We start from the raw sequence: 50,598 nt of genomic DNA, 5'->3' as shown, positions 1-50,598 counted from the left end.
GGTGAATACTTTACTGCAACTTTTAAAAAATTTTATTTTCAATTGCTCTGGGTCTTTGTTCTGGTGCACATGTTGTTGCATGTAGGCCTTCTCTAGTTGCAGCAAGGATGGGCTACTCTAACCGACAGGGCTTCTCACTGTTGTGGCTTCTCTTGTTGCGGAGCACAGGCTCAAGGTGTACGGACTCAGTAGTTGTGGATCACAGGCTCTAGAGTGTGGGTTCAGTAGTTGAGGCACATGGACATAGTTGCTCTGAGACATGTGGAATCTTCCAAGACCAGGGATAGAACCCACGTCCCCTGCCTTGGCAGACGGATTCTTATCCACTGTACCACCAGGGAAGTCTGCAACTTTAAAAAATATTTGGGACTAATTGCAGATCTATAGAAAAGTTGCAAAGATAGGACAGAGAATTCCCACATACCCTTGACCCAGTTTCCCCTAATATTAACGTGTACCATGGTACATTTATCAAAACTAAGAAATTAACACTGGCCCATTACCATTAACTAAGCTATAGGCTTGATTCTGATTTCACTAGTTTTTTTCACTAAGGTTATTTTTCTGTTCCAGGATCCATTGTGGGATACCGTATTACATTTTTTTAGTTTTATTTGTTTTCTTTACAATATTGTATTGGTTTTGCCATACACTGATGTGAATCCGCCATGGGTGTACATGTGTTGCCCATCCTGAACCCCCCCATCACCTCCCTCCCCACGTATTACGTTTAGATGTCATATTTCCTTTGTTCCTCTAGTCTGTGACAGTTTTTCAGTCTTTCCTTGTTTTTCATGACTTTTGACACTTTTCAAAATAGCAATCAGGTATTTTATAGAGTGGCCTTCAATTAGGGTTTGTCTTTTTTTCTCATGATTAGATGAAACAGGGAGGAGGTAATAGGCTTTGGGGAAAATACCACAGAGGTGAAATACTTTCTCATCACATCAGGATATCTTATTATATCAATATTAGAATATATTATTATTATATCAATCAGTGGGGCTTCCCCAATGGCTCAGCAGATGAAGAATCCATCTGCAATGCAGGAGAAGCAGGAGACCTGGGTTCGGATCCTTGGGTCAGGAAGATCCACTGGAGGAGGAAATGGATTCTTGCCAAAACAAATCCCATGGACAAAGGAGCCTGGCAGGAGTCCAGAGGGTTGCAAAGAGTCAGACAAAACTAAGTAGACTCAGCATGAACACACGCACATATTAATCTGTAGAATATAGAACATCAGTTTACTACTGGTGATGTTAGCTTTGATCATCTAGTTAAGGTGATGTTAAGATTTCTCTCTGTAAAGATACCTTATATTTCCTTCCATACCTTCATCTTCAGAAGTCAGTAAGTTCAGTCCATATTCATGGAGAGGGGACACTGCAGCTTTTAGAAGAGAGAAATACTTGAGGCTTTTCAGTTCAGCTCAGTTCAGTCACTCAGTCGTGTCCAACTCTTTGCGGCCCCATGGACTGCACCATGCCAGGCCTCCCTGTCCATCATCAACTCCCAGAGTTTACTCAAACTCATGTCCATTGAGTCAGTGATGCCATCCAACCATCTCATCCTCTGTCATCCCCTTCTCCTCCTGCCTTTAATCTTTCCCAGCATCAGGGTCTTTTCAAATGAGTCAGTTCTTCGCATCAGGTGGCCAAAGTATTGGAGTTTCAGCTTCAATAGTCCTTTCAATGAATATTCAGGACTGATTTCCCTTAGTATGGACTGGTTGGATCTCTTTACTGTCCAAGGGACTCTCAAGAGTCTTCTTCAACACCACAGTTCAAAAGCATCAATTCTTCAGCGCTCAGCTTTCTTCACAGTCCAACTCTCACATCCATACATGACTACTGGAAAAACTATAGCTTTGACTAGATGGACCTTTGTTGGCAAAGTAATGTCTCTGCTTTTTAATATGCTGTTTAGGTTGGTCATAGCTTTTCTTCCAAGGAGCAAGCATCTGTGAATTTCAAGGCTTCAGTCACCATCTGCAGTGATTTTGGAGCCCCCCCAAATAAAGTCTGTCACTGTTTCCACTGATTCCCCATCTATTTGCCATGATGTCATGGGACCAAATGCCATGATCTTCGTTTTTTGAATGTTGAGTTTTAAGCCAACTTTTTCACATTCTTCTTTCACTTTCATCAAGAGGCTCCTTAGTTCTTCTTCACTTTCTGCCATAAGGGTGGTGCCATCTGCATATCTGAGGTTATTGATGTTTCTCCCAGCAATCTTGATTCCAGCTTGCCTGTGAATAAACACAGAGATTAAGTAAAGAATGGTGAGGGAAATGGAATGAGCAGTGCTAATTTTCGTACTCTCTTTTCTGATAATTTCAGAGCTGCGTAATGATAAATGACCAAGATATTGAACTGTGAATTCTAAAAAGCTGCTTTTGCAAAAAAAAGAAAGAAAGAAAGACAAGGACCTAACGACCTAATGCAATGCCTCAACTGCTGCTTATAAAAATGCTGGACTAGGAAATTAAGACAACTGAAAAATCTGGGGAAATATAAAACCATCTTAAAAGCATCAGATTTAACTAAAGGATAAGGAGTTACTGGGACAAGACCTCCAAAAAGAATAGAAATCCGGAGGTGTGGGCCCAGCTCTGGGACTGTATTTGGTCAGGGTCATCTACTCTGAGTAAGTGCAACTGAAATTTTAGGCTTTCAGCCACCTTCTAAGTAAGGAATTTAAGCCTTAGAGACCAGGGTTGTGGGGCCAAAGTAAGGGTGAGCAAGAAATAACCAGCCCCCAGGACTTCCCAGGTGGTCCAGTGGCTAAAACTCTATGTTCCCAATGCAGGGGGCCTGGGTTTGATCCCTGGTCAGGGAACTGGATCCCTCATGCCACAACTATGACCTGCTGCAGCCAAATAAATAAATGTTAAAAAAAATACAGAAATAGAGGTGGTATATGATGAAACTGCAATAGGTTATTAAAGCAATGAAATTGGTACTACAGTTTCAAATAATTTAGAATGTTAACATGGATTTTTTTTTTTTTTTTTTTAACATGGATTTTTTAAAAGTTTATATTGTCCTTTGACAGAGCAATCCCATGCACGGAAATTTACCTAAAGTGAAAAGAAAAGCAGAAATCTGAAATGTTTGTAGAATGTCATTTAAACGTCATTTAAATGCTATCTGGATGTGCATAGTTTATTTCACTGCCTCCAGTGTTTAACAATTTGGGGCATGAAATAAACTATAGCTCATTAATTCAGTGGATAAATACCTAGTAAAAGTGGTAACTCGAAGAGTGTGACAACATGGAACAGATGTTTCATACATAAAAATAATCAAACTACACACTTGTAACTACAATTTGATTTTAACTATTCCTATGTAAAAGAACAGAATAGAAGCTACGAAATTGAGAAAGTTGACATATTACCAGGCAATTATGAATGCTTCTCAATTGTTTATGTTGTTATTATACATTGTGTAAATTTTTCAAAATGCATAAGTATATCCATACAAAAGTTTAAAAATAAGATAACTATATATTTTAGGGATTTCCTTCAGTAATTCTGGAGTTTGGGGAATTAGAATGGTGAGGCAGTTCCTCACAATTGTTAGGGTTACAGTTTTTTGAGTCAGATAAACCTGAATTCAAATTCTGCACTTCAATTCAATAACTTAATGGCCTTGAACTTCAGTTTCCTCACCCATAAAAAGAGGATGACACTTGAGCTTTGGTGTGAGGTTTGTTTGGATCAGAACAACACTACCTGTCAGTAAATGATGGTCATCAAGGAAGAATGACTTCATCCTCAAAAGGACAGCCCACTGAGATCCTTACTTTGAGACAGAATAACTTCCTTTGACAGAAAGTCAGAATCAAATCCAGGGGAGAAGCAAAACATTTATTACGCATCTTAAAGGTAAATAATAAGAAGTTTATTAATATATACAGCTCATAAATGCATGGGAGAAACTCAAGTATGAGTAACAAAGGGCGAGCTAGAACTTGGGTGTACACAGCATCTTAACAAAGAAACAATAAGTTTGTACAGAAATGACAGGACAAAGGAAAATGTTTGTAGGCTTCCAAGGGCAGGAAACTGTGGGAATGTAATATATTGGGGGAAGCGAGTGGAGTGAGACTTGTTTGCAGATTCCTGTGGTGTCATCTCTGGGCTAAGAATCTAGAACTCTCTTCAACAAAGGAAATTTATATTCTGCCTTTAGACAGAAAGGGGCTTCCCAGGTGGCACAGTGATAAAGAATCTGCCTGCCAATGCAGGAGATGCAACAGATGCAGGTTTGATCCCTGGGTCAGGAAGATCCCCTAGAGTAGGAAATGGCAGCCCACTCCAGTATTCTTGCCTGAAAAATCCCATGGACAGAGGAGCCTGGCGGGCTACAGTCCATGGGGTCACAAAGAGTCGGATACAACTGACAGCAGAAGAGAAGAGCTTTAGACAGAAAGGAAGAGGGTAGAGAGAACTTTTTCTGCTTTTGCTCCTTCTTAATTGGATTCAGCTCAAACCAATATGTTAGAGAGACATATTTGGGGGTGACGTATTCTGGTTTCCTTCACCAGTAAGGATGTTTTTCAGTATTTTTGCATTTCATACCATATAAACTTTACTATTCTAAGGAGTGGGTGTCATAAGACTTATGGCATCAAAAGCTTTCGGAAGGGAAAGCAGCCCTGGGCTCCTTAGGACTGGTAGACACCATATGTATGCGTGTACAGTTAGTTACACTTATGAATCCATTTTAAATATATACGTGTGTACATACTTATGTTAAACAACAAATTCTTACTACCTTTATAGTCAGACAACTCTTGTATGTTTGGGTTAAAAGTGGTTAGCTGGGGGAAAGGGATGGTGAGGAAGTCTGGGATGGACATGTACACACTGCTATATTTAAAATGAATAACCAACAAGGACCTACTGTGTAGCACAGGGAACTCTGCTCAATGTTACGTGGCAGCCTGGATGGGAGGGGAGTTTGTGGGAGAATGGATACATGCATATATACGGCTGAGTCCCTTTGCTGTCTGAAACCATCACAACACTGTTATTCAGCTCTACTCCAAAGTAAAAAGTTTAATAAAAACAAAGTGATTAACCAATTGGATTGTTTAAGGGACTTAAGGAACAGAGAGAGAAAATGATCAAGTGAATTCCATTTGATATCCTAATTCCCCTGCCTTGGGGAGGGTTTTTTAAATCAGATCAGTTGTAGAGTGGCCTTCCCTGGTGGCTCAGACGGTAAAGGATCCATCTGCAATGTGGGAGACCTGGGTTCGACCCCTGGGTTGGAAAGATCCCTTGGAGGAGGGCATGACGACCCACTCCAGTATTCTTGCCTGGAGAAGCCCCACGGACAGAGAAGCCTGGTGGGCTATAGTCCGTGGGGTTGAAAAGAGTCCGACGTAACTGAGCGACTAGGCACAGCGCAGTACTCAGGTTTGCAGAGGAGGAGAGAAACAGGAGGTGACAGGGAAGGAAGCCCAGGGAAGGGAGTGGGTTTTCAGAGCAGAGAAACCTAAGGAGAGACCTACAACGGATCACCAAGGCTGGCGGCTTTTGTAGCATTTTCTTAAAAAGCGCAATTAAAAGCTTCTGCTCTATTGGGTTTGTGGTCACTGCTCCCACAGCCTCAAGGATCTCCTGAAACACAAGTCTGTCCCTGTTCCTACTCCCCTCGCTACCAAACCAAAACCACACAAGTAAGATTCTTAGCAGGCTCAGGTGGTGCAGCCTCTTTGCTCACCCCTCCATTGTCCACCTTACAGGAGCATGTTTTCTGGTCTGTCTGTATTTTAATGGTTCGTTTATTCATTTGGTAGTTCTGCTTCCCAGGTGGCACAGTGGTAAAGAATCACCTGCCAATGCAGGAGAGGTAGGTTCGATCCCAGGGGAAGATCCCAGGAAGAGGAAACGACAACCTCCTCCAGTAATTTTTGCCTGGAAAATTCCATGGACAGAGGAGCCTGGCGGGCTACAGTCCAAAGGGCTGAAAAGACTAGGAGATGACTGAACGCTAAACACACACACTGCATGTGAAATCTCAGTCCCTCCACCAGGCACTGAACCCAGTGACTTCTGCAGCGGAAGAGTGTAGTCCTAACCACTGGATTACCACGGAGTTCCTCTTGCATGCCTTTCCAGTTCCAGAAAACCAGGTAGTTCGCAATCTATGCATTTTCTCCTGCTGTCTCCTTGAATTACAAATGCTAGTCTCCCCTTTCTTTGCCTGAAGAGCAATCGTTTACTTTAAAAAACTGTAATATCGGTCAGGAAAAGGTCCTTGGTTCTTCATCTGAGCAGCAGCACCTGCCTCTCAACTCTATGCATATCTCTTATTTATTTTTTAGAAAAGATTATCATGTTTGTTTGATATTCCATACAATGTATTTTATTTCGATATGTCAGTTGCCTAAACCCCATGAAACGATTTAAATCTTCGTATCCTGTCCCCTGTTTGATATTCCATACAATGTATTTTATTTTGATGTGTCAGTTGCCTAAACCCCATGAAACGATTTAAATCTTCGTATCCTGTCCCCTAGCAAGGTGTGACACCCAAGAAATGTTCATGTGGCTTAAAGGAACTCACGTTTGGTTACCAGTGACCCCGTGACGTCACATTCCTTGGGCTCAGAACTCCTAAACTGTATTTCAAAATCTCCGTGCTTGCAAGCGCCTCCAGAGCACGAATCCCTTTCGCGGGGTTTGAAATGTACCAAGTCACTATTAACCAGTCTTACGACAGGGCTCCAAGCCTGGGCTAACCCTGATCCGTGAGAGAAACAGAAACTCAATTTCTAGGAAAGAGAAGTCCGCCCGGGGGTGGGAGGGACGAGGGAGGAACTGTGTGGGCCGCACAGGCTCGGCCAGGGCTCAGCCCGGCCCCGCACCCTCACCCCCGCAGCCCCCGGCCTCCACACGCCCCGGGTTTCCAGGTGGACACCGCCCAGGTGGGTGCCGCATCCACGCCCCATGGCCGGGAGCACGTCCCCCAACAGTTCTGCCCCGGGCCGTGCAGCCGGGCGGGACGCGGCAGATGTCACCACGCGGCGGTCACGCTCTCCCTGGCGACGCGCGGGCGGCGGGACCACGCAGAGGAAGCCGTCGGGGTTCGAGGCCCGGTACCCCGGAAACCCCGAGGGGAGGAGGAGGGGCGGGGACGAGTTGATCCGTTTCTCCGGAGTTGCGCAAGGGGCACGACGGCGCGGGTAGACTGGGACCGTCCGGGCGGGCATCCCCGCCGCGTCCCGCGCCGGGAGGCCGAACCAAAAGCGAAAGGAGCCGGGTCCCCCGCAGCCCCGGCGTCGCGTCCGCGGGGAGGTCGCCGCGCTCCGGGCAAGTCAGCGAGGGCCGCCGCTTTGTGACTTCACTGGTTTCGCAACAAGCCCGGGCCGCCCGCGCCCCACCCACCCCCGGCCGCTGCCTCGCCGCCAGCCGCCTCGCTCCGCTCTCCGCGCGTCCCCTCCCTCCGGAGCCGGGCCTGCCCGGCCGTCGCGGAGCCTCGGGTCCGCCCGGCCGCCCGCGGCTGTTCGCCGCACGTGCGCCGCCCGCGCCTCCTGGCAGCGCGGAGCAGCCCAGCGACCTGCCCCGCGGCCCGGCCCCGCAGAGCGCAGCGCCCTCCCGGCGGTGGCGGCGCGATGCTGTGCTTTCTCCGGGGGATGGCCTTCGTCCCCTTCCTGCTGGTGACCTGGTCGTCCGCCGCCTTCATCATCTCCTACGTGGTCGCCGTGCTCTCCGGGCACGTCAACCCCTTTCTCCCCTACATCAGGTGAGGAGCCGGCAGAGGGAGGCGGGACGCGGGGCACCGCGCAGGGAGCGCTGCTGATGCGGAAGGGAGGTGTCCAGACCCTACTGGGCGTCCTGCCGAATGATCGGGTACCCACGTATAGAAGAGGGTGCCCCCGGTGGTCCTGGGATGGACTGGGAGACAGGGTGGGAGCCGAGCAGTTCCGATTTTACCCCGACACTGAACAGAGTGGCATCCGGAGAGGCTCAGGATAGACAGGAGGACTCACGGACTGGGTACCGGGCAGACGCCTCTTGGGCGGTATTGAGACCAGAGTGGGTCCTGACGGATGGCACTTGCTGAATGTGTAAGAGGTAAATCTAGTCGCCCAGTCGCGTCTGACTCTTTGCGACCCCACGGACTGTAGCCCTCCTGGCTCCTCTGTCCACGGGATTCTCCAGGCAAGAATACTGGAGTGGGTTGCCAGTATTCAGTATTCCTGACCCAGGGATGGAACCCGCATCTCCCACATTGCAGGCAGATTCATTTGCCATCTGGGAAGCCCTATGTTAAAGCAGCTCCTGGATTTCACTTCCACTTTCCAACATCCTTGAAAAGCGGCTGTCTGGCTCCTCTTTCTTGCAAGGAAACTAAGTTTAAGCAGATGTTGAAATATCATCATTGTGACACTGATGTCACAGTGGGGAAATTGGAAGCAGAACTCACACCCAGATTAATCCCTAGGCCAGAAGCACCACCGTGCTACCCTCAGGTCTTTGAGAGTCGCTCTAAGGTCTTTTGTATGGAGCTGCCCAAGATCCCTCTGGGTACTTAGTCTTCAGATTGTCAGTGATTGGTGACATCTCAGATGTTGTCGCCATACGGTTTCATTTTTCAGACATGTTTGCCTCTACCTTTTTTTGGGGGTGGGGGCACACTGCTAGGATCTTAATTGCCTCACCAGGGATTGACTTATGCCCCATCCATTAGAAGTCACAGTCTGAACCACTGGGCCACAGGGGAAGTTTGGCCTCTACCTTTATTGAGAGTCACTTTGTCAGTGCCCAGACCACATGTCTGGATTTCCTGTGGCTCCCAGCTCTGTGCCTTTCTCGTGGTAATGGCATTCCTTAAACGTCAGAAAGATCCATCCTTATCCTAGTGGTGTATCCATCCTGTCTTACCCCTCTGGATCTATATTGATTGGTGAGGGGATTAGAAAGTTGGTGAGGCCTAAGGTTACTGCTTTGGGCTTTCCTGGTGGCTCAGAGGTTAAAGTGTCTGCCTGCAATGCGGGAGACCTGGGTTCGTTCCCTGGGTCGGGAAGATCCCCTGGAGAAGAAAATGGCAACCCACTCCAGTATTCTTGCCTGGAGAGTCCCATGGATGGAGGAGCCTGGTGGGCTACAGTCCATGGGGTTGCAAAGAGTTGGACACGACTGAGCGACTTAACTAACTAACTAAGGTTACTTCTTAATTATTGTAGGGATTGTAGAGATTACAGAAATTGCAGGGCCTCTTGCAGCCGTTCTGCCTGGAGAGCAATGCTCTACATAGTCTTTTTAGTAGGCGACGAAGGGGAAATGAAGGTGGAGCAAGTTGGGACTAGAGTTTAAAGGTGCAAGGATGCAAGCACAGAAGGATGCACAGAAGCCAGTCTGGAGTAACGATGGTTTTGCCCACGCAAGATGACTTTCCCATCAGGCCTGCTGCCCCTGCAGAAACCTTGGCTTGGTTTCTCCTCGCTAGTCTCTGTCCTCGTTGTCTCACTTCTCTTGATTCTGAAGTGGGATAGATCCCCTTAGACTGGTGTAAAAAGAAAGAGTTCTCTCCCTGTAAAGCTTTTTATTGAGAAAGTAGTAGCTTTGTTTGTCATCAGTTTGAAGGTCAGGGGCAGATAGTGAAAGTGAAAGTCGCTCAGTTGTATCTGACTCTTTGTGACCCCATGGACTGTATAGTCCAGGCCAGAATACTGGAGTGGGTAGTCTTTCCCTTTTCCAGGGCATCTTCCCAACCCAGGGATCGAATCCAGGTCTCCTGCACTGCAGGCGGATTCTTTACCAGCTGAGCCCCAAGGGAAGCCCTAGAATACCAGAGTGGGTAGCCTATCCCTTCTCCAGTGGATCTTCCTGACCCAGGAATTGAACCCTGGTCTCCTGCATTGCAGGTGGATTCTTTACCAACTGAGCTACCGGGGAGCCGGGGCAGATAGTATCTGGTATGAATCGGGTAGGTGATCAGAGGCAGCGTTTGAGTCTTTGCAGGGGTTTCTGAGGACTCCCCAGGTGGATCAGTGGTAAAGAATCCACCTGCCAACGCAGGAGACGCAGGAGACATGGGTTCAATCCCTGGGTTGGGCAGATCCCGTGGAGAAGGAAATGGCAGCCCACTCCAGTATTCTTGCCTGGGAAATCCCATGGACAGAGGAGCCTGGCGGGCTGCAGTCTGTGGGGTCGCACAGAGTCGGTCACGACTGAGCCTGCACAGCAACTTCATTGTCTAACTCATCTCTGCCCTCAAAGAAGCCTCCAATTCTTCCTTCCTCTCATTCCCTCCACTTTCCTCCAGCCTCCTTGGCCTCCTGCCTGGGTCTTGAGCATGTTATATCTTCCTTCTGGCCTTTGCACTGGCCGTTGTCTACCAAAATGCTCTACCTCCAGATTATCACCGGCTTTCTTCCTTATCTTCTTCTTTGTTCGAATATTATCTCTGTGAGGCCTGCTCTGATGGCCCACGGAGCTCCTGATTCCCTGGCCTCATCCAGTCTTGTTTAACATAGCACCTATTACCTTCTAACAAACGATATGATTTGCTTATTTATTATGTTGATCATGTAAGATCCATGAAATAAATTTTGAATTTACTATTTCTTGGGCGTTCATCTGTGAGTCTTGTTTTTATCCCCTCCAGGGTAGGGCAGAGCCCTCTAGGGAAGGCTTGATAGGCCCTTGGTGGTGGGTCAGTGATTTGGACATATTTAGGGTGAGCACCCAATACTTTGGCCACTTGAGGCAGAGCCAACTCATTGGAAAAGACCCTGATGCTGGGAAAGATTGAGGGCAGGAGAAGAAGGGGACGACAGAGGATGAGATGGTTGATAGCATCACAGACTCAATGAAGATGACTTTGAGCAAATTCCAGGAGATAGTGAAGGACAGGGAAGCCTGGCGTGCTGCAGTCCATGGGGTCGCAGAGTCAGACACAATTTAGGAACCGAACAACGACCCTTTTACGTGAAGTCATTGTTCAGTCAATCTGATCTTCTGATGTTTTTAAGCAACACTGAACACTTTAAATAAAAGCCATTGTATTTTACAGTTTTACTTATCTTCCAGTTTTATTGAGATACAGTTAACATATAGTGGTGTATAAGCTTAAGGTGTAGAGTATCATGATTTGACTTATGTACATCATGAAATGATCATTACAACAATTTTAGTGACTACCTATCATCTCATACAGATACAAAAGAAAAGAAAAAATATTTTTTTCCATGTGATGAAAGCCCTTGAGCTTTACTCTCTTAACATACAGCCGTGTTCATTATGTTACACGTGTTGTACTTTACTTCCCTAGCACCTCCTCCTCTTAAAGCTGAAGTGTGCGCCTTTGGCTTGTTCAGCCGCTCAGTCCTGACTCTTCGCGACCCCACTGACAGCAGCACGCCAGGCTTCCCTTTTGGCTACCTTCATGTTATCCTCCCCCCACCCCCGCCTCTGGGAACTTCAGATCTGATGTTTGTTTTGAAGCGTAATTGACCTACACCAGTTCCTCAGTTCCTGCTGCGCAGCATAGCAATCTCTGTACACGATGAAATGATCCCCACTGGCCACTGCGTTTAATTTTACGTATTTCCTTTTGGCCGTGCTGGGTCTTTGTTGCTGCCCTGGCTTTTCTCTGGTTGAGTCGAGCAGGGGCGACTTCTCATTGCAGTGTGCGGGCTTCTCCTTGCAGCGGCTTCTTTTGTTGAGGAGCATAGGTTCTAGGGCATGCTGACTTCAGTAATTTGCAGCACGTGGGCTCAATGGCGCCCTCGGGCTCCAGAGCACCGGGCTCCGTAGTTGCTCCATGGCAGATGGAATCTTCCCAGGTCAGGGATCAAACCCCAGTCTCTTTCATTGGCAGGCAGATTCTGTACCGCTGAGCCACCAAGGAAACCCTAGCCAATGCATTTTAAATAGGATTCAGAACTGTGGAAGGACCTCTTTCCAGTAAAAGGATCAAATTCAGCTTTCTTATCAGATATTTTCTGATAGCATTGTTATTCTTCATTATAATGGACAAATGGAAATATACTCAACCTCATGAATGGAATAAAAATTAAAATCTGCTGGATTGGTAGTAACCCAGATGTTTGATAACACATTCTACTGTCGAGACTTTGGGACAACAGATTCCCGTCCATCTCTGGTGGGAATGTAAAATGATTCAGTCTCTATGGAGGGACTTAGGCATTAGTTATCAAAATGACACAAATATAATATCTAAAGTATTAATAACGGCTTTTAATAACAAAAGGTTGGAAACAATACAAATGTCCATCAGTAGAGGACTGGCTAAATAAATATGATTTACCTAAGAATACCTCAAACAAAAGCTCTCTACACATAGAATACTCTCTTTAAAATTTCCATTACCTTGTTACATGGAAAAAAGCAAGACTCAGAACCAAATAAGCTACCATGGTAAAGGGGGTAAGGGAGAAATAATATACGTTTGTATTAGCTTGCATAAAGAAACTAATAACAGTGGTTTATTTATGTATGATTGAAGAAGGTGGCCATGATCACATGGTCATTGAGACCTTAGCAGATGGAAATAAAAGGGTGGGAATAACACTTGCCTTGCCATCCTTAAAAACAAAAATTAATGTTTTAATTTTAAGATAACTGTCATTTTACATCCAGTTATAAAAAATATTAAAGATGCCATGTGTCTTTTTTTTTAATTGGAGGATAGTTGCTTACTATGTTGTGTTAGCTTCTGCTTACAATAATGTGATTCAGCCTTTAAGTATACATATATACCTTCCCTTGTGAGCCTGCCTCCCATTCACGCCCCCTACCCCCTGTAGGTCATCCTCATGTATCTTTTTACCCAGTTTCTCCCAAAGGTAACATCTTCTAAACTTGCCATACCTTTGTAGATGAATTTATTTTTTAGCCAAATGAATGTTTCCTATCAGAAAATTAAATTAGAAGCATGGGGATTAAAACAGCCACCAAATTCAACAAGTAGTTTCTGTATTGTGTGTGTGCTAAGTCGCTTTGGTTGTGTCTGACTCTGTGACCCTATAGACTGTAGCCCGCCAGGCTCCTCTGTCCATGGGATTCTGGCAGGTGGAGAATTGGAGTGGGTTGCCATTTCCTCCTCCAGGGAATCTTCTCAACACAGGCATGCCTCTCCTGCATTGGCAGACAGGTTCTTTACCACTAGCGACACCTGAGAAGCCCATTAATGCAGGGATGTGAAAACCAAAGACAAATAAAAACCAACCTCAAAGAATTTGTTTAGATTTTTACAAGGCCACACCCATATTCTTAAGTACAATCATGCTTAATTTGTTATAGTTTCTTATATTTCTTCTACCAAATCCCTCAGGCTATTTTCAGTCACCTTTATCCCAGCTGATAAGCCTTTCTCTTTTTATACCGTCTGCTTTGGCCTGTGTCTCCTACTTCCAGAATATTCTGTGGCCCTTTAGTTTTAAATTTTTGCCAATTCTGCATCCTGATTGCATTTCATTAGCCTAGTCTCACTTTTTGTGCAAGTACGTTTTGCTGGGTGGCTTGTGCATATGTGTGTTAGTCACTCAGTTGTGTCCAACTCTTTGCAACCCCATAGACTATAGCCCACCAGGCTCCTCTGTCCATGGGATTCTCCAGGCAAGGATACTGGAGTGGGTTGCCATTCCTTTCTCCAGGGGATCTTCCCAACCCAGGGATGGAACCTGGGTCTCCCTCATTGCAGACAGATTCTTCACCACTACGCCACCTGGGTGGCTTGCGGTCTTTGGCTGTTCCCGTTGCTCCTCCTCATGACCACACACCCTGAGTGTGAGTGATGGCAGGAAACTGGGATCACCAAGAATTAAGCCAAAAGGGAGGCCAAATCACAGAGTGAACAAAGTAAAAGAGGTTGGGTCTTTAACTCCAAAACTGGATCTGAAAATTATCCTTGTTTAGTTAATAATCACAAAATTTAGGTTATAATCATAACTATGTGCTAATGCTTATAAGGAACAAAATCCATTTCTAATGGATCAACCAAAATGAAAAGATAAAGCTCCCGTAATGAACAAAAGAGAAAGTTCCTGTAATGAATGGATGGGGAAACAATGGAAACCGTGACAGACTTTATTTTCTTGGACTCCAAAATCATTGCAGATGGTGATTGCAGCCATAGAATTAAAAGACGCCTGCTCCTTGGAAGAAAAGCTATGATAAACCTAGACAGCATATTAAAAAGCAGAGACATTATTTTGCCAACAAAGTTAACTGAAGCACGTAGTAGGTGATTAATATATTCTGTGTGATTGCTAAGATCATTTGCAGCACAAGGGTCCGTACTATTAGTTTTCTCAGCCTCTCTGCAACTGTTAGCTCATTCTGCCAGTGTTCATTGTTCATTAACTTTGACTGTGATTCCAGTTGTTCTCCAAAAGCGTTTCTGTTGACTTCATGAAAGTTTCCATATTTTACACCCTCACTTTGTAGTGCTATTTGTGAATATTTACAACACTTGATAATCATACTGAGAGGGAACATAGTGTCGTAAGTAAGGGGACAACTTTGGAGTAGACACCTTTGATTTGAATACAACTCTGCCATGTACACCAGCTGTGGGGCTTTGGACAATTCATTTAACTTTCTTTGCATCTCTGTGGGTTAATAATAGCACCTGCCTGATGCATGAACATGTGAACTCACTTAGAACTCATCAACACCCTGGTCAAGAACATAAGTTCTCTGTTAGTGTTTGCTATTAGTAATATCAAGGGACCAGTCCACTTCGGTCTGGATAGATGCCAGTGTCACGTGGGAAAAGACATTTCGTTGAGGTGAGGGCTAATTTTATAACCACTCAGTTTGTGAATATAGCAGCAGCTTTCTTAACCAACCTCAACTTAATCAATTTGCTGTCTTAACTGATAGACTCATTCTCTGAAAAACGCAGTGACGGAAGTGGGGGTCCCTGGAAACCCCTCCCAGCAGTGGCCTCTCAGGGCTGCTTGCTCTCTTCTCTCATCTGTTTCTTTGTCCACCTGTCAGATGCCAGCGCTGTTTGTTCCCAAGTGAGTTTATACCAGTTGTTTTCTTCACTGTGACTGTGTGATTTAAAATCAGTACAGGAACTGGTGGTCTGCGAATGCAAGAAGATGGTTGTCATTTCTAAGGGAACTCAGCTGAGTGCTTCGGAAAGATTCCAAAGAGACAAGTTGTCAACAATTGCAGTCCATTTAGTAGTGTTTATGACAAGTGTAAAGATTTACAGAACCTGATGAAAAACTTAGAAGGATTCGGTACTGAAACTGCTTCAAAAGTGTTTTTAAGATTTCCCTTCACTGTAAAGACACAAACTGGAAATGAGATGACCCACAGTACATGTGGTGCGTCTAGGAGGACACGTGGTGGACTCATGGAGCACACGTGATAGCCTGGGCCGGCGTCAGCACGCGGGCAAGTGAATGTATGGACAGTTGTATATTTGTGGTGTGTGCATATTCATGTAATTTTTATTTATTGTTTTTAGTTGAAATATAGTTGATTTACAATGTTTTGTTAGTTTCAGTTGCATAGCAAAGTGATTCAGTTATGTATATACCTATTCTTTTTCAAATTCTTTTCCATTATAGGTTATTATTACAGGATATTGAATATAGTTCCCTGGGCTATATAATAGATCCTTGTTATTTATCTATTTTATGTATATTAGTGTGTGTCTGTTCATCGCAAACTCCTGATTTACTCCCCACCCTACTCCTGCCATATGCACATAGTTTTTGATGGCTTCCTGCCTAAACCAGGTTTCTTGATTATTGTGGTTTAGTCGCTAAGTCGTGTCCGACTCTTGTGATCTCATGGACTGTGTGTAGCCTGCCAGGCTCCTCTATCCATGGGATTCTCCAGGCAAGAATACTGGAGTGGGTTGCTATTTCCTTCTCCAGGGGATCTTCCCGACCCAGGAATAGAACTCAGGTGTCCTGCATTGCAGGTAGATTCTTTGCTGACTGAGCTACAAGGGAAGTCCCGAGTTTTTGATTATTAACTACAGTGAATTTCAGGCACTCGTGACTTGTGCTTCCTCGTTCAGCTGCAACAATGGGACTTGAGATAAATACTAGGATAATGAGGTCTCTGTCTATACAGTCACATATTCTGACATGACTTAATGACATTTCAGTCTTAACAGTGCCCTAAGGAAATCGAAGATCCTAAACTTCCACAGCTCATAGTGTTGTTTGGCTTCTGAGTCAACTATAAATGTATATAATTTCTCTTAAGGTTTTCAACATCTTTTGATTACATAAAATTCTTTTTTTCCCCACTGACTTAAACCTGTGCATGTTTTTCTTCTGCTAGCCCTACTCTGTAAAAGGCAAGTAGAGGGTTGCTCAGAAGTCTTGACTGATGCAGGGTTGACAACTTTTCAACATTAATGCTCAATTTCAACCTAAAAAAGAGTGCTCCACTGAACAGTCCTCTTTCTGACAGTCATTGCATTTCAGTCCATCAGGAACATGAAGCGTAGAGTCAAAGCATACTAAGGACAACCTACTAATGACTTGAGAAGGGAGCTGGTATGAACCCAGTTGTAAGATAGACAGTTCTTTAAATTCATGTGGAGATGACGTGTTATAATGAAAAGAAATGTAATAGCACAGCATAGTAGAGCTCTAAACTGTATCCATCGAAGTCAGACAGCTCCAGATGCATGACTTGGCTTCCCCATTTACAGTTTCTTTGGCCTCGGGCAAGTTTCTTTTCTGTGACTCCGTTTTTCATCTTGAAGGTGACAGTAAGTACTTTCCTTATAACATTCTAAACACCAAATAAGATGAACCTGGCCAAGTATAAGTGTTGAGGCAATGTTAACTTTTTTCCTTTTGTAATCTTAGCAGCTACAGTCCAAGCAGAGATGGTCTTTTAGAGACTCCTCTCAGAAAAATTTTCAGAGTCTGACCTCTTATGCTTCCCTCTTCATTACCATTCTGGTCCAAGCCACTGTCCTCTCTTGATTAACTACTTCCTAAGTCTCCCTGGTCCATGCCTGCCTCTTCACAGTCTTTTTGCAACATCCTTTATCAACATCAGTCAACTTGATATCACTTCCCTGCTCTCAGCCCTCAGTGGCTTCCCTTCATGCTTAGAGTAACAGTCCTTGCCTTGACTCACATGACCCATGGGCTCTCCATGATCCCCTTGCCCACGTGCACTCAGGTCTTGGCTCTCTCCCCTCTAGCCATGCCTCTTTCCTTCCAGTTCCCCTGATATATTGCCACTTTCTGGCCTTTGACCTGGCTTTGTCCTCTGCTTACAATTTTCCTGGCCCAAACATTCCACTTCATTCAGATCTCTGCTTCAAGTACCCTTCCCGCATTACCCTGTCTCCGGTGGGTAGCTCATCTATCTCTCTCTGTCCTCTTATCCGGCTTGCCTCTTCTTCACAGCATGCATTACTCCTAGATGATTTTTATTGCCGCCCACAAGAATGTAATTCCACAAAGGAGGGACTTTTTCTGTTTTGCTTGCCACTGCATTCGTGTGTGCGTGCTCAATTGCTTAGTCACGTCCGACTCTTTGTGGTCCCATGGACTGTAGCCCACCAGGCTCCTCTGTCTATGGAATTTTCCAGGCATGAATACTGGAGTGGGGTGCCATTTCCTTCTCCAGGGGATCTTCCTGACTCAGAGATGGAACCCGCAGCTCCTCAGTCTCCTGTATTGGCAGACAGATCCTTTACCACCTGGGAAGCCCTTCTACAGAATTGCCTGCTGCATAAAAGGCTACCAGTAACTATAAGTTGAATCAATGAATCTGATTTTTTTTTTTTTTGTTAGATACTAAGCTTTTCCATGGGGTTGCAAAGAGTTGGACACGACTGAGCGACTGATCTGAACTGCCTGAAGCTTCTCAGAGTGAATTATCTGTTCACCTTTGTATCTTCATCACCAGGCACAATTCCCACCAAGTAGGACATGCTTAGCAGTATTTTTAAAATGTTGTTGTATTGCATGTGGATAAAGTGAGAAGAGAGCAAGTCATTTGAATTTATGACTAGGATATTCTTCTCAAGTTTAAAAGTAGTTGAAGATAATATTGTATATCAACTACACCTCAAAAAAAAGTTTATATAGCTATAGGGTACCTCTTGCCCTAGAATAATCACTGAATGAAGCTGCCAAAAAATTAGCCCTAATAATTTAAAGTAATAAAATGGTATCTTCTTCTTCTTTTTTTTTTTTTTGGCCAAGAGTCTTGTGGGATCTTAGTTCTCCGACCAGGGATTGAACCTGGGTCATGGCTGTGAAAGCGTTGAGTCCTAACTACTGGATCACCAAAAGAATTCCCTGGAATGACTATTTATTATAATATTTACTTTGAATAATATATTTAAATGTGAAGAAAAAGGAAATGATAATCTCCTTTTACTGGTACATTAAGTGTTTTTCGGTTCTAAGTCCTGGCTAATCATCCAAACAATGGGCCTGGGATTTTAGGGGAGTCTAATAAACCTCAGTCTGGGCACGCAGATAATTTTGCATACTGTTGGCATCTCAGTTCCCCCAATAAACCATGAGCCTAGGCTTTAAGGTAATGGAATGGAATCACATGCATCCAATGGTTTAAAGAGCAGTATTCGACCAAACATGTTATCATGCGTGTCTTATTTGTATTGTTTTTCTTCCTCTGAGCATCAGGTAGATTATGAACCGGCTTAATGTTTACATTATTTTGGAGAATGATGTTAGATAAACCACTTGGAATTTTCCGTGATGAACTAAACTTGTAGAATGTAAATACAGTGAAGAAAGAAAGAAAGTGAAATCACTTAGTCATGTCTGACTCTTTGCGACCCCATGGATTGTAGCCTACCAGGCTTCTCCGTCCATGGGATTTTCCAGGCAACAGTACTGGAGTGGGTTGCCATTTCCTTCTCCAAATACAGTAAATATAGGCGTAAATTGATTTCCTAGGCAAAATTGGGTACACATAACAGCCTCCACAGCTTCTAAGCCCCAAGCGAGTGAACAGTGAGTTCCTATCCCCATATCATTTCCAGGAAGTGCCTCCTTTACCAGGAGGCAAGTGAGGGTGGATGGGACCCAGGCAGGGCTTAAGTCAGTGACAGAGCGTTCTGTGGTGGGAGTTGGGTAAGAGGACTCCTTCTGCCAAGCTGGGAGGCCGCTGGTTGGGCTTGGCATTCGTTCTCCACGTCCCTGAACCAGGTGCCCAGGCACGGCTGCGCCAGCCAGGTCCCACTGCCTCTGCTCTTGCACAATGTGACCATTCACTGTGGGCGTAAAAAGTGTAAAATGCGGGACTTGCCTAAGACTCCACGCCCCGATGCAGGGGGTGTGGGGTCGACCCCTGGTCAGGGAACTACACCCCACATGTGGCAACTAACACCCAGCACAGACAAACAAATAAGTAAAAATTTTTTTTAAGTAAATAAAAAGAGTACCATAGGTTCCCTTGGTACTTCCTTGGTTGTGATGCTCTGGATTCTAGTGCAGGGCAGAAAATGTGACACAATATTTACTTATGTAAAATATTAGCGTGGAGACCAAAAGACTTAAAGAACATTTTAAGGTCAGAAAGTCTTTCATATAGATATAATATACATAAAATATATATGTATATATGCACATAGCCTTACAGCTTCCGCCTGACACAGATATGTATATGAAAAATATATATGCATATAGTTTTAAAGAAAAGCACTTATTAACATTTAATAGCCCTCCCACCGTGTGGCTTCAAGCAGCCAGGACACAACCACTCCCCCACCACCTCCGACACACACACCCCCTTGATATTCTCCTCAGCTCTTCTGCCGAAGAACTTAACCTTCCTGATGATGTTACCCCCAAAACTGATTTTATCTCTTGGTGGGTATCAAGCCAGGAGACACAGCCAAGCCAGAGAACAGAATAAAGAAGGGGTTTATCGGCTGCAGCAAGTAAGGAAAACACTTGGGGATCTTTCCCAAAGCAGTATCTACCCCCAAAGTAAAATTAGGGAAGTTTTAGCTAAGGGCACAAGCCTACTCATGAAGGGGCTTGAGCGGAGGGGAATTCAGCACAGAATTGAGGCAGAGGCCAACAGTATCCAAGTTTGAGAACTACAAGGTCAGACAAGGTCAACATTCTCATCCCTTAGGGTCCCGTTGATCTGGTGGGTGAGCCCTCGGGAGGGGTTTTGCTCGGTTGCTCAGTCCTGTCTGACTCCTTGCAGCTGCTGCTCTGTCCCTGGGATTTTCCAGGCAGGAATACTGGAAAGGTTGGCATTTCCTTCTCCAGGGGGTTTCCCCATCCAGGGATCCACCCAGGTCTCCTGCACTGCAGGGGGATTCTTTACCATCTGCGCCCCAGGGAAACCGAATTCCACAAAACAGTTCCAGAAAGTGCTTCAGGCTAACTTTCCTATTGAAACAGAACTGTGAGTCTTTACAATTATTTGTTACCTTTGCTATTTTTATTCCTCTTGCCTGAAGGCAGTTGTTTGTTCTTTTGTTCCCTCAAGATCGTTATTGCTGAGACCTGTTCAAGGGCAAGCATTGTGGCCAGGCTTAGATCACAAAGCGGCTTAGGCCTAAAGTGGTTTCTCTTCTGTCAAATAGCTACATCTGGTTCACTTCCTCTAGGGCCCCCCACCCTATCTGATTACAAGGACAGGATGCTTTCGGAGCTCTTCTTCAGAGCTTGATAGTAGCCGGATCACACCACATCGGTGTTCAGAGCAGCTCCAGTCTTGTTTTTGACCGTATTTACCCCGAGTTGGTCCACACTTTATCAAGGTTGACAGTCGGGCAGAAGTTCTGATTCCTCTCTTAGGTGGTGATGCCTCATTCCAACTTTCCCAAAGTGAGCTGGGTGATATTTGTCAAGGCTGATTGTGTGGTGATGAATGCCCTCCGTATTACCCAGACCTCCTCTGGTGTTTGATGATGTACCATGGCCATGACTCACATGGACCTTGAGTTTCTGGGTCTTCTTCGTCAGGATGGCATGTCAGTGGCTGAGATGAAAGAGGGAGCCTTCTGTTTGTATTAACAAGAGTAGGCAACCACTACTATCCTTAAAGGATTTCCCAGGTGATACAGTGATAAAGAATCTGCCTGCCAATGCACAAGACACCGGAGACTGGGCTCAATCTCTGGGTCGGGAAGATCTCCTGGAGGAGGAAATGGCAACCCACCCACTCCAGTATTCTTGCCTGGAAAATTCCATGGACAGAGGAGCCTGGCAGGCTACAGTCCATGGGGTCGCAGAGTTGGACATGACTGAGCACACTATCCTTAAAAGTTCTTAGAAGTGGCCACCCTTTTTTTTTTTTTTTGGCCCCCCACCCCCCGGGTGGCTTGCAGGATCTTAGTTCCCTGGCTATGGATTAAACACAGGCCCATAGCAGTGAAAGCTTGGAATCCTAACCACTGGACCACCAGGGAATTCCCAGATTCTGCCTGTATGGTTTAAAACGTACAGATAAGCAGGAATAAAATACCATTCTGAAATCCCGAGCTTTCGAATGGCATGTTTAATATCACCTGGACTGCACATCTGGGCCCTTGAAATATGTCCCCGTTTGCTCTCCCTGGATGGATGGTCCCCGAGTCTGGGCATCTTCTCATCTCCTGTTGGAGCACCTTTGTTCCCCCTTCTGCCTACCCCCTTACGTGGCAGATTCCTCTCAGACCTGTGACAACAAGTACTCTTGCCTGAGTCACTGGGAAGCTGCTTTTTTATACCCTGAGGGCGAGAAAAGAAGCCTTCTTTCCCCGGTGTGAATTACTCTTCTGGCAAAGTGCTGCCCCAGGGCACACGTGCTGTCTCCAGCTCTCCCCATCACTGGTTCCGTCCCCTCCTCACCCACTCAGAGCCTGGTCGTGCTCAGAAGGGCGTCCTGCACATCCGGCAGCCTTCTCCGTGTCAACATCGCTTTAGTGAGAAAGAGGATTATTGTAGGAAAAATGGTGATGTTAACTCTTACAGTTACAAGGGACACTGAGGGTTTTTTTGTTTTTTTGTTTTTTAATATTTATTAGCTGTACTGGGTCTTAGTTTGGCACGCAGGATCTTCTATCCATTGTGGCAGGCAGGATCTAGTTCCTTGACCAGAGCTGGAACCCGGGCCCCTGCGTTGGGAGCACAGTCTTAGCCACTGGACCAGCAGGGAAGTCCGAGTGTCACTGAGGTTGAAGTAACTGGGACCAGGGGCGTTCGTGGGAAGGGAGAACATTAACCTCTTCATACTCGCCAAATATTAAATGTCCACAAAGCTCAAAGGCCCCTGCTTCCTGCACATACAGGACACTTCACTTTGAAGTGCATCTTTTCAACTCGATCCATTTTTCAGTCCTTAAATTTCAGAGCTGTTTTAAAATGTGGAAACATTCAAGACGGGTCTGAGCTGTTTTATGTTGGGAACGCTTTTGCTGTCACTTTGAAACGCTGCTTTTATGTGAGGAGCTTGAGAACATAAAAATGTAAACCTTGGCGTGAAAGAATAGAAGCCAGGACATGCCAAGGGCTGCTTTCCAGCTTTAATTCCTTGATAGACTATATTTGAAAACTGTCTCTTAGAAGCTATTTTTTTTGTTAAAATAATTTATCATCATGCGTATGCCCTTGATATCTTGTTATTTCCATAAAGCGCTGATAAGCATCAATAATATTTATTGTTCAGCCTTCCATCATCTTTTCAGCAATGTAAATTTTTATGCATAAATTGTCATGTTAAAAATTAAAATGGTGTGTTTATATATATTTAATATTTAAATAGTAGATTTTTCAAATGTGACTTTTGGTCTTTTTTTTTTTTTTCCTCCCTGGAAGAGTCAGGACCTCACCAGGTATGAACACACACACACATATACACACACAAAAAATGAACACATACTCCTGAGTTTTCAGGTGGAATCACCTGCGAAACACCACCGCCATTCACTTTAACCACCATTCACTTTCAGTATTTCCTCACATAGCATTGTCACTTATACTTCAAAACAAATGTACAAACAAACTCATAGAAAAAGGGACCAGACTTGTGATTCTCAGATAAATGAGTACCAGAGATGTAATGTACAACATGGGTAATATAATTAACACTGTTTTATGTTACATGGGCTTCCCTTGTGGCTCAGCTGGTAAGGAATCTGCCTGCAATGTGGGAGACCTGGGTTCAATCCCTGGGTTGGGAGGACCCTCTGGAGAAGGGAAAGGCTACCCGCTCCAGTATTCTGGCCTGGAGAATTCCATGGACCATATAGCCCATGGGGTCCAAAGAGTTGGACACGACTGAGTGACTTTCACTTTCACTATGTTACATATGAAAGTTAAGAAAGTAGATCCTAAGAGTTCTCATCATAAGGAAAAAATTTTCTTTTCAAAAAAAATTGTATCTCTATGAGATGATAGATGTTCACAAAACTTACTGTGGTGATCGTTTCATGGTGTCTAAGTCAGATCATTATGCTATACACCTTAAATGTATACAGTGCTGTTTTAAAATTGTATCTCAATAAAACAGGGGAAGAAAAGTGGATTTTTTTAATTTTTCAGAGCCCACATGAAAATACTTTGGAACAAAATCAGATCAAATCTTTGGAATTCTAAGTGGCTGAACACGTGGAAGGAACACAATATAATACCTGCCAATTACGTGCCTGCCCAGGGGGCTGAACTGAATTCCTTTTTACTAATTTGGACATGTTTTCTCTTTCTCAGTGACACAGGAACAACACCTCCAGAGAGTGGCATTTTTGGATTTATGATAAACTTCTCTGCATTTCTTGGTAAGTACACAGTGAAGTGAAGTGAAGTCGCTCAGTCGTGTCCAACTTTTTGCAACCCCATGGACTGTAGCCTACCAGGCTGCTCCGTCCATGGGATTTTCCAGGCAAGAATACTGGATGGAGTGGTTTGCCATTTTCTTCTCCAGGAGATCTTCCTGACTCAGGGTGTGAACCCAGGTCTCCCGCAGTGTAGGCAGACACTTTAACCTCTGAGTCATTAAGTACACAATAATTATTATAAGTAAATTAAAAGCTCCCAATCTCATGTTAAGTAAAATGTTTTAGTTAATGTATCTATTTTTATTGTTATTTTTTAAAGGGCATTATTCTTTAAAAAAATGTTTTATTTTGTATTAGGGTATAGCCAATTAACAAACAGTGTTGTGATAGTTTCAAGTGAGCAGCAGACAGGCTCAGCCATACCCATACATGTATCCACTCTCCCCCAAACTCCCCTCCCATCCAGGCTGCCACCTAACATTGAGTGGAGTTCCCCATGCTAAGGAGGTCCTTGCTGGTTACCCATTTTAAATGTAGCAGTGTGTACATACCCATTCCAAATCCCCTGTTATTCCTTCCCCATTCCTTCTCCCTGGCAACTATAACCTCTTCTGAAAGTCTGTGAGTCTGTTTCTAACAGACATTACTTTTTAGAACACTTGTAGATTCATGGAAAAATTGAGCAAAATGTAGAGATTTCCCCTACATGCCTTACTCCCTCACACTCTTCCTCGTTGCTTTCTCCATTATCAACATCTCCCCACCAGTGTGACTTTTTGCTTTGAGGCAAGGCAGAATCTGACATGAATATCTTTGTTTAAAATGCTCTCTGATAAATGATTAGCTTTAGTCTGCTTTTAAAAATTCAGTAAAAAATATGGCTATCATACACTATTGAATACATAGAAATCTACTTTATCCTGACACATGCATAATATCCATCTCATGGACATATGATAATTTATAATTCAATCCCCTTTTGTTATATTTTAGGCTGTTTCTTATTTTGTAATTTACATTGCTAAAGAATGTATTTTAAATGTATCTGTGCATATCATGTGCAGCTTTTCTGTAAGCAAAATTTGCTGAGTTAAAAGGAATAGTACCCTCTCACACCATTCACAAAAGCCAGTGGCAATTAAAGAACTAAACATGAAGAACAAAACCATAAGAATATTTGGATGTAATTATAGGAAAATATTTTTAAAACCTTAAGATGGAAAAGCTTATCTAAGCTTACGCAAAACCCAGAAGCTAAATAAGAAAGAACTGACAGATTTGGGTAGATAAAAAATTAAAACTTCTAAGTGATGAAAGATACACAAAGTTAAAGACAAACAACCAGAAGAAAATTTGTAATATTTATAGAAGACAATAGACTAGTGTATTTAATGTACATAAAAACAACTCCAAATTAAAAATGAACATACTCAAGAGAAAAATAAAAAAAAGATAAGCATGCGATTTTCAGAAGAAATGCAAAGGACTAGTGAACATACTGGAGGTTTCTCAGTCTCATGGACAATCAAAGAAATGCAAATTAAACCAGCAGGTTGCCATTTTTCATTTGTTGGACTGGCAGTAATTAAAAGGACAAGGGCATGCAATAATTGCGTACTCTGTGGGAGTGTAAATTGCCTCAGTCTTGGGGCAATTTGGAGGTACTTCTTGGCATTTTAATTGAGCATAGTGTTTTTTGACCCAGGAATATTACTTCGAGGAATTCGTCTTTCAGAAACACTGAAAGTGTGCCAAAGAACAAGGATGTTCATTGAGCATTGCTTGTAATGGGAAAAGCACGTAATGTAGAAATCTATCATTAGGAGAATGATGAGAAAAGTGTGGCATTTCAGTGTACACCATGATGAGGTGTGTAGACCTATTTGTGCTGACACTGGCAGGATCCCCATGGTACTTTTTTTTTTTTAATTTGTTTATCTTTGACTACACTGGGACTTCATTACTTCACGCGGGATTTCTCTAGTTCCCGAGATTGGGGAGCTACACTCCAGTTGCAATCCTCGGGTTCTTAATGTGGTGGCTTCTCTTATTGTGGAGCACGGGCTCCAGGGCTCATCATGGGCTTCAGCGTGTGGGCTCAGAAGTTGTGGCTCATGGGCTTAGTTGCCCTGTGGCATATGGGATCTTCCCAGAGCAAGGATCAAACCCTTGTCCCCTGCATCAGCAGGTGGATTCTTTTTTTTTTTTTTTTTTTTGGTTGAATTTTTTTTTTTTTTTAATTTTTTTATTAGTTGGAGGCTAATTACTTCACAACATTTCAGTGGGTTTTGTCATACATTGATATGAATCAGCCATAGATTTACACTTATTCCCCATCCAGCAGGTGGATTCTTAATCACTGGGCCACCAGGGAAGTCAGGTGTGTGTGTGTGTGTGTGTGTGTGTGTGTGTGTTTGTGAAAGAAAGAGAGTCCAAGTCTGAGTCTGATGGCAGAAAGAAATAAGGTGAGCAAGGGCAGGGATGTGGGCATGGGAAGACTATTGCAATCAGGAGACCGATTACAATCTTGATTACAACCAATACAATCTTGGTAAAAGCCATACAAAACTGTTCATGTATTTTTCCTTCTAAAAGGTCACTAAAAATTCATCACAGTCTTTCTTTTTCAGGGGCAGCCACAATGTACACAAGATATAAAATAGTCGAGAAGCAAAATCAAACCACCTACTTCAGCACTCCTGTTTTTAACTTGGTGTCCTTGGTTCTTGGATTGGTGGGTTGCATCGGAATGGGTATTGTAGCCAATTTCCAGGTACGACCTGAAGTCTTTTCAGTTACTGGGGGTGATGGAGTATATGTATCAGGAAAGAAAAGTGAAAGTGTTAGTCACTCAGTCCTGTCCGACTCTTTGTAACCCCATGGACTGTAGCCCCCCAGGTTCCTCTGTCCATGGCAAGAATACTCCAGGCGAGAATACTGGAGTGGGTTGCCATTCCCTTCTCCAGGGATATGTAAGCGTGGGGGGAATACGTAGAGGGAAGAAGCAAGAACAGCAGAGGCACGCTTGTGCCAACAGATCTCTCAAACAGTTGATGAGTATATGAAAATTGGGATAGTTTGCTTTTTAGAAACAAATCTTGTTTTTTAGCTTTATGTATTTATTTTTTTTGGCTGTGCTGTCTTAGTTGCTTCGTGGGCCTTTCTCTAGTTGAGGCAAGCGGGGGCTACTCTTCATTGCAGTGGCTTCTCTCTCTGTAGTTAGGGCACACAGGCTTAGTTGCTCCGTGGCATGTGGGATCTTCCTGAATCAGGGATCGAACCTGTGTCTCCTGTATTGGCAGGCAGATTCTTTTACCACTGAGCCAACGGGAGAACCCAGGAACAAATCTTTATCATTTGAAAGTCAGTCTTGGGAGAGATGGGGTGCATGTATGTATGGCTGTGAAAAGGAGCATGCTTCAGCCCCTGCTGTGGGCTCTGGATGGCTCTCTGCTCTTACTGAGGTGGTTTAATGTGCTGGGAGAGCTTCTGCAGTCACTGTAATGATTTCATTAACAGCGTGAACATATTTCTGCATGTGAGCATGTGTATATTTACTGATGCTGCTGTTTGAACCTCTGTGTTCAAAGAGAAACATATGATCTCTTCCTTTCACAGATGAGGATCTAGGTACATAGAGGTGAAAGAATCTGCTGAGGATTACTCAGCTAATCAGTTGCAGGGCCGACATATGGCCTTATTGGAGCATGTTAACTTATATGATGACTACTGAAGAGTCTGCTTGATCTATTCTTACTGTGTCAAGGGTTGGAAAAGCACTTTGTTTATTTGGCCACGCTGTGTGGCTTGAGGGATCTTAGTTCCCTCAGCAGGGATCGAACCCGTGCCCCCTGTAGTGGAAGCACAGAGTTCTCACCACGAAACTGCCAGGAAATTCTGCCTACTTATTTTTATTCTAACGTGTGGATTCCTATGATTCCAAGGTCTCTTTCAGGGAAAGCGTGGGACCTCTTTGTCAATGGAGACAATATTTTATATCTTTAAAAAGTATTGAATTTCAAAGGAGTACTCAGTTACGAGTACTGGCCTCACAGGGTTATTGCTGGGATGCAATGAGACAATGCGCAGTACCTCGCTGTCTACTTGGCGGTCATCACTTGGTGATGGTCATTGGTCCATCACCAGAGGCCAGCGCCCTAGAGGGTCTGCTCTGCCATTACCACTGTCCCTTTGTGGCCACAGCATGGAAGTTACTCCTAGAGGGCTTATAGTTCTGCCCAGGAAAACTCCTTCAACCATTTCCCCACCAGACGTGAGTTGATCTTGTGTGATGCTTACTTTCTTAAGAAGGGGTCAGCCTTCAGTGCTGGCTGGCTGACCAAGTCCACTAAAGCCGCAGCAGGAGGGCGCCTCCCCCCAGCGTGGACCTGGGAGGCCCCCGCCTGCACCGTTTGCTGTCCCCCTGTTCTCTCGTGTCTGCAGGCATTAGACCATCGTCAGAGAGCCCGCTGCCTCACCTGCCCCTCGCGGGCATCAGGGAATCACCTTGTCTGCCCTGCTCCTGGAGGAAGCCATCTGTCGTCCTTGTTGCTTAGTCGCTAAGTTGTGTCCGATTCTTTGTGACCCCGTGGACTGTAATCCTCCAGGCTCGTCTTTCCTCCACTGTCTCCCGGAGTTTGCTCACGTTCATGCTGTCTGTGAGGGGAGACTATACTAAAGTGCCCTGGGAAGCCCAGCGCTGGGTTGTGGGGGGTGAGGCACCCTCCCCCGTATGACACAGAATCTTCCGGACAGCCCAGGGCAGGGATGTTCCTCCCAGCTCGACAGCCAGCGTGTTTTTGCTTGGGGTGTTACAAGTCCACAGCTTCCAGTGTTTCCCTCTTAACACTGGCCAAAGGGGACAGCCAGAGCTGCAGCTCTCTGGAGCAAAGCCTATAAGGCTTCCGGGGGGGCATCTGCAAACTTGGTTTGCTTCTGGCTCTGTTGAATTTTCCTACTCTCGTTGTCTCATATGAGGAAATAAGGGCTTCCCAGGTGACTCAATGGTAAAGAACTTGCCTGCCAATGCAAGAGACATAAGAGACATGGGTTTGATCCCTACGTCAGGAAGATCCCCTGGAGGAAGGCATGGCAACCCACTCCAGTATTCTTGCCTGGAGTACCCCATGGACAGGATCACAAGAACTTCAGGCTTCCTTAGTGGCTCAGAGAGTTAAAAGTCTGCCCGCAATGTAGAAGACCTGGGTTCAATCCTTGGGTTGGGAAGATTCCCTGGAGAAGGGAGGTGGCAACCCACTGCAAAATTCTTGCCTGGAGAATCCCATGAACAGAGGAGCCTGGTAGACTCCAGTCCTTAGGGTTGCAAAGAGTTGGACACGATTGAGCCACTTAGCACACATGCATGAGGAAATAAACACCAATGTTGCCACATTGTCTTGTGGTAAAGCCCCTTGATGACATTTCCTTTTAATGATTGTGTGCATTTTACATTCCGTAACAAACAGCATTTAGTGAAGTTTTCTAGGTGATGGACATTTATGAAAACATTTCATGCTTTACTTGTATAATTCTAATAACGACCTCAGAAGACAGTTAGTAGTTTGTCAATGGAGACATGGAGACACAGAGAGGTTAACAGTCTCCCAAAATCTCATGAATCATGAAAGGCAGAGGTCACCTTTGAATCGAAGCAGTCTGCCCAGAACCTCTAGGGAAGAGTTAATGTCAAGGCCAGAATGAGGCAAAGTCTGTGAGAAAAAAAGCATGTATACAATTCACAGCTCTAGTGTCAGAAAGCACGATGGAAAAGACATTTTTTTAATGGAAAGGTGATGAACTGGAAAGTTATAATTTGTTTGGTGGAGTGTGGTGTGAATTGTTCAGTGGGGGACAGTATGTCCTGTGTGATATCCCGCCAGGCCATTCTCACACTAACGCAACATCACAAGTGATGCGGGTGTCTATGTTTAAACCATAAAGGGCAGACTTTAGGAAGAAGACTTAGGTGGTTAGATAATTACACTTTTGGTTCCCTCTAAGGCTTCTGTGAAGTTATTATATCTTCATAAAGGCCAGAAATAGAATCTCTAACTTTTCCTGAGAGCAAAGTGTTTACTTTGTCATTGGGCCCATAAATATATCTTTACAACTTCCTTGTTTGATATCCTGTAATTCATTTTCGGCCTGCTGTGAGCAAACCAACATGAGCAGTTATCTCAAGATTTAGAGATGTGAGGGCAAGTGAGCAAGTTGAGTGGTGGTTTTTCCTGAGTGGGAGGAAACCTCATTTATCAGAATCTCACAGCCAGCTTTCTCTCCTGCGGGTGACGGATGGCTGTATTTTGGTGTGTTCTCACCAAGCAACCTCTGTCGATGCTTTTGTGTCCCTCACAAAGTCTCCTTTTTGGAAAAGTCGTTTCCCGAGGTTGAATCCTGTCCATAGTCCAGTTTTCTCTAGTGTTACTATTAGGTTGTCCAAAATGTTCATTTGGGTTTTTCCGTACGGTCTTACGGAAGAAACTATGAATTTTTTGGTCAACTCAATATCTTTTAAATTAATAAGAGAGTTTCAAAAAAAAAAAAAAAGGTTTTCCTCTTAACCTCTATGCAAAATTCATGTCTGATCTGAGTCATTTCCCTTCTGAAAGGCATCTTGGATGAGAGAATATGTATTCCACCATGAAAAAGGCGCACTGGAAATACAGCTCCTGCTAAATTGAGGGCCTTTGGACCTGACTTCATCAGGGTTAATGTGGGTCTCTTGGAGTTTGCAGAAGAAGATGCAAAAGGATGTGTTGAATTGGCCAGGGTTGAGGAAGCAAATTTCCTGATAGTGCTAGTTAGAGGGGTGGGGTGGCCGTGGAAAACAAAGTATGTAAATTCCGGATTTGATTTGCTTACCAGCATGAAAAGAAAATGGACAGTGGAAAGTACCAGGATTCTCAGAAGATGCTTCCTAAAATAACCTCAGGGCCTTCGCAGTAGATGCTTCATCTTTTATTTGTCTTTCCCTTATCAGTTGTGCCTAAGATTCAAGGGGTGAAAAGAATATGTTTTTCTTATTTCTTTTATTTATGTTTTTTGTTTAATATGGGCTTTCACACCCCCCTGCCCAGTTTTATTAAGATACTGTTGCTGAACCAGGCCCATTTTGCCCAACTCGCAGCAAGCCAAGGGTATGCTGTGGAATAACCAAGTTGCTGGCATTTTACTTCAATGCTGGAAAGGCCTTGGTCATCTTCTGTAAGCCGCTGCCTTTTCCCAAGACGGGGTGGGTGCCTTTGTGATGCCTGGTGGGACGAGAAGCCCAGAGTGTGCGACTCTGGATGTGCGTGGAGTTAGTAACAGCACGTGTGTGACGCTCTCTCTAGGAGCTGGCCGTCCCCGTGGTCCACGACGGCGGTGCCCTTCTGGCGTTTGTCTGCGGCGTCGTGTACACACTCCTGCAATCCGTCATCTCCTACAAGTCCTGTCCCCAGTGGAACAGCCTTTCCACGTGCCACGTGCGAATGGCCATCTCTGCTGTGTCCTGCGCGGCGGTCATCCCCAGTATCCTTTGAGCGTTTGTCAGAGTCCGCGCGGCCCGACGCCCCCTTCACCTCACTCCTGTTCCCCCAAAATGGAGACAGCGAAGGCTGACGGCCAGGTGTCAGCAGGCTTCAGAAGAACGACTGGGCAAATCACAAGGAAAATAGCTCAACCTTGTCTGGTTAAATCAAAAGAATCTTTGGGGAAAAGAATGGTGTGAAACGAAAATGGAAAAAAAGTGTCAGAGCACTTCAGTCTCTGTTTACTTTCCTTCACCAGGGTCTGTTTCATGAGCCATGTGAAAATATGTATTTTTCTTTGTAGTGGTTGGCTAAAGACATCAAATATTGATATTGTACTTAAAGTAATAGCCCAGTGGATTCCCAAGAAGCCAGACTGTGATTAGAGGGTTTGATTTACTTGTCTGCAATAAGAGGTTTTAAAAAGCTCTATACTATTTATTTCTAAGTCATTTAAAACACATTTAGCCTTATCTTTTCACCACTGATTTCATTTTCAAAATGAACTTTTTTCTATGTCAACAATGTGAAAGGAAAATATAAATTTATCATACTTATGTATTCTGACTTAGAAGAAAAGAAAAACCAACCCTTCTTTTTTGTTGTTCTCTTTCTCATTCTTTCTTTTCCTTTTTTCTTTCCCCCAAGAGGTATTTGACAAAATAAAACTGGTCTTTCAGGGAAAAGATGCAGGAAATTGAAAATTTCCCATTTCTCAAAATATCATCTGCAGTCATATTGAATACTGAAGAGTCATTAAAAACTGATGATTGCTGTCAGATTATTGGAAAGCAGCAGCTATTTTATTAGCACTGGTTTTGTTCATCTGGGTTGGGTTGTGGTATGTGGTGGACAAGCTTGAGTAAAAAAAGCATGGCGTCCTCATGTGCTTTTAAGTATTAAGCCTTGCATTTCTCTTTCAAAATGGAAGCTATACAAAATGTGAAGTCTAAGGATTGTTTGGGATTTTGTTTTTGTCATTTAGGGAAGGAAATATTTAATTATAAAAATTTCTAAGCACAGAGGAACGAAATCCTAGTATTGAGAAATTTAACAAATTATAACTTTGGTTCCTAAGTTAGTTCCTTCTCTGTTTCCTTATCCTATTTATGTATCGAAGACATTCATGCTTTCTCTTGACACCTATCTCCTCAAAACTTCTAAGTTGTATTAGTTGTCAGATTTATAAAACCATTTGTAAAGTTAAAAACAAAATTTCTCTATGCAGGAAAGCTTTCCTTGCTTCCAACTTTGGAGACAGATCTCTAGGTATTAAAATGAAAGAGTTTTAATAGAATTAGCATTTCAGGCCAGAGTTTTACATACTAATAGTTCCCATTTCTAGAAGTTCCTAGGAGCCATGCTGAGGGGTGGAATCCCCGAACAGAAGCAGGTTGATCCAATTAATTTGAACAAATGCACCCATATGAAAAAAGTCTGTCGTCTTAAACATTAGCATCATGGATTTATATTTCCTTACAAAGCTTTTCAAGCATCTTTTAAATGTCCTGTATTAGTTTCATGAAACAGCCTCATTTGACCCCTGAAGAAACCGAGGCCTGGGGTCATGCTTCTAAGCCCGTCCCGGTAAATTGTCCATCTTGCATCCAGCTTCTGCAGCTTTCAGAAGGCTTCACAAAATCATTAATGATGCAAAGGCCAGGTTCCTTTTCTTGAGACATGTAATCTGAGGCTGCCTGTTTCTCCAACCTCAGTTTTACACTTTCTCCCCTTGTGTGTGGCTCTTCGCTGTTGTCTGCGTCTGCTGATGCCCTTCTCTTACCTAGATAACCTTCTCCACCTTGTCTTTCTAGAACTGAGCTGTCTGGCCAGCACAGTCGCCGCTGGCCACACGGGGCTGGGGAGCACATGAAGCGTGGGTAGTCTGTGCAGAGGTGGGCCGTAAGTGTGAAACACCAGATGTCAGAGACTTAATGAGAAAAAATGTAAACCATCTCATTAATAATTCTTTGTAGTATCACATGTTGAAATGAGAACATGTTTGGTATATTGGGTTAAGTAAGCTATGTTAAGATTAATTTCATTAGGTCCTTGTTTGTTTTTGCCAGTATGGTTGCTGTAATGGAAAACTTGCAGTTATAGGCCTGAGTTTCTGTGGGATAATGCTATTTATTCTAGCTCACGTGCTGTGTGCTCAGTCCTGTCGGACTCTTGTGACCCTGTGGACTGTGGCCTGCCAGGCTCCTCTGTCCATAGGATTTCCCAGGCAAGAATACTGGAGTGAGTAGCCATTTCCTCCTCCAGGCTGTCTTCCCAACCCAGGGATCGAACCTGCGTCTCCTGTATTGGCAGGTGGGTTTTTTACCACTTGAGCCACCTGGGAAGCTGTCCTAGAGAGCTCCTCAAACCTCACAACTTATTATTGTTGTTGTTTTTGGCGGTGCTGCCTTCACCAGCCAGATATCTAATCTTCCCTCTGAGTCATCACTGCACTCTATTCTTTTCTCCCGGGGTCCATCAAGGCTGTGATGTTTCTGGGAACTGAGACCAGCTCTGTTTTGCCAGAGTTTTCTCCACCTCTCCACCTTCTCCCCAGCATGGTACTTGATGGGACTAAAGGTGAGGTAAAGAATTAAGTGAAAGAATTCAGAGAATTAAGCTATTAGAAACAGAAGGATGGTCATGACATGATCAGGGGACCTTCGACGCTCTCTACTTTTACTTTGAGAAACTGAGAAGTGTTAAGAATGGCAAAACATGGGAGGTGGGGAAGGGCAGGGAGAGAGAATGCTGACTCTAAATTCAGAGGAGGTGCTCAGCTTGGCATTAATTGACGCAACACTTGGAATTCTTAACTCTTTGCAAAAGCTTTTTCATTAAAGAGCATCCCCATTACTTCTCTAGCTTTCTTTTGTCTTCCAAGTTCAATCAAAATGGTTGCAACCATCTTTGTGCAGACATTTTTGTCCACCTTGCTCTGTAGCCTCAGTTTCTGGGTTTATTAGACTGACCTCTCAGGGTTTGTCTTTCATCCCTAGGTCAGATGTAGGATGTCAGGTGTAGGACATATCTCTTTGATTTGTAAACCCTTTGGGCCAAGGACTAGGGGCTTCCCAGGTGGCGCTTGTGGTAAAAAAATCCACCTGCAATGAAGGAGACTAGAGTTTGATCCCTGGGTCAGGAAGAACCCCTGGAGCGGGGGTTATGGCAACCCACTCCAGTATTCTTGCCTGGAGAATTCCATGAACAGAGAAGCCTGGTGGGCTACAGTCTATAGGGTCACGCAGAGTCGGATACGACTGAATCGACTTAGCACACGTGCTCGCACGGGCCAGGGGTTAAGGGCTCTACTCATAGCCAGTTACTCAGTGGATGAAGTCTGTTTTGTTTTGTTTTTTTTAAACAATAATACCTTAACTTGCTGAAGCTTATTTTTGTATATGAGCCTTGGTACTTTGTAATGATTTGGTACTTTGAAATGTTAATTTTTCCTTGAAGCTATTGCCTTGAACATAATATTTTAAGGAAGAATTTTAGTTGACATTTTAATTTAGGGAAAATAGTATTTTAGGGAAAGAGTACTCCAAAATCCCCCATATTAGACTGCCGTGTCAGTCATTTTGAGCAAATTTAAACAACAGGGTCAAGCAAAATGTAGCCACAGATTAAAAATCTTCTATACATAACTGCCAAAGTGTTGCTAAGGAAGGACTATTTCCATGTTGTATTTAAACTTCTGTCCTAATCAGACTTAAGGTTTGAGATGGTAAGAAGCTGATATAACTGGTTTGATTGTAAATATGTTGGTACTAGCATTTGAACACTGTGTAATGGTTGTATTATTAGAAGAATAATCTAGTCTTTAACACTAAAGGACCTAGTCTGCAGTTGCCTTAACCAATTCCCCCTTTTTAGTGATTGCCTGCGCTTCACTAATTTCTATAACCAAGCTGGAGTGGAATCCGAAAGAAAAGGTAAAATTTAAGTTGTTTTAAATGTGACTGTCAAACCTGGTTTTCCTGCATTTTCAAAATTATTTTAAAAAATTTGAATTTCTAATTCTGTGTTAGACCTTTCAACCATTGAGGCTTAGTGAAAGAAGTGAGATGGAAGGGCAGGGAAATGATGTCAGTGAAGGTGTGTGGGGGTCAGAGGAAGCAGACATGCAAAGCAGACGGGGCATCTGCTTAGTAGTTTGTGCACGTCTTTAAGGGGTGGGCAGAGAAGGCTCACGCTTGATGTAGGTGATCAGAATAAGCCTTTGAAGGCTTTTGAACAGGAAAGTAAATGAAAAGAATATTATTGGATGAGTATCATTAGTCAGAAGCAACCCCTGGGATGGATTGAAGAGGAGAGAGCCCAGAGGTAGAATGGCAGGAAGAAGGTAGTTCCACTAGATTAGATTTCAAATCAGGATTCACCTACATTGGAATTAGTAGCAGGAGAATGGAAGGAAATGAAGTGAAATGACTTTGAAGCTTTTGTCTTGGGTGAACTGAAGAACGTGTTCTCATGAACAGATTCGGTTCCTAACAGGAATTAATGATTCCATGGGGGGAAATGGATGGGTTTGGTTTTAGAATAGCTGAATCTGAAGCTGCAGTGAAACAGCGAGGAGAAATGTCCAGTTAGCGGGGACAGAGCCGTCAGAGCATGGGGTGGAGTGACAGGTAATTTCCAGACCAAACGTGGGAACAGGAGAAATCAGATGTTTTGAACTGAGATCAGCTCATGCCCTTAGTTAACCTACAGAGAGATGGGAGTTACTGAGGAGCAGAAGTTTTTTCCCAAGACAGAGGTGGAGTTACTGCTGCTTCTCGAAAAGCAGTTTCAAGGACTTCTCTGGTGGTCTATTGGTTAGGACTCTGTGCTTCCACTCCCGGGGGGCACGGATTTGATCCCTGGTTGGGGTCTAAGGAAGGATTTTCCACCATTACAAAGGATTCTGGCAGGTGATGGAACCCGGCAGGAGGCAAGAGAGAGAGTGAAGATGGTGAGGACCAGCCAGGCAGAAATTAGGAGGAAGACGTTCTTCCTGAAAAGGAGAGGTCACAGCAGAATAGCCTCGGGTGTATTTTACTTTTTAACCACTGGGGGGAGTCCTTCCACCACAAATCAAATGAAACAAGTCTGCTGCTGGGAAAGATTAAATAATCCCCCGACAGTTAAAAACCCCCTTTTTTCCCCCATTCATTTTCTGTCTTAAAAATGTGGAAAGTATCTGATTTTTCTGTTCACTCCAAAAATTGCTATCCCACTCATATTGCCTTCTGTTCCCAATATCCACAAATGCAAAGAAAATCCTTTACATCAATTCACGGACTAGAATGTAGTGCCCGAGTCTGGACCCCCGCTTCAGTGCCCTGTCATTAACGTCATGCTACAGATATCCTCCCCTCCCCCCAGATTCTGCTTCTGTTTGGATAAGCCATCTTCACTGTCCAGGGATGACGTGAGATGGGGTCAATGTTGTAGTGCCTGTCACCTTCGAAAAGGACGTGGCCCTGGTTCTTGACCGCCCAATATAGCTGGTCACGTGCTCCCCGGGGGCCTGGGGGCCTGGGTGAGAACAGCGGGTGGATGCAGCCCTCTGTGGGGAGGGGGGAGCAGTGGTATCAAGTTTGATGCACCTTGGTGAGATCTTTGTGGTGGAGCGAAGAAAAGAACCCGCCTGTGATCTAGCACATTTGTTTGTTCACCTTTGTAACGGACAGCAGAGCAGACTGAAGCAGGAAGAAAATACGGGTTATGATCTGAAATCAGAGGGCTGCAACTGATGACAGCCCACAGGCTAGTTTGGCATGTGGGCTGAAATCAGAATGTGGACAAGCATTTTTGACTTGGACTCTAGAAGTATTTAAAAAGGTTTCTGTTTATCATTTTTTAAAAGATTTTTTTTATGTGAACCATTTTTTATAGAGTCTCATTGAATTTGTTACACTATCACTTCTGGATTTTTTTTTTTTTTTAAGGTTTTGAGTGTTTTGGCCCTGAGACCTGTGGGATCTTAACACCCCCTGCATTGGGATTTTAACCACAGAACTACCAGGGAGGTCCCGAAAAATGCTTCTAAAGTGGTTTCCAGCACTTAACAAATCAGGGAAGATATCTTTCTCTCTGTCTCTGACACACGCCGTGGACTTTTTTTTTTTTTTATCTCAAAGTAACACTGGGGTCGTATTTTCACATCTGGCAAGAATGGAACAGAACAGATGAGGCATGGGCTCCCCATTGTCCCTGTCTTTTTGCAACCATCAGTTTCATTTCTTTTTCCTGGCCTCCAGAGGTAGCCAACTTTGGAACCCCGGCTGAAGCCCTTCTGGTTCATGCCTTCCACCTTCTCATTCCTGTCCCCAAGAAGAGAAGTCTCAATGTTAGCCTTCGCCCTGTAGCTGTGCTAACCTTATAACGCCAAGCGGGCCTGTTGTCTGAACTGACGTTTTCTGTAGCAACAGAGAAACACAGAAGCCAGTCTCCTTTAGATGCACACCAGATCTTAGGAGTAACCACACAGATGCTAGATAGGTGTTTTTCAAGCCTGCCTTTCAACTTTGGGGTTCCCAGTGGTGGGAGAACCCGTCATGCTTTGTATGGAGAGTTCTTTCTTCTACTGAGTCCACATTTGCTCCCCACTCTCGGCCATTTTGTGGTCCTTCTGCCTGTTGAAATTCCACAGACAAGTTGTAAAGCCAGAGTGTGTAAGAACCAGGGAAAACGTTGGGGTTATGGTGTTCACGTTCTCGCTGGGCAGCTGCACCGATGCACAGCCTTGCGGCCTTGCTCACCGTGTGTCCTCCGGGGGTTGGTTTATGCTCAGTGGGCAGCTTCTTCCTCTGGCCCGCCCTGCCCATTGTTATGTCAGCATGTCCACCCAGGTGAATGCATGTGGGCTCAATTCTGTTTCTTTTGTTGTTGTTGTTGCTCTTAGGATTATGTATATCACGTGGTGAGTGCGATCTGTGAATGGACAGTGGCCTTTGGTTTTATTTTCTACTTTCTAACGTTCATCCACGATTTCCAGGTTGGTATTTATCCATTCACATGTTATAAGTTACTGGTGACGAGGGTTAGTAGGAAGTCATAGAACATTTCTTGCATTAAAGAAACATAAGAGCATTAGCTTTCTTTTTTACCCTTATGTGTTTGGGAAAAAAAAAAATTTGCAAGTATTGTGCAACTTAGTGTATTCCCAAAGGAAAGCATCTTGAATAGTTCTCCCAAACAAGGAAATATTCATCTGTCCCCTGCCATTTGATGCTTATGGTCATAGATCCTGGGTATTTACTTTGTGAGGAGGTCTCACTTACAAGTTCCAAATAACAGGAAATATGTCTTTTCTTAAAAATAAAAGTGTGTTGTTGAAAAATGTTCTGAAGGCGGAGAGAAGGTGGGACCTTGTCAGATTTGGCAACAGGGAAAGTCCTGCATCTTGAAACAAGTGAATTATTAACTAAAAGGTTACAGAAAGCCAAGAAAATTCTTGAGGACCCAACTCAAGCTCACTACAAACCATAGTGAGATCATCTCTGAGGGGGTGCAAAACCCTTAGGAGTTTCAGAGCTGGCAGTGGTGTTGTTTACCTTCTTTTAAACCTTTTTTTTTTTTTTTTTAATAGAGTGTCACCTTAAGAATATCCACAGAAATCAATGGTGATGTTTGAAGAAGGAAGAACTCTATTTCACTCGGTGGAAGTGGCAGACAATTCCTGGAAGTGGTAGAGGACAGACAGGGTTTTAACGCTGCCCTGTGTGGGATTCATCTGCAGTACATCCAGGACTTGAATTTCTTTTAAGAATTCCCAATAGTTGTACTATTTCCAAAGGTATGTTTTCCTAGAGAATGTAGACCATTTATGACATTGTAGCAATGTTTTTATAACTTTCCAAGTAGACACTATTTTGTATTAACAAATTTCTGACAGGCAAAATAAGGTGTTCCAGCAAATGGAGACCTCTTATTTTTATACAAATTCTGTTTTTGTTAATTTGTCTCTGTGTGAATGATTTGTGGAGATACACTAACTGAGGAATTCATTCAAAAGTAAAATCAGGGGATGTTCTTTTTGAGATTTTATTTTTAGAGAATGCACTGTATAATTTTATATCTTATGAGCATTTCTAAATTTCAGTTTAAAATGATCATTAAGATTTAGTTAATAAACTAACACTAACTAAGAGACTGATTTTTAGATGAACCAAGCAAAAAGCTTCTATCGAAAGGCCTTAAGACCACTATGCACATTAACTCAGTGACCATGGAAGACCTCAGTTTTGACATTCCGTCCCCCGCCCGCTGGGCCTCCCTGCTCACAGAGACCCAGCTTTTACCCTTGCTGCTAACCGATGGCAGTCTGTAGTGATGTGTTCCAGGTGGGATGGATTCAGCCAGGCAAGTTAGAAATCAAATCCTTCTAACAACCAGCGTGAAATGGAGGTGAGCAATGAACAAGAAGAACTCACTGGATTCCAGAGTGATGAGGGGAGGGTGGGGAGTGTGTCTCAGGGAACATCCGAGGAATGCGGGATTATGGGAAGGAGACTTGCTCAATCCTAAACCTCCGCAGAAACCAACCTGCGAAAAGCATTACACATTCCACTTACAGAGCTGCCCTTTATTGTTACTGGCATAACTCGACAGGCTGTCTGACTCAGAAGCCGCACCACACATCTCGCATTCCTTTCTCGCCAGTCCACGGCCGGGAGTGCAGGTCTGAGAGGGGAGGGAGGGGAGCACGGTGCGGGATGGAGTTTCTTTGCTTCTCTTCTTCATCCTCACGGCTGGATGTCTGCACTTTATGAAATGTGAAGCCGCTCCTTTGCTCAGTAACAGCACATCATGAATGACGAGTGAAAAGCGAGTCTTTCCAGAGGAAGAAGTGGGTCTTGAGATGCGAAGGTTTAAAAGTGGAAGAGAAGGAGCTCACCTTTAGGGACCCTCCAAACCAGAAACCCACATCTGGCCAAGAGGGTCCAGACGTTGAGGGCTCATGCCAAGGGCAGAGCAGCTCACTTGGCCAGCCATGGAAGAAGGAGGCTCAGTAGTGGTCAGCCCCCTCTGCAAGGACAGACTCTATCCCCGCTGAGGGTTCGGTGAGACTGAGACCCACCTCTGGGTCAGGGGTGACTTGGAACTGAAATGCTGGTTACATCTGTGTTCTGCAGAGGAGGAAAGCCACTTACCTTTGCTGTGGAACCAGCAGTAGAATGAATCCAGGGTTGGGTCTCCTTGGAACAGACTGTTGTTATCAGCCCTTCTTGACACATTCATTGTCATCCTTCATTTCTGTGTCTCTCTGCATGATTTAGATTGGGAGCTCCTTGAGGGCAGAAGTCTGTGCCTTAATCTTTGTTACTCCAGCATTTACCAGGCTGGCTCCTGGCACACAGTAGGTACTTAATAAATAAAAACTCAGTGAATGCATGAATAAGGGTGTGAGCAAGTGGAGACATGGCTGGTGGATATTTGTAGTACTGCTTAATGAGATTTTCTCTGGTTTAATGAGGTAATAAATAGTCTATGTCACCTTAAAGTATTGACTGTTTTGCTTTGTGTGCTGTAAATGTTTCAGTTGTTTGGGCGTCTCCACTCTATGACGACTCTCTTCATCCCGGACAGTTATCACAGAAATTGTTCCATGGGCTAGACCAAACGCTATACCTGGCTTAGCAAACCGAGAACGCCCAAACTCACTCCGGACAATCACGTTCTGCTGATTTCATGAAATCTCCAAAGCTGGCCTCCTCCATATTTTGGTATTATTTCTGATTTCCATGAACTTGCATTTCCTTGGACCTCATGGCTGAAAGAGTAAAATAAAATGAAATATTTCTTTATTTTAGTAATCTATGTCTCTGTTAAATGATAATATGTCAACTTGGTACTACTATGAAGTATATTTATTCAGGAAAGTACTCTAGCTCCACTTGGATTCTATAGAGGTAGAGTTTAAATCTTATTATTATTATTTAAAAAAAATTTTGGCCATACCATGCGGCATGTGGGATCTTAGTTCCCTGACCTGGGATTGAATACTTACCCACTGCATTGGAAAGTGGAATCTTAAACACTGGACCTCTGAGGAAGTCCCAAACCTTATGTTTTCTTGATTCATGGAGTTTTGCATGTGGGCAGGATGGCTCATCTTTGTAGAGATTTTTGAATAGTAGTATCAGAAGTTTGCACATAAATCCAACTCAATGTTGTTGAAAGAAAGAGAGGCATCTATTGATTCAAGTTATGAGAGGTCCTGAGGTGGAGCTGACTATAGGGATGGCTGGGTCAGAAGGTCACCAGGACTCCATCTATTCTCTCCTTCTCTCTGTTGACATCATTCTCAGGCAGGCTTTCCCCTTGATGGCCATGAGATGGCTTCTGGAAGCCCCAGGCTACAAACTGTCCAGTGGAATGAGAGGGCTTCCTAAAAGTTGTAACCAAAGCCCTCCAGTTGAAACTCACTTTCTCTGGGGATCGGGATGGGGAATAAGTGTAAATCTATGGCTGATTCATATCAATGTATGACAAAACCCACTGAAATGTTGTGAAGTAATTAGCCTCCAACTAATAAAAAAATTAAAAAAAAAAAAAAAAGAAACTCACTTTCTCTGATTGGCTGCCTTGGGTCACATGCCCATCCTGTCGCCCAGGGGAGTGCAGTGCTCTGATTGGTCAGACCGGTGTCACGTGTTCACCCCTGGAGGATGGAGGGGTCCACACCACCCAAACGCTGATGGTGCTGGAAAGTCGTTTCTCAGAAGAAAGGGCTGGGAAACGGGTCTTGCACCGACATAAGGCTCCAGATTCCACTATAGAATTCAGTCCTCCCTGACCCCAAAGGCCAGAAAAACCGGCCCAACCCGATTCAGAGTAAACCAAACTCTACCGGCTGCCAATCTTTTCAGGTTAACAAATAATAATAAATGTAAGGCATATAGGCAATCAGTTTGCCTTCAGTTAACTTCAAAGTCATGTTTATATGTTTTCAAAGTTCTTGTGTTCTTATTTAATCTCTGTGAGGTTAGTCAGACAGTTAATTGTCACATGTTTCAAATGAAGAAGCTAAGGCAAAAAAAAAAAAGAGAAGTTCAGTGACCTGTAAGGGGTTCTACTGCCACAGATTCCAGTCTGGGTCTCTTGTTTTCCTGATTAATAATCAAGTGCATCTCCTCTGCCCCCTAAACACTAACAGAGGATTCCACAGAAATTGCATTTCATAAACCAAATTAAGTGCATCAGTGTTGTGCTGTGTCTGGATTTCCTAACATCCCTTACATGTGGCCTGGTCCCATGTTCCCATTTTTCACTCAGCTGGAGACGCCCTGGTCTGGTATTTGGGGCCTGGAATGAGGAAGGGGCAGTGGGAGGAAGATAAGTGGTCTTCACTCTCTCCCACTGCCTGATTCTGGCAAGCCTGTAAGCCCAGCCGTCTCCCCACACACATACTCTTGGTCTGGCTCTGAATGCCCCGCATTCTCCAGGCCAGAATGTCATACATCTGCATCCTGTCTGTTGCACAAGAGAGCAAGCAACCGCAGCCTCAAGCCCTGGAGGAGAAGTTTCTGATGCTCCTGGGTCACCCCCAGCAGATCCATCTTCTAAAATGAAGGGCAGCAGGATGCCAAAGTCGCGTTGGGGGTGGTGGCAACCTACAGAATCGATGCTTGGAAAATGCTGACAGGGCTACCAGCCATCTGCCCTGTGGTTTGGGCCAGGGTGCCGTGAGATGATGCCTGGGAAACCTGCAGCCTAGGCAGTCCCTCAGTGATGCGCAAAGCCCTCCATCCCCGGAGCCGGCTCCACCTCTGGACTCTTCAGTTACGTGAGTCTTTCTTTAACTTTGGTAGACGCGGGCTGGATTTCTCATGCTTATTCCTAGAAGAGCCCCGATTTATACAAACACTCAAGAGTTCTAATATGCAGATATAGCAAACTATTGTTTCCTGGACTTACTGTGCTGGGGTGGAAAGATAATTTCTAGATAAGCGGCCATTCAGCCGTTCCTCACTCGCAGTCCTTCAACTCTGAATCATGTTTTCTTATTTTTAAAATTTTGAATCAGTCATATATTGATGCGATTCAAACATCAAAACAATATAAAAAGGTCCTCTGTGAAGAGCCTTTGTACTTACCTCTTCCCACACTTAATTCACCCCTCTTCTGGCAGATAGCCCCTTTCAATGAAAATACAAGCAGAAACATACCTTTAAAATGATTTCCCTTTTAATTTCTTTCCCAAATGTAGCATACCTTGCAAACAGTTTTGAGCCTGCCTTTTTTGACTAGGCGGTGTGTCTCAGAGATACGTCCTTACCAATACATAGCTTCTTCGTGTTTCTTTGTTCTGTTTTTTACCCCTGTATAGTATTCCATGTGCCATCCTTTATCTAACAAGTCCCCTGTTTGATGATCAGTCATGTGGTTTCCACACTTTGCAATTACAAGTGAATGACCTAGTACATACAGCATTTCACACGGTTGCAAGGACATCTGCAGGAGAAATCCTGTACGTGGGAATGGTGGCACCCATGGGAACTGCATCTGTGATTTGACAAATGCTGTCATCTTGCCTTTGGAGCCTCTTTAATTCAGCATTTTTGGTTGGAAAATCTTCCCAGCTATTTCGCCCTTTCATCCAAACTGGGGATACTGATGGTAAATTCACCTTTTCTGGGCAACTCATTCATTCATCACGTGGATTCTGCAGTACAGGGTATGGGGCAGAGACCAGCTGACTCTGTCACTGCTCTTCTACAAACCCCTCTTCCTTCCCCTTTTTATCTAAGCTCCCAAGGCAGAGAGGGCGAGGCTGTTTGCTCCCCTCTCTGCAAACAGAACCCCATCCCTGTCTTCTACCACCTCCTCTCTGGTGCCCGCTCTCCTCCTGTCCATGGTCAAGAGCATCTCCATCTCAGTTCAGTTCAGTCACTCAGTCATGCCTGACTCTGTGACCCCATGGACTACAGCACGCCAGGCCTCCCTGTCCATTACCAACTCCCGCAGCTTTCTCAAACTCAGGTCCATCAAGTCAGTGATGCCATCCAATCATCTCATCCTCTGTCGTCCCCTTTTCCTCCTGCCTTCAATATTTCCCAGTATCAGGGTCTTTTCAAATGAGTCACTTCTTCACATCAGATAGCCGAAGTATTGAAATTTCAGCTTCAGCATCAGTCCTTTCAATGAATATGCAGGACTGATTTCCTTTAGGATTGACTGGTTTGATTTCCTTGCAGTCCAAGGGACTCTCAAGAGTTTTCTCCAACACTACAGTTGAGAAGCATCAATTCTTTGGCACTCAGCTTTCTTTATGGTCCAACTCTCACATCCATACACGACTGCTGGAAAAACCATAGCTTTGACTAGATGGACCTTTGTTGGTAATGTCTCTGCTTTCTAATATGCTGTCTAGGTTGGTCATAGCTTTTCTCATTCTCTCTTGGGTTTTTCTTTGTGATCTTGCACTTCTGTCTCTGCCTCTTCTAATCTTGTTCATTTTCCATCCACTTTCTCTTTTGGGATCTCTTTGAAGGCCCGCCACTTCACCTACACTTCCTTACGGTCTGAGAACATTTTGCTTTTATAGACATCAGTCATCAATCACCATATTCCCTTTCCTCTTTCTGGCAAGCTGACTCATTACAGAACCCAGGGGAATTCACAGGCTTTTGGTCCTCCGTGACCTTACAGCTTGGTGGTCAGTGTGGAATGACCAGTGAGTGGGGAACAGGGGGCACAGCGAGAGAGAGATTCCAGCTTTGAGAAACATAACTTAGAAATAATGGGCTTAACCTATTATACAGAGTGAAGTAAGCCAGAAGGAAAAACACTGATACAGTATACTAACACATATATATGGAATTTAGAAAGGTGGTAACGATAATCCCACATGCGAGACAGCAAGAGACACAGATGTATAGAACAGTCTTTTGGACTCTGTGGGAGAGGGCAAGGGTGGGATGATTTGAGAGAATAGCATTGAAACATGGGTATTATCATATGTGAAACAGACCGCCAGTCCAGGTTTGATGCATGAGACAGGGTGCTCAGGGCTGGTGCACTGGGATGACCCAGAGGGATGGGATGGGGAGGGAGGTGGGAGGGGGTTCAGGATGGGGAACACATGTACACCCATGGCTGATTCATGTCAGTGTATGACAAAACCACTACAATATTGTAAAGTAACTAGCCTCCAATTAAAATAAATAAATTTATATTAAAAAAAGAGAAATAATAGGCTTTATAGATGGCCTACCTTGATACAGGCCCTTGATCCATCATTACACCATAACCCACAGCATCCATGAGGGTTCGCTCTGGGTGTGATGCACATTCCATGAGGTTTGACAAATGTGTAGTGAAACGTATCCACTATTGTAGCATCAGATCAAATACTTTCACTGTCCACAAAATCCTTTTTTCATTTTGAAAAGGACAAAATTGGATTTACCTATGGGGAGACAGTGTTCACTTTTTTTCAGTATTTTTCAGGTATCCAGGGACTTTTGCTTAACCACCAAGAACATGTTTTTACTTGCTTGCATTATTACTCATGTCCTGTTAATACTGACTGAGCATCCAACAACTGCAAAGACGATGTGAGAAGGCGATCATCTCATAATTAGCCCCATTTTACCACCAAGGAAATGAAGGTGCGTGCTGTGAGGTTTTCACCCGGCAGGTACCACCCTAGTGATGACGCTTCAAACCCAGGGATGTGACCCCAACAGTCAGCCTGCCCACCAGGACCGTGTAGTTATCATCTGTTCCCACGTGAGTATGAGTTAACTTATCAGCGTCTGTAGGATCACACCACACAAGGCCTTGAGGGGGTGAAATCCCTAACCTAGCGAGTTTAGAAAATGCAGTGCCTGTTTTGCTGCTTCAAAGGAGTGAATCCTGGTAGTGCTCTGTGCTGCCAAGACTGGCGGCTGGGCGGGGTGGCAGGGAGGGGCAGTGGGGGTACACAGAGGCAGGGCTGCGGTGCCCGCCGGTCTTCAGGGGGAGTTTGGGAGGAGCTCTCCCACGCCATGCACGGCCGCTGGGCAGTGACGAAAACCGCTAAGGAGTCCATGGGGCCGCGGGGCTGCAGGCTAGGGGTAACTCTTAGTATGCCAAGGCTCCGGTGGCTGTGAGGGTGGTTTCCTAGGTCTCTGAGCTCTTGGTATCTCTTGCTTCTGGTTGGTGCATTAAGACAGGCTTGGGGCTAGAAACATCTGCTCTCTACGAGCCAAGGATGCAGTCATAGTAGGGAGAAGAGGAGAGACCACTTAGGCTGCCCCCAACTGGGTAACAGAAGTCCTCACATGTGGCAGACCAGTGGGCTTGGCATTCGACCTCCGGCAGGCGACGTGGATGTAGGATGTAGAGTTCTCAGAGCCTCTAGCAGCAGCAGAAGGGTCTCAGGGCTTGGAGTCCTGGGTTCCAGCTCTCTTACTTATCAGGCTAATATTAGCACAAGTGATAGGAATGCCTGGAAGACAAAATTCACCTTCCAGAACAACCCTATTGCTCAGGGTCAGACCAGAGAAGCAAGTTTCGGGTACCACTCAAGATATCTGATTTAGGGCGAAGAGTGATGTAGTTAGGGTTGGCCAGCGATCTGACAGCTGCTAACATAACCTTTAACACGTGTATTAAAATGAATACTGAACTTAGTTCAGTCTGTCATTTCCTCTTAATACTTGAAAAGCCACAGTTTTGTTTGAAAGTTCCCCCCAAAGGCTCTAGCTAGTGAATTTATTCTTCTGCTTGACTGCACTTGGAACTCTGAAGTCAGAGCCACCTTGAAACTGAAACCGGGAAAATCCCTGGTCTCTCTGGCCAGGAGAAGAAGCAAAGGTATATTCTGAAGTTTATTAAATAATTACCCAGTTGTTGACATGTTGTAGGAGGAAGAAAGAGCTGAGGTGCTGGCAAGTAGGAATAGAGATTAGTTAGGATTTTGGGTCACGGGGCTTATAAAGGTGGTAGAACATTCCGGTGTTCCCTGACCTTTGGCTCAAACCAGGGCACGTCTTCTTGTGAGTAGACTCGATTCACCAGGCCATGGCGTGCAATGCCGTTATTTTGACTGTCTGAACGACCATGGCCAGCTTGGATCCAGTTAATGCTGAAGATACTCAAAAGTCTTTAGCTGTTGGGAGCAGATGTGGCAGTGACTTGAAAGGAATAAAATAAGTGAGAAACAAAAGTTGGAATTGGGCATTTCGAATTCCATCTGCAGTCAGTGTGAATGGCAGATGAGGGCAGGTTTCCTAATGAACGGTCCTGAGACTAATTAGCTTCCGAGGTTCAGAGTAGAAGGATAACCCTTTCCCTCAGAATTCCCCAGACTTCAGCCATTTCTGTGTCTCCTTTGCGATTTTTGTGATGCTCTTAGTGCGATTTACTGAATACTTGTCATTGACTTAACTATGTTTTATTTTTATTTTTTTGATTGAAGCACAGTTGTTTACAACGTTGTGCCAATCTCTGCTGTACAGAAAGTGACTTATTTTTACACATACATATATATTCTTTTTTAAAAATACTCTTTTCCATTATGGTTTAATCCCAGGAGACTCAATATATTTCCCTGTGCTATGCAGTGGTACCTTGTTGTTTATCCATTCAAAAATGTAATATTTTGCATCTACCACCCCCAAATTCCCAGTCTATCCCTTTCCCTTTATCCCTCTGCAACCATAAGTCTAATCTCTATGTTTGCGAGTCTGTTTTGTAACAGACTCTATGTTTTGTGAGTCATTTGTGTCATATAAGTGATTTCATATGGTGTTTGTCTTTCTCTTTCTGACTTACTTCACTTAATATGGTAATCTCTAGTTGCATACATGTTGCTGCAAATGGCGTTGTATGTTAGTCACTCAGTTGTGTCCGACTCTTTGTGACCCCATGGACTGTAGCCCGTCATGCTCCTCCATCCATGGGGATTCTCCAGGCAAGAATACTGAGTGGGTTGCCATTTCCTTCTTCAGCAAATGGTATTATGTTGTTCTTTTTAATGGCTGAGTAGTATTCTATTGCATACATGTATCACATCTTTATCCATTCATCTGCTGATGAACATTTAGATTGCTTACATATCTTGGCTATTGTGAACAATGCTGCTATGAACATAGGGGTGCATATATCTTTTTAAATTATAACTTTGTGTGGGTATTTCCCAGGCGTGGGATTGCTAGATCTTCTGGTAATTCTATTTTTAGTTTTCTAAGGAACCTCCATACTGTTCCATAGAGACTTGAACTAATTTACATTCCCACCAACAGTGTAGGAGGGTTCCCTTTCCCCACACCCAGTTTAGCACTTGTTAACTTAACTATTTTTATTTTAAAGAGAAACAACTTCTCCCACAGCTTTTTCTGGACTGCCTGGTTGGTAAATGGTATTACCATTCACTGGGTCGCTCAAGGTAGAGACACTCTGCTCCTCACCCCCACCTCATGTTCTGTTAACTTCATCTCCTATGTACAGGGTTAAAAGATAATTATCATCCAAACCAGGGCATTCTGTAAATAAAAGTGACATTTTTAATAAGTGTGCCAGGAATAAACTGGGTCTGTGGGAAGCAAATGGGGACTGTGTCGTTAATCATCTCTATGGCCATGAATCCTCTTCCTCCTTCCCATTCCCACCATCACTATCTTAGTGCAGGCCTTCATAATTATTTGCTTGGACTAGTGCAATAGCTCACTATGGTTTCCTTGATTTCATTCTTGGTTCTTTCCAACACATGTTACACACCGCACATACATACATATGTGTTATATCAGCCTCTTAAAATCCTTCAGTAACTCCCCATAGCTTCAGGATAAATTTCAAATTCCTTAGTATGGTTTACCAGGCTCTTCACAGATCTGGTTCTTTTTTATCATTCCAACCTGTGAGCTCATTTATTTATTCATTCATTCAACATTTATTGAGAGTTATTCTGGGTTGGCACCATGCTAAGTTCTGGATATAACAATAAAGGAGATGGCTTTCTGCCCTCAAGGTATTTATAGTGGAGAGGAGAAACAGCCAAAGAAACACTAAAGAAGGAAGAATGCGCAGTGGTGAAGTGCTACCCTTTCTGACCCCGCTGCTCAAGGGACCGGGAAGCTTGACAGAAATGCAGAGTCCTAGGGCCCCAACTCAGACTCATTAAATCCAAATCTGCGTTTTGATAAGACGTGTAGGTGATTGGAGTTAACACTAGTTTGCAAATCTGGGTCTGTGGGACCATGCTAGTTGAAGAGCTTGGTTTGGGTCCTCAGAGAGGGTCATGCCCAGAAGGAGACTTGAAGGAGGAGACAGTTTGCTCAGTGGAGGCGAGGAGGGAAAAGGGATTCACCTGTGCTGTGGCACCGAGGCAAGAGAACATCAGCTGTTTGGTGGGAATTGGGCTTTCCTGGTGGTTCAGATGGTAAAGAATTCACCTGCAGTGTAGGAGACCTGGGTTCGATCCCCAGGTCAAGAAGATCCCCTGGAGAAGGAAGGAAATGGCTACCCACTCCAGCATTCTTGCCTGGAGAATTCCATGGACAGAGGAGCCTGGAGGGCTACAATACATGGGACTCCAAAGAGTTGGCCATGACTGAGTGACTAAGACTTTCACTTCACACATTGTTCAGTATTTAGATTTGAGGTGGGAGCCTCATCTAACTCAGAAATACCCTTATTCAAGGGAGAAATTTGATCAATTTCAGCATCTCCATTTTTTCTTTGGGCCTATCTGGAAACCGTGATTTAGAATGTATACACTCATTCATAGAGACAAACAACAGAATAGAAGTGACTAGGAGCTCAGAGCGGGGCGGGTCGGGGGTGCGGGGAGAGGAGAATGGGGAATTATTGTTTAATGGGTACAGAGTTTCTGTTTGGGATGATGAAAAAGTTCTGGAAATGGATTGTGGTGATGGCTACATAACATTGTGAATATACTTAATACCACTAAAACTGTATGCTTCAAAATGGTGAAAGTGGCAGTTTTTAAGTTGTGTATATTTTATTGCAGTTAAAAAAAAGAATCAGTACTTTGGAGTCAAAGATTTGATTTTCAAGTTCCTGCTTTGACACCCCAGCAAGTCAGGTAACTTCTTGGAACCTCAGTCTCTTCACCTGTAAAATGGGAATAACGATATTACCTGCCTCATAGACTTGTCATGAAGATTCACTGAAGCAAAGCCCATAAGGTATTGGGGAGCATGTTGGGTTTTCCTTATGCCCATTAATGACATTTGCCAAGTATGTTCTTTTGTTTATCAAAAAATTTTTTTAAAATTTTGACTGTGTTGGGTTTTTGTTGCAACTCTCAGCCTCTAAGAGCAGGTGGGCTCAGTAGTTGCTCAGTAGTTTGAGGACTTAGTTGCCTCATGGCATATGGGATCCTAGTTCCCTGACCAGGGATCGAACTGTGTCCT

At 44.1% G+C, this 50,598-nt stretch overlaps 1 protein-coding gene and 1 long non-coding RNA gene across 2 annotated transcripts; both read left to right on the top strand.

Moving 5' to 3' along the window:
- Positions 1-6,822: 6,822 nt before the first annotated feature.
- On the top strand, positions 6,823-40,733 carry DRAM1 (DNA damage regulated autophagy modulator 1). The gene is made up of 7 exons (XM_043881945.1): positions 6,823-7,760; positions 23,668-23,735; positions 26,366-26,508; positions 31,067-31,244; positions 35,120-35,178; positions 38,133-38,225; positions 38,820-40,733. Exons 1-7 carry the CDS (start codon positions 7,630-7,632, stop codon positions 38,862-38,864), a joined length of 717 nt encoding a protein of 238 aa, XP_043737880.1. The 5' UTR covers positions 6,823-7,629; the 3' UTR covers positions 38,865-40,733.
- Positions 40,734-42,761: 2,028 nt separating this feature from the next.
- LOC122680232 lies at positions 42,762-50,390 on the top strand. The gene is made up of 3 exons (XR_006336662.1): positions 42,762-43,019; positions 45,676-45,967; positions 50,193-50,390. It is a non-coding gene; the product is annotated as an uncharacterized LOC122680232 (long non-coding RNA).
- Positions 50,391-50,598: the final 208 nt, after the last annotated feature.

The sequence above is a fragment of the Cervus elaphus genome, chromosome 22, assembly GCF_910594005.1.
Source record: "Cervus elaphus chromosome 22, mCerEla1.1, whole genome shotgun sequence".
Taxonomy (NCBI): domain Eukaryota; kingdom Metazoa; phylum Chordata; class Mammalia; order Artiodactyla; family Cervidae; genus Cervus; species Cervus elaphus.
The sequence above is the reverse complement of the archived record's forward strand: the minus strand, read 5'-3'. Positions and strand labels throughout refer to the sequence as shown.

Coding starts and splice junctions, on each gene's coding strand:
- DRAM1 (XM_043881945.1), top strand. CDS start 7,630: ATGCTGTGCTTTCTCCGGGGGATGGCCTTCGTCCCCTTCCTGCTGGTG. Junction 31,245..35,119: donor CTGCGCGGCGGTCATCCCCA/GTATCCTTTGAG, acceptor CCCCCTTTTTAG/TGATTGCCTGCGCTTCACTA. Junction 35,179..38,132: donor AGTGGAATCCGAAAGAAAAG/GTAAAATTTAAG, acceptor TGTTGCTCTTAG/GATTATGTATATCACGTGGT.